General features: G+C 44.2%; 1 protein-coding gene across 3 annotated transcripts; it reads left to right on the forward strand.

Moving 5' to 3' along the window:
• The first annotated feature begins 7,421 nt into the window (after nucleotides 1-7,421).
• LOC146060568 (N-acyl-aromatic-L-amino acid amidohydrolase (carboxylate-forming)-like) lies at nucleotides 7,422-29,205 on the forward strand. Of its 3 annotated transcripts, none has more exons than XM_083173927.1 (8): nucleotides 7,422-7,557; nucleotides 9,619-9,697; nucleotides 13,696-13,937; nucleotides 15,793-15,982; nucleotides 23,211-23,310; nucleotides 25,110-25,217; nucleotides 28,329-28,438; nucleotides 28,871-29,205. In XM_083173927.1, exons 2-8 carry the CDS (start codon nucleotides 9,680-9,682, stop codon nucleotides 29,090-29,092), a joined length of 990 nt encoding a protein of 329 aa, XP_083030053.1. In that variant the 5' UTR covers nucleotides 7,422-7,557; nucleotides 9,619-9,679; the 3' UTR covers nucleotides 29,093-29,205. The 3 variants fall into 3 exon arrangements, with proteins under 3 accessions (XP_083030053.1, XP_083030054.1, XP_083030055.1); XM_083173928.1 differs by having other exon boundaries at nucleotides 23,214-23,310; XM_083173929.1 differs by lacking the exon at nucleotides 9,619-9,697.
• The last annotated feature ends 42,884 nt before the right edge of the window (nucleotides 29,206-72,089 follow it).

Consider the following 72,089-nt stretch of genomic DNA (forward strand, 5'->3'; position numbering starts at 1 on the left):
CCAGGCCTCCCATTACCTACATTAAATCAACTTCTAGGGGACTGCTGTGATATGAGGAAATTTCAGGTTCTCACTGAGATTTTTATTTACGGATGGTGTAATGGTTAGCATTACTGCCTCACAGCACTGAGGTCATGGGTTCGATCCCCATCATGGCTCTAACTGTGCGGAGTTTGTATATTCTCCCCGTGCTTGCGTGGGTTTACTCCGGGTACTCCGGTTTCCTCCCACAATCCAAAAATATACAGATAGGTTAATTGGCTTCCAACAAAAATTAACCCTAGAATGTCTGTGTGTGCGTGTACATGTGGTAGGGAATATAGATTGTAAGCTCCACTGGGGCAGGGACTGATGTGAATGTTCAAATATTCTCTGTAAAGCGCTGCGGAATATGTATGCGCTATATAAAAAACTGTTAATAAATAAATAAATAAATAAATTTTACTGTGGCACACAAAATGGAAGCTGTTATCTGCTTTAGCTGCTGGCCACACATCAGACCAACCTTCATCCAAACATCCAACTAGTTGGTTGGATGGAATAAAAATTTGGTACTGGATAGGAGCAAATGTAATTTGTAGTTCAGTAATTTGCTCCGAAAATCTGGAAACTGACAAAACATGTCACTCAGACAAAGTAATGCAGTTGTATCTGTTTGATTTAAATAATTTCACTAAATGTTTTTGTCCATTTTCCTTGGTTTGTGAGCAAATTGCTCTTGGTCATTTGCTCCCATCCAGTACCAGATTTTTATTCCATCCAACTAGTTGGATGAAAGTTGGTCTGATGTGTGGCCAGCATTACAGACACTTCCAGGTGCTGTCATCTTTGAGATGAATGACAAGGGAGCCCTGCTGTTTTGGCTTAGTGCTAGTTCGGACACACAGAGTGTGTAGCTGGATACACAACCCAGCCCTTACTCCGAAACTGGGAAGTGTGGAGCATAATTAGCTAGCAATCAGTTTGGATTTCTGTGGGTGATGAAATGAGCAGCTGCTGCTGGAGACAAAAATGGATGCACATGGCAACCCTGGCATCACCAACTGTGCCCATCACCGTATTGCAATGTAGTGCATTCCGCATTAACCACCTCATACTAACTGGTGAAGGGACCTACAAAGTTAAGCACTCATTACTGATAGACAGGCTTGTGTTTCTTTTTCAAGGACAGCTGTCACGTACAGAGCCTGGTGTTCATGTCAGGCGAACGTGTTGGCCACACCATAAATTGGAACTTTTCAGAATGCACCTCAAAATAATTCTGGACAACTTGGGACCTATGACAGTACAATTATCCTGCTGGAATACACCATTGTTGTGTGGGTAAATAGAGCCCAAGAAGGTCTGCAAATGGTCAACAAGCAATGCAAAGTAGCAGTAACTAGTCAATGAACTGTTCAAATGGGCCAGGGACCTAACACATGTCATATGAGCACACCCCACATCATTATAGAACCACTGCAGTCCTGCACGGTACCAGATCCTCATGGGGTCTGCACCACACACAAACCATACCCTCAGATGGAAACAACTGAAACCATCACTCACTGGAACATGCCACATGCTAGGGTCTAATTATTGATGTCACAAGCACAGATGAGGCATTGTGTCTGGTGTCATAATGGTAATGGGCATTCTGGTGAGTCTTCTGCTCCCATGGAAGCTAAAGGTCTCTGCACTGACCTGCTGGATATAAGTCTGGTATCTTGTGCATTGAATTTGGAAGTGTCACTTGTCTGTAGCCATTGACAATTCTGGCGAGACACCTCTGGTCAAACCATTAAACTCCTGTGGTCGGGCACTTAGCTGTCCTCCGCAATTCATGATGTCTTTCATGAGGTATTTCCGATACACACGTGACACCATAGATTGACGGATGTTAAATGTCCACATCACTTAAATGTCCAATCCATGAGGCCCGTTCAAACTCCAATAATTCATGTTGCCTTGCCATGAGTAGCCCAGCCAGTGTTCGTACTGACTCATAAAATGTCAAAATTATAACTGATGCAGGTCCGCCCACAAGACATCACAGTACAGTTGCTCCACCATCCATTACCTTTACATGCCACTATCCCATTATTTTTGGCACTTCAGTGTACTTGCCAATATATATTATTCCCCTCTGGGACACTACACAGGGGAAATATGGAGGTGGCCATTGAGGGAAGATATGTACGCATATCATTTGGTGCTGCTCACAATAACGAATTGCTGAGGTAATGAAGACAGGATTCCTGTATTTCACTATGAAGTGGAGTGTAGGAATGTGTCTGTATTCGGGGTGGTGCCCTATTATTGTCTGAGTTTCTGGGACACTACCCCTATATTTTAGAAGCCATAGGGATGTTTTGTGAGAGTGCTCAAGTAAAGCTTAACTATATTGGGGGAAATTCAATTTAGGTTGGTAAATTCAGAAAATGCTGTTGTGCAGGGTTTTTCCAGCAGCTTTGTAATTTTAGTAGTCGGTTGAAGGACTAAAAATGGGATGCAGTCATTTCTAAATAAATCACTGTGTCTTTTTTCACTCACCTTCAGAACGGGTGCGGTATGACGCTCCGATAGTCGGGAGTAAGTATATCGACATCGGAATCCCGGCCACTCGCCACAGGTTCTATTCACCCTCTATGGGAGTCGCGTACCCTAAAGAGGAAGAATATCCCTTGATAGTTGGGATCCTGACTGTCAGGCATTTAACAATCGGGATTCCAATGTCAGTATACTGACCGTCGGAATCCCAACTGTCGCAGCATCATCCAGCACCCTCCAGAACAAGTTAGATTTTTCCTAAAATTGTTAGTTTTAGGAAAAATCACCAGGACTTGTTCTGGGACACTGGTGACAACTACCTAAGGACTAATTAAGCAATTAGACGTTTCCAATTAGCTTAGTCTGTAATTACTCGTCTTCTGCAGCAGTGTCTTCTGCATCCAGTGTTAGGGCAAGGTGAGTGTGTGTGAGTGAGTGAACCCCAAGCGTGCCCACCTATGGTTGTTTATTCCCCAACCCCCAAGCAGGACACTGGAAGAACTACATCTCCCAGCAGCCCTTGAGCCAGTGGAAAGATGGATTTTAAGCTTTTTTTTTTAACCAGCTGCCACTATTCAAGCCAAATTCTGTGATTCAGTGGTCTATAAAGCAATTTGGTTAATTTTAGACCCTCACGAAGCACCGCAAAATACAGTATATGCAGGGCTGGTGCTACCATTAGGCAGCTGCCTAGGGCAGCAGGCTCGGGGGGGGGGGGGGGGGTCGCCACTAAGTCTGCCTATCAAAATTAAAGGCTATCTATAAGGATCCTTGATGTACTTAATGCAGGATGCATTAATGCATCCAATTTTTTTGGGAGCCTCCCTGCCATTCCAGAAAGTTTATTAAGTACAGTATGCCTTAAGGGGTTGGAAAGTGGGTATTGGTGGCATTATGGGGAAGAGGGGGGGGGGGGGGTGCAGTAAGTAGAAGTTTTGCCTAGGGTGCTGTGAAGACTTACACCGGCCCTGAGTATATGTCTCCCTGGTTGAGAGGGCTGCAGAGGTCCAGGGAGCAAGCGGGAGACCTGCTCACCTTTCCGGAGTACAAAAGACATTTGTACTCCATTGTCTTATACTGTAAGTTGCTGTTAGCTTAGTTTGTTCATTTATATACTTTGGGCCTGATTCAGAATGATCTTAAATGGACAAAACCATGTGCACAAATGCAGAGAGAGTTATGGGGCCTACACACATGGCAATGTTGCAGAGCGATCTGAGCGTGGCTAGGTCACAGCACTGCACAGGCCAGCTCACCAGATTACAGACATTAATAAGTGCAAATACAGTATAACATAAGGATTGTAACATCAGGCAGGACCAAAAAACTTGATATATACATGGACAATCTACATCGCCGGGCGAGGTGTGTACAATCTGAAATCTAAGTTGCAGTGTAAAGCCCTGTACACACTGTGAGAGATTGGCTAATGACTAGTCAAAATCTCACCATGTGTACACCCCTTAAGAACACAGCAGCCAGTATTTACCCTGCACAGAGACAAACTACTTACCCAAATCTACTCTCTCTGCGCATGGTACATGTGCCCCACCTGCCATGCAACACACTTTTGTTCATTTGTGCAAGATTTTTTTTTTTTAAACAAAAGTGTTTATTTACCTTCGAAAAATGAGCAAATAAGGATACAGAAGAAGAAAGGGAAGGGAGTATCATACAGGGTACACAATTATAACACAACATAGCTAGTACACCTTTCTGGAGATATCCTTCATGTTAAATACCAAAAACTAAATAAAATGAAGAGGGATATAACACATGGAAATTGCAATGACATAAATACAATGTAACACTTGCCCAGTAATACCTCCTTGACAAGAGGAAGGAGTAAGGCAGAAGGAGTGAAAACAGAAAAACAGGAAAAGTTAAAAAAGGAGAAGAGAAGAAAGACAAGCTGAGCCAGGTGCATGCCATGAAAACAAAGACGAAATTTAAAGATGAAATTATAAAGTTAGAGCAAAAGTAATAGGTGCCGTACCAAGGAAGGATATCACAATTTATCCATGAATTCACCTCACTTAAACCACTTCAAAAGTGGCGATGAGGCGGAAGTGGAATAAGTACTATCATATTATAAGTCTCATATAAGTAGTGTTTATGAATATTTTTAAATAATAGTAGAAAGGCTAGGAATCGATGCTGACTTCCATAGTTGAGCGATTGCCTCTTTCATGGAAATCAGGATATGACCCAGCAGATAGGCATCAACATCTGCTATCAACGTGGGGTGGTAGTGGAAAAGGGCAACTACAGGGTCAACGGAGGTATCCTCCGCCAACCCCTCATTAATAAGTGCAAATACAGGACTGTAACACCGGGCTGCTGCGCAGTAGCACATAAAAACAGGTTCTGCTCATCTGCCGAACCCGGGACCCTAAGTATGCATCTGTGGTCTGCTGCCTAAGCAGCCAATAGAAGCTGGGGGCCAGCGCATGCGCAGTACCAAAGAAGCTGCATGTGCCGGTTATACTGCAGGGGTCGGGACCAGCAGCAGGGGGGACCAGCAGGCGGAAGCACATTCATGGTGGGGAAAGAGTCTACAGAAAATGAGGGCTGGCAGCGTAACAAATGGTGAATCTGCAAATATATGTAAAAAAAATCATGCTTTGGCACACCATGCAGTAACATCCGCTCCCCACTTCACCGCACATCGCCGGCTACCGCAGAGATGATTATCGCATATGCACTGACATATGCAATAATTATTGCAAAGTACAGCTCTTGCATCAAGAGCTGTCCTTTGCGTTGCTCCAGCGATGTGCAGCGGCACCCCTTCCCTCCATTACCCTGCGCTGATGATGATGCTGTCTGCTGCGGGTGGGCTCCTCCTTCTCTCCCCCCCCCCCCCCCCCCCTGTACCCAGAAGAGGATGTATAGTGCAACCAGGGGCTGGCTGGCTGGCAACTTTCAGCCTGGGGGGAAAAACAAGCAAGTGGCCCATCACCATCGCCATCATTTCACCACACTACCCTCTTCCCTCTAGTATGCAGCCAGGATTAAACAACCCCCCCCCCCACACACACACACACACACACGCACACAAATACAACAGAAAAGGGGAAAGTAGGCGCGCGTTGCAAAAATTTACACTGTAATGTCCATTACATATAACGCCACACACCATAATGCCCATTAAACATAATGCCACACACCGTAATGCCCATTACACATAAAGTCATCACTGTAATGCTAATTAAACATAATGCCACACACTGTAATGCCACACTACACATAATGCCAACACCGTAATGCCCATTACACATAAAGCCATCACTGTAATGCCAATTAAACATAATGCCACACACCGTAATGCCCATTACACATAAAGCCATCACTGTAAGGCTAATTAAACGTAATGCCACACCGTAATGCCCACTACACATAATGCCACACACCGTAAGGCCCATTACACATAAAGCCATCGTTGTAATGCTAATTAAACATAATGCCACACACCGTAATGCCACACCGTAATACCCACTACACATAATGCCAACACCGTAATGCCCATTACACATAATGTCACACACCGTAATGCCAATTACACATAAAGCCATCACTGTAATGCTAATTAAACATAATGCCACACACGGTAATGCCCACTACACATAATGCCAACACCGTAATGCCCATTACACATAATGCCAACACCGTAATGTCCATTACACATAAAACCATCACTATAATGCTAATTAAACATAATGCCACACACCATAATGCCCACTACACATAATGCCAACACCGTAATGCCCATTACACATAAAGCCATCACTGTAATGCTAATTAAACATAATGCCACACACCGTAATGCCCACTACACATAATGCCAACAGAGTAATGCCCATTACACATAATGCCAACACCGTAATGCCCATTACACATAATGCCAACACCCTAATGCCCATTACACATAATGCCAACACCCTAATGCCATCACCGTAATGGCCATTACACATAATACCAACAACGTAATGCCCATAAAACATAATGCCACATGCTATAAAGCCCATTTCACATAATGCCAATACCGTAATGCCCATTACACATAATAATGGCAATTACATATTATACCATATAACTGCTGCTTACCTACATGTTCATTGTCAGAAGTATATGACTTGTTGCCAGGGGCTACATGCTTCTTGGCAGGTGTTTCGTTCTTGTTGCCATGGGGATTTTTTGGCAGGGGGGGCCAGGGTACATGCTCAACGCCAAGGGGTTCTATTTAAATAGCGCGCCAGCGCTACCCGAATCCGCACTTCCGGGTAGTGCTGGCCGCGCTGTTGTCTTCTGACAGACACTAGAGGTATGGCAGTACCTCTAGTGTCGGTCTCCTATAAGGCGGCGGCCATTTTTGGAGAGGCCGTCGCCTTACATTTCTGCGGCCAGGAGGAAGCCAGGGATGAGCTGGAGTGCAACACGGAGGTGGCGGGCGGCTGCAGAGGTGACGGCTGGGTTGCGGCAGCGTGTGTAAGATGCACACAGCGGCCCAGCCTGCACCTAGTCACACCAGCCTGGGGGGCATGTGCCACCCTGCCCCCCGGCCCAGCCCGCCCCTGAGTGCAACGAGGAGGAAGTCACTAGTCCAGGCAGCACAGCGCTGGGGGGGGGGGGTTTGGTGGTTTGCAAGTGTGATACTCGCTGAAGGTGTTTGCTCCGGGGGTATGCACATGCACATATTCACACATGCGCAAACCCCCACCATTTGCCGGGGGAGCTAAATGAGCATGCAGGTCTGAATAGCCCCCACAGTGATCATTAGCTGCATGCACTTTGAAGCATTTTGTCTAGAGTGCCTGTGGATGACATAAACTGCAGCACTGAGTCAGCACTTTACAGCTGATCTGAAATGTGTTCAAGGTTTAAAGGGGAGGGTTGGGGAGGGTTGAAGCAGGAAGCTGCTTCCCCGAGCTGTTCCACCCATGTAACTTAATGCAGGAAAGAACAGGAAACCTTATTTGTACTACCAACCAAAGAAAATGCAGTTATTAAGGGTATGACAAGTATCAAGTAAGTGCTAAGCAATTAATGGAGGATATGCAGTATTTCGTCATTATATTACATTGCACTGTTTGTTTTAGACACCGTTCAACGTTGCACATTAAATACAGTAATGCCTTACAGCGAAGTGGATCATTTGTGACAGTTGGCCAATGCTGCATAGACATAAATGATAATCAAGTATTACCTTAGTTGCTCACTGGATAATCATTATATTTAGATATCTATCTATCTATCTATCTATCTATCTATCTATCTATCTATCTATCTATCTATCTATCTATCTATCTATCTCTATATATCTATCTATCTAGATGTATTTACAAATATGATTATTTTTTAAGATAATTTACTTTATGTTTCAAAGAAAAAACATTTGTCAATGACATATTTCCTGTCATGGGTACATTTACACTCACATATCGCTTCAAAGGGCTAAAATGAGTTAGAACACTAATTTTATTGCCCAGTGTGTACGGGGCTTAAGGTGCCCACACATGGTTAGATTTTATGCACATTCCAATCTCTTACTCAATTTCCCTTGAAATCCAGGACATTCCCAGCCACACAATATCATGCACACACATAGAACGTTTGAGTAAATTATCAAAAGGATGAGCGGCGTTGTTTAATGACTGCGACTCACATACACATCATTGACACATCGTTCATCATGACTACATATGTAAAATGTATGCCAAATTATGCAAGATAAGGTCATTGATCTTTCTGCATGTTGAAGAGATCAGCAATGATGAACGACCAGCGGGTACATGCATTTGATCGTTATCATACCCACACACAGAAAGTTTTTAAACGATTGGTCAAAAATGTCCGTGTAGTTTAAAATATCTTATTGTGCATGTGCCCCTTTTAGGCATGTTTGAAATCCTCTGTTTTTGGTATTTACAAATGACAATTTCCTCTATTAACGCAATTAAACGATCAGAGATTATTTTTTAGGAACACATGTTGAGACCCCATGCAGTGCAATATAAAAACTCTACAGTACGTAGAATTGGATGGCCCACTAAAGCAATCAGTGTACATGGGTAGATTTCATCAGACAGAGAAACTTGTGATACAGTTATTAGAGCTTCAGTTGACAGATAACATGGTCCCCCTTTAGGGTTGCACATTTAAGGAGATTAATTGGCTTATTGCTCTTGCTGGACACTATTACAGTGTGAACATAAATTGTCTGACTTAATTTTGTTTTTAAGAATCTTACTGATTAACACATTTATGCTGAACAATGGACTATGTACTTTATGACCATTCACAGCAAAACACAGAAAGGACCCAGCTTCACTGTCATGTATATTTCCTCAAATATCTGAGATAAATTCCCAGGGCCTGCCTAAAGGCTCCCATACACTGGGCCAAGTCGGACCAGTATGCTCAGACACCCCCGGCAGCTCCCTGGGAGGCTCACGTGATCTGGCACTTGATGTGCCATTTTTTGCAATAAATCGCATGCGATTTATTGCAGGTAATACTCCCGGGGAGCTGCTGCAGTGGCGGGGGGAGGGCAACGGGGTCCGTCTGAGCAGCAGCGGCGGCTGGGAGGCTGGAGTTTGTAGCAGAATTTTGCTGGGCGTCGGGATGTGGCTGCTGAATATTTTTAAATGATTGGCTGGACGTTGATTGGCTGAGACTCTCAGACAATCAACGTCCGGCTAGTCATTTCAAAATATTCAGCAGCTGTATTCCGCCGCCCGGCAAAATGCCACAACAAGCTCCAACCACCACTGCCCGATTCGTCGGATCGGTTGAAATTGGCCCATATCTGCTCAGTGTATAGGCACCTTAAGGGTCACATGGGTGGGGATATAAATTCTAAAGGGTCTTTTGTAAGAAGAAGAGGAGGAGACCAGTGTAATGGACGCATACTAGTTTTAGTTGTTAGCTCAACAGTGTCTAGTTCGACAGTAAATAGTCTATTCTTCAACAGGCAAAGGTCGACGTGGTCAAAAAGTCAACATGCACTATTTCAATGGCAATTGTCGACATGAGTTTTTCACAATGTTTTCATACAGATAACTTGTTCATGCTTTACTATTCATATAGATTACAATTGGGAACGGTAAAGTGTGCAGAGTGAAGTGGATCGAGGCACCATGCCCGAAGCATGGAGAGCTGTGCAAGGGTACGCTTTACACTAATTGGTGGTTCCATGTCGACAGATGCCAATGTAGACACCAAAAAAGTGTTGGTTTTTTTTGTTACCCTTTTCCTGTGTTGACCAGTACCATGTCGGCCTATTGCTTGTGTCAACCTGTTATCCTTGTGAACTAGTGCATGGCAAAAAAAATTCATGCGGCAACCTAATAACCTAGACACTGTCTACCTAATGATCCACACTGGCACATACTGTACACCCTCTACATTATCAGTCCCAACATTTCCCTGAATATTTACAAATAGTAAAACTACGTAATTTTGTATGAGATTTAAGCACGCAAGTTTAATACTAATAATTTCTGGAGGTCTGGATGGGAATACTGCTGGTCTGCCAGTTGGACAATTTCACACTCAAATAGGGATTGAGAATCACGGACCCCTCCCAGCATGCCCCACGGCCAGCCCCGGTGCTCCGCGCATGTGCAGAGCGCCGGTCCTGCATCGCAAGGGACAGCTCTTATCGCATGAGCTGTCCCTTGCATTAATAATTGCATATGTTAGAGCATATGTGATTATTAAGAATGCGTACCCGGCTAAGGGGAGCGAAAATGGAGGGCGGATGTTAGAACATCCCGCCCGTTGTATTTCATTCAAATGCTAATCTCTTTATTGTGTTGTTGGTTTCTGCAATGTATTATGTTGTGCTGATAAGAACCTTGAATCATATTGGAGTGCTTTATAATTACAAATATTGTAATTATAATTGTACCTCATGGTTGCCTTATTATGTTGCTGTCCTGAGGCAGAAGTATTGTGCCAGCTACTATGCGCAGGACTGGCGTGTGTGCTACATACAGAGGCAGATTTTCCACAGGGCAACTCGGGCCCAGCAAGTCCCAAGGGGCCCCGTAAAGATATCCTGGATATCCAAAACGTTCCCAGAGGAGCTTTGTGCGACTACTATGTTCTTTGATAGTTTGAAAAATATTTGAACATACAAATGGTTTCATCCACTGTATGGGACCGATTCTGGATCAACCGTAGTGATCCGAATTCGGCCCCTGCCCTGCTGGTCAGGGCTTATGCATGCGCATTTCTGCACATGTGCACACCCGGACTGCAAATGGCCGTGAGGAGTTTCTCATTTACCAGCAAATTCACAGAAGGGAGGGAGGGCGGACAGGGGCTGTGGCGAATGCTGGGAGTTCCCATGGATACGCAGGTGGGCCGATGCACGCAGTGACAGATTTTACTTATGGGCTGCAGCCCCCCGAGGTATAATCTGCCACTGTAGTGAAGCCTGATGCAGTCTGCACTGGGTTCACTGTGACTGGCAGTGACTTCTTTTGGAAGTCCGTCCTGCCAGTCACCAAGACAGTCCCATTGGGAGGTGTTCCCTCCCTCTGGAACGGGGATTACGCATGCACAGTACCTACATCAGTACTGCGCACCTGCTGGTCCTGGTGCCTGTCATACAAGCACAGGGACTGTGATATCCCTTCTATGGCCTATTGCCGAAGCAGCTCATAGAAGCTGGCTGCACGCGCAGTACAGAGGTTTGTACTGCGCATGTGTCAGTCCCGGCACCTGTGATCATAGTACAGGTGCTGGGAATGCAGCGCCTGTGGCAAGAACCAGGAGGAGAGGCGGCGGCAGGGGGGGAATGCCTGCATCGCGGCCAGCGGCAGACCCCCTCCTGCCATGAGGTACAAACCGCCACTGGACACACGTGTTAAGCTTTCTCCCAAAAGACCTAGAGCCTGATTCAGGTTTGTATGCAATGCCGATGTTCAAGCAGCTGAGCATTGATAGATACTCTATCAATGTCAGCAGGAAAAATATAGTGCTATGGATTGTTGGAGGGAGGAGGGCCCCAAACCTGTATCTTGTCTAATTCCACCGCTGGCTGCATACACTGGTAGTCTGCATGTAACAGGCAATACCAGGGATTGATTTCCCTGCAAGGAAGTTTATTGACATCTGTTTTTCACACATTACTTCAATTGTTGACAATAAGACTCTTTTGAAGAAGAATCTCTGATGACAGAAAAGGTTTAAATTTTTTAAAACTATGAAATCAGATGAAGAATTTGATAAAGAAACACACACACCAGCCTTTTGATGGTGTCATTTCTGTGACACATTGGGGACATTAACAGTGATTAACAGACGCTACAGTACATCCTACAGAATGAAAGTCTGGTTTCAGGGGATGACATGTGCATGCAATGTGACCAAGGCATGCACCCAGGGGGCTCCTAGTAGAGGACAGGTAAGTGAAAATTATTTTTACTGATCACACTCCGGTGAATGAGGACGACCAAAACAGGACAACTTGCAATGTGTCTGCTTGTTATGAGATAGGTATTATTTGCTGGCATGGCAAAAATTTCAAACTGGTAATGGCAAATATACTACCAGCACCTGAACCTTTTTTTCATACATCAAATTCACTCAATTATAGTGTACCTTACTGCTTGATTATTCCTTATTATAATTTGCCATTGGAATAGATCAGTGGTTGCCAACCTTGCGAGCTACTGATAAATCACCGCAGCAATCCAGGTAGCTTGACCACTGCTGACTGCTCTTCCGTCCACACTGGCCTGCACCTCTCCTTAATCCCCACAGGCCCGCACTGCTCCTTCGTCCGCGTCGTCCCACACTGCTCCTTTTTGTTTCAGAAGCATTTTTTGATTAGGCAGATTTTTTTTTGGTACTTGTGTAGTTTCACGGCAGCAGTTACGTAGTCAGTGTAGTGTCCCTGTCAGAATGAGCATACTTTCCCCCCCCGTAGTTAAAAGTAGCATAGTGTTTCCGCGAGCGTCCCTGTCAGAATCAGCGTAGCGTAGTGTTCCTGCGGCCGCTTATGTCAGGTGTGAATGTGTTCCTGAAACACCCCCACTATCTACGTTGGCATGGAGTTGATTTTTTTAAAGTGTGGCGAGCCCGAAGCGTGGCGAGTGCAGCGGATTACTTTACATGTATTCCGTGTCCGCTCACCATGCTTCAGGTTCGGTGGCTCGCTGCTCCCGCCACACTTTATAAAATCAACTCACGCCGATGCGGATAGTGGGGGTATGAAAGGTCGGAAAAGCTTGCGGGGCTCGTTGCGCTCGCCACACTTCGGGTGGGCGTGGATAGTGTGGGTTTAAAATGAAGGCATTTGCCAGAATGTAACATGGAGCACTGGCAAATGCCTCCTTTACTGTGCATGAGATGCACTTGCGTCCGCACCCGCTCTTTGTGCAGGAGACGCATGCGTTACTGAACCTCTAACCCTGTCGGCAGGGTTGCTGTACCTTGCCGCAATAGTTACTCAGACGCAGAAGCGTATCAGACACTTCTGCATCTCAGAAGCTCCTGCGTCTCAGACAGATGGAGCGCATCTCCGCCGGCGCCCGCATGATCCCCTCTCCAGAGGGGGGTCATGCGGGCGCCGGCACTGTGTGAGAGATGCTCACTAGGCTTGCCAGGGACGCCGGGAACAGAGATGCAGTTTCCGGCAACAGTACGGTGAGTAACTGCCTAACGGGGACACTACGCTGACTACGCAGGGTTGCCGCGGAGTCGCTACGCTGACTACACTAGGCAGCCATTGGGCTATGCTGATAACGTAGCTTACACTGCCGCCGTGAAACTACACAAGTAAGGCAGCTGTTGGACTACGCTAATAACGTAGCTTCAAACCTAGCGTAAGCTGCCGCCGTGAAACTACACAAGTACCTTTTTTTTCTTCAAAACTTTTAGTAATTTTTCAGGAGGTTTCATTTGTCTCAAATAAGTCCCAATTAAAGTTGGAGACCAATGGAATAGATAAACAATTTTTTTTATTTATTTATGAAAGTGATTTTTTTATGTATCTTTGCATGTATCTTTGCTCTTTATATGTTCTGTACAGGTTTAGCTGCCTTTTTAAAGAACTCATTGGATGCCGGTGGGGGGAGTTAATATATTTAAGCTATTATAATTCTGGTCTATTTGTTTTGTGTGTTTATGTATTGATTTATTTATAATTTTCAGAAAGAAATGATGGATTCACACGTCAAGTATCCAGCTGTCGCCCGGGTGGTAGTCTTTGGAGGTACACATGGAAATGAGATGTCAGGTGTCATATTAGCTAAACATTGGCTCAAGAACCCATCTGAACTACATAGGAATACGTTTACGGCTGAGCCTTGCCTAGCTAATCCACAAGCTGTAGAAAAGTGTGTCCGGTTCATAGACAAGGACCTCAATCGATGTTTTTCAACGGAATTACTAAAGTGAGGTTATTTAATTAATTATATTTTTAAGAAATCTTTGTATTCGTACAAAACAAAAAATATTGTAAATGTTGATCCAGCTGGTTAGTAGCACTTCTCTTGTGCAAGACTGAGTAACGTTCTGTATATAGCAGCTCTCCATTTCTGCTGTAAGCCATTTCTACTTTACAATCCATGAATTAAGGTTACATCTACACAATTTTCCGATAATGGCAAACAGTCAGAGCACAGAGATGCCTGTTTTAGTTGAGTAGATAGTGATTTGATTCAGGTCTTGAATTAGAAAAAAATTACACATTTGGACCATGAGCTGCATGTACTTGTGAACCCCCATACACACTAGGTGACATATGATGTCTCTCAGAAAGACCCATCTGAGTGATATCTTGTACTATATCGCCTATTGTGTACATTGAATATCATCAGCGATGCACACTCTCGCTCATCGGTAACAACCCCTTCCCTTGTCCTACTTATTCTTACAAGGGAGGTCCTCATTAACAATGGCCATGCTGTGGCTGGCCTTAGCGCCCCCCCCCCCACACACACACACACACTGTCCCCCGCTGTTGCTTTCTTCCCCACCGGCATCAGCAAGTATGTATGCCAATGCCGTCCCCGCCCTACTGAGTCCCCGCCGCCACCAATATCGGCAAGTGTGTATGGGACTTAAGTCCATTCTGTGGATGGATCTCATGATTTATAGCAACTGGGTGTGCACTGGAACCAAGCATACAAAGCTTTCAGCAACTATGGGGGCATTGCAGTTTAGTGGGTACAACTGGGCATTCTCATTTAAGATAAGTGAGAAATGGGTGTTTTATGGGCATATAGACAGAATTGCAGGGCAGCATAAGCAGAGGTCCAGCTGTTTTCAGAGGGATCTCCTGTATTAAGGATAGGGCTCGTACACGTGTGCACATAGGCGTGCGCCGCACATTTTATTAGGAGGTGCACCGTCAAAGGGGTGTGCCTAGCACCACATATTGGGCATGTATAACACCGCCCATTGGGTGTGTCTAACAGCGCCAATCAGGCATGTCTACCATCATCTATTGGTACTTTCTACAATATAAAACATCTCTCAGTATAATAATACATGCAAATAAAGTAAAAAACATATATGAATGATATGTAGTGATAGGACAATGGTCTGGTACAAGTAACAATGCAAAACACACATCATTGATTGATGGGCGCTTCTTTCAATGGAATATAGTTCTAAAAAGCAAAAGTCTTTGGTAAAAGGTATTGCTGGTAGGGAGGTGTTTATAAGGGTGGGCACAGCATTAGGAGGTGCCTGTGCACCCATAAGACTCAATGTGCGCACACCTATGCGTGTGCAATGACAACAATGACTGCTACACTTACAAGTGACTGGATGGGAGCAGTGCAGTGGTACAGATGGAAAGAAACCTGAATGAAGGCAGATATTCACATTTACTTCCAAGCACCCAATGTGGCTGTAGACATGGGCACATTTTACATACAACGTGGAATCATGCCTATATTACATGATTAACATAAAACTGCGTATAGTAAATGCTCAATAAGTAATAATGATAATCTTGCAACATTTTGGGAGTTATAATCAACTATAAACAAAGATATCCCTTGTGAAAATGATGCGAGAGGTCATATTTATGCGTTGACCCACCAGTAATGTTAGTGGAAGGTGAGTCTAATTTGAGATGATAAAGCTGCCATTTCCAGTATTGGCCAATGTGTCCTTACTTTATCTTCTTATAACAGAGAAGACACAAATTATTCTGGAAAAAAAAGTGTTTTCTCACTGTATTGACACATGTATGTAATTAATGTCATCATATTTATATACCCTTTATTCCCATTCCAGCTCTCCAGTGAGTGAGAATGATCCATATGAGGTGAAAAGGGCAAGAGAAATTTGTCAGAAATATGGAACCGGATCATCTTCTCCAGATTTTATTTTTGACTTACACAATACCACTTCCAACATGGGTGCCACGCTGCTGCGTTGTTCAAAGGATGATGTCTTATCACTGCACTTAGCAAACTACTTACAGGTAAGCACAGAGACGTTGTACAACTGGGACAGAACAGGTAACGTACAGTATAAGGTTAAGACCAGACACTGTTTATATTATTATTTTCTGTTAACGTTATATATAGAAGAGATAACGGTACTTGTTTCCTATCTGGGCGCCCAGGATTTCTACGTACGGCACCGTAATGAAATCTGATCGCATCGCATCGTACACATACACGATATTGAACGATGCGATGCGATGCGATGCGATCCGATTCGATTTCCCATAGGAAACAATGTTAAATGGCTCAATTTAGCCAAATTATCATAGGAACAATAGTAAATGGGCCAAAAACACCCCTGAACATTGAAATGTCCCCCCAAAAGTAGTTGACGCCACCCCGCCATCAACGTGAACCCGAAGCGTGGCGAGCGCAGCGAGCCCGCGAGGGGCGGCGGTACTCGTCCTCCGACCTTTTCATGCCCTACTATCCACTAGGGCGTGGAGTGAGAATAGAATAGTGTGGCGAGCGCAGCGAGCCACCGAGCCCGAAGCGTGGCGAGCGGACGCGGATACCTTCACAGTTATACGCGTCCCCTCACGGGCTTCCCAGGTGTCTATGGCGACGCGGACACCTGGGAAGCCCGCGAAGGGACGCGTTTACCTGTGAAGGTATCCGCGTCCCCTCGCGGGGCTCGCTGCGCTCGCCACGCTTCGGGCTCGGTGGCTCGCTGCGCTCGCCACACTATTCTATTCTCACTCCATGCCCTAGTGGATAGTAGGGCATGAAAAGGTCGGAGGACGCGTACCGCCGCCCCTCGCGGGCTCGCTGCGCTCGCCACGCTTCGGGTTCACGTTGATGGCGGGGTGGCGTCAACTACTTTTGGGGGGACATTTCAATGTTCAGGGGTGTTTTTGGCCCATTTACTATTGTTCCTATGATAATTTGGCTAAATTGAGCCATTTAACATTGTTTCCTATGGGAAATCGAATCGGATCGCATCGCATCGCATCGTTCAATATCGTGTATGTGTACGATGCGATGCGATCAGATTTCTCTACGGAGAATAGCATGGTGCGCAATTAACTTAGCGGGCGCCCAGATAGGAAACAAGTACCGAGATAACTATATTTATTAAACAATTGTATATAAAATTGTCAATACTATCTATCTATCTATTTACATCTATCTACAGAATCTATCTATCTGTCAGGACTCGTGGGTTTTGTGAGTCTGCTTGCGGGCCAGGAGCTAGGGGGCACTCTGAGGGTTGGAAGGTAGCAGGCTTAATATAAGTCTTACGAATAGGCCAAGATGAATAATACCTTTACATTAGGCTTTTCATTTATAAGTACCCCTCCTCTCAATTTGAAATTTCCAGAGTACTTATGAGTGGAAGTGAGCAGTATGCGTGGAGGTAGCCGTGGACTAGTATATGGTAAGGAATCAGGTCCGTCTTTATCTGGCCGCTGGCTGTGTATTGTCTCCAGAGTTCCCGCTAAAGCCTGTAGGATTAATGCTTCTTCCACCCATGTCAGTGCGGGGCAGATGTTCACAGGTAGCTCTCAGTAAATTGCTGGTTGGGCAAAAGCATGAGGAGACGCTGATGACGCTGCAGATGGAACTGGAAATGACACAACGTGGCTTGTTTCCATGTCAATGGTAGACTTCTTTTGCCATTGGGAGACTTTTTCTTCTTCCGCCATTACCAATATTATTTCCAAGTACCCCCAACTGGTCTGCAGAGTACCCCAGGGGTACTAGTACCCCAGGTTGGGAACCACTGATCTACAGCATACATTTCAAGTTTTTATGTGTATGGTCTTGCAGCACATACCTTGTTTAGTTTCAAGGCGGCAGCTCTACGCTACATTTGAATCCTGGCAGCTGTACGCACAACGGCTGGCTTACATCTCTAAGCTATGTTATCAGCCTAGCTACGTTATCAGTTTCACGGCGGCAGTTCTACGCTGGTTTACTTCTCTAAGCTATGTTATCAGCATAGCTACGTTATCAGCGTAGTGCCTTACTTCTCTAAGCTAGGTTATCAGCGTAGCTCATAGGCTGCCTTGAACTACGTTGTCAGTGTAGTGACTCCGCGGCAGCCCAGTGCTGACAGGTTATTGTGGCACTTGTAGTTCCACAGAGAAATAGACAGCCCACCACACAGCTAACAAAGGGGGCGTCTAAACTAGACACCCCGGCAAACTGCTAACAAAGGGGGCGTGTTAAGGGTGCGTCTAAAATATAGACGCTATAGCATCTAAGTACAGCGCCGGCAAACCGCTAACAAAAAGGCACGTCAAAAATGTAGACACTCGAACGTCTAAATTTAGATGCTCCGCAAACTGCTAACTAGGGTGCATCTAAATTTAGACGCTAGAGCATCTAAATTTTAGTCGGGTATAGGGGTGCAGCATTATTCCAAAAAATACACAGACCAAAAAAAATGTGAAAAACACTAGTAAACACTAGTAAACCTGTCGCCAATGACACTTGTTGACATAACAGCTGTCGACCTTGTTTACTCCAATATCCACGCCAGCCCGAAACGTGGCGAGCGCATGCATTACGCGTCCTACTAACCTTTTCATACCCCCACTATCCACGTCGGCGTGGAGTTGATTTTATAAAGTGTAGCGAGCCGAAGCGTGGCAAGTCACGCGAGGGGACGTGGGTAACTTCACATGTATTCAGCGCCCCTTCGCAGGGCTCGCCACACTTCGGGCTTGGTAGCTCGCTGCGCTCATCACACTATATAAAATCAACTCCACATCGACGTGGATAGTGGGGGTATGAAAAGGTCGGTAGGGCGCGTAATGCTTCGGGCTGGCGTGGATAGTGGGGGTGATTCAGGAACACATTCACACCTGCCATATCATGCACCTGAGACAGTAATGACGACATTTGTTAACTGGTAACTGGATTTTAGTTAAGATTAAAAAATGATGAAATGACAATACAATGAATAAGAAGAAGAAAAAAGACACAAAAAAATGATAAAAAGTAATTCCTCGGAAACTGCACTGGCAGAAACAGCAGCTGACGCAGTTGTCTCTGCCTCTGCGGCGTCACCTTTCTCTGCCTGGGGGAACAGGGTCAGCACTTGCAGGATGCGCTGGAAGGGGTCTTCTGCACCAAGGGTCTTCCTCCAGATGAACTCCTGCAAGTAGGAGTCCAGCTGATGGCGCAGTGCCCCTTTGGTGCTTATTGCGCCACTTGCAGGAACCCCACAGCCTCTCAATGTTCTGGGTGTGAACCCTTCTCTCCGGATCCACAAAGTGGTACCGGTGGTTCACCCTGGCGTGATGGTACCCAGCCTGCTCCAGCTGCTCGGTCTTGTAGGCCCGCCAGCAGTCAGTATAAATTGTGGTCCCCGGTTGCACGTGCCTCTTGATGGCAGCCATGAGGGTGCTGGCATCACGTCTCTCGACTGCCTTAACAAAGCACTCTCCCTCTCCCTGGAGTTGCCCCCGAAGATCCACTGCTGGGGCAGCATGCGGCCAACATGGCTCTTCTGTTGCACGAACAGGCTTTCATCGACTTCCACGATGGTGCCTGGGCTGCCAATTTGCTGTTGAGGCTGTGACAGGAGTTTGACGGTTCAGGCCTCCCGCATTAAGTTGTTATAGAGAACAGTGGTTGCCTGTGAGATGGACAGATGTCGCTGACAGAAGCGGATGCTGGTCAGCTCCTCTGCCCAACAGAACACGAACCGGATCAGGGTGACAAAGGTCAGATGGCACCCTCTGAACCACTGCACAGCCCTGACACTGACCTTTTTGCCACAGCTGTGGATATGGGATGCCCATTGGGGCAGGTCTGGGTGTCAGGGAGGAATTTGTGGCTCTGCAGAAATGCCACCGACTCCTTCTCAGTCTGGAGCAGGTTGAAAAGAGTGAGCTTTTCAGCAGCCTTGACTGAAATGGGTCTGACTCTCACAGAATCTACCAGCTGACTGACTACGCCAACTGCGTACTGCTCAATCTACCAGCTGACTGACTACGCCACGAGAACAAGACACTGTTTCTGACAGGGACGCTACTTCTGACTACGATGACTACGCTAGAACTAGATGCTGTTTCTGACAGGGACGCTAGTGCTGACTAACTACGATGACTACGCTAGTCGTGGGAACACTATGCCGATTTTGACAGGGACACTTACGCTGACTACGTACTGCCTACGCTGACTACACTACGCTACTTCTGACTGACTACGCTGGTCGTGCGGAACACACTACGCTACTTCTAACTGACTACGCTGACTACGTTGGTCGCGGGAACACAAGGCCTAATCTGAAAGGGATGCTACGCTACGTATGTAACTGCCGCCGTGAAACTAAACAAGTACCATTATTTATTATCAATTTTGCCACCCCCCCTCACCTTCCTATACTGTTTAGAATGATGTGCACTCCATCTATTCCAAGATCACTCACTGATTTGCAGTGCACAGTAGTGATGATCAAAAGCACCCCTAAACTTCCTTTGCCCACCAGACACTGCAGCCCAGAGGTGGGACAGCGGGGCTGTGTCTAAATAGCAGGACTGTCGTGCTAAAAGCAGGACAGTTGGGGGGTATGATACAGTAGTTGTAAACAGATGTATTTAGTATCCTGGCACTCTGCATCCTGACTACCGCCAGGGCACCGGCATTGGAAGGCTGGCATCATAATCCTGACTGCCAGAAACCCTAATTGCAAGTATGCTGGCAACAGTAGCACTAGCCAGGGTATGTGTGTGTGTGTGTGTGTGTGTGTGTGTGGGTGGTGGGAGGGGTTAGCCACTATTACAGGACATGACATATGTTGACATGGACACCTTCTAACTGTACCATGTCCCCTCGCATGCTTCGGGCATGGTGGCCTGCTGTGCTCTGCACACTATTATGTTCTCACTCAATGCCCACTTGGATAGTAAAGTAAAACCCCCAAAAATTGAAACACTCGTGTCGACATTTTGAGTGTCAATCATGTCCATGTCGACCTTCTGTTGATGCTGACCTATGGTATGTTGACCATTTCAAGGTGTAGACCTAGTCACTGTCGACCTAGTGACTGTCGATCTAGACATTGTCGACCCAGGGACCGCATACCGGTGAAGGGTTCTGGCTACGGGAGTGTGTGTGTGTGTGTGTGTGTGTGTGTGTGTGTGGGGGGGGGGGGGGGGAGTGTGTCACAGGCAATTTCTGATCGGGAGTCCCATGGGGGGTTGTAGGCACAGAGCAACAAAATGTCTTGTTACGGCACTGAGGATCACAGTTAATGACAAACTTTCTTGGGGTGTGAATATTGTAGCCAGAGAGAGATGGGAAACTCAAATATATATAAATGTGAAGATGTTTTTTACATGTGAAGAAAGGAGATATACATTTTTAGTTGCAAACTACATACTTGAAGTGACATCATTAGAATCAGTGGTGGGATTCAGCCTATTTGGCCCGGTTCTGCTGATGTACTATCGGTTCTGCAAAACCATTTTGAACTCTATTTTGAACTCTCCCGCTGATCAGCAAGTCAATAGGGCTCCTGATTGGCTGCTGGCCCGCAAGCTCCTTTTAGCAGGAGAGTTCAAAATATTGTGTATACAGCCGGGCAGCGCACAGCTCTCCGCACGGCTGTCACACCTTTACCTTGTGTGCGGCTACCGGCTATCTGAATTACAAGGAGCGGCAGCATCTCACCCCCCCTTTGCAATGAGCAATTCACTCCTCTTTGGCAACCAGCATGTATTCCCCCTTGGCAATGAGCATGAAGCCCCCTTGGCATCCAGCATGAAGCAATGAGCATGTAGATCAGTGGTACTTATGTGTCAAATATGTAATGGGTATCATGGTGTGTGGCATAATGAGTAACGGCCATCACGGTGTGTAGCACAATGTCTAATGGGCATTACGGCATGTGGCTTTATGTGTAATGGGCTTTTGCATTACGGTGCAAGACATAATATGTATAGGCATATTTTATATGCATATATTACAGCTTGCGGAGTACTGTGTAAGAGGCATTATGGTATGTGGAATAGGAATACTATGTAAAATAATGTTAGGCACCGGGCTGGCCGCCAACGCTTGGACCCTGCCTCCCTGAGCACTGGTTTGTGCGATAGAGCTGGAGGCTCAGGGACAGTGCGGGCAGCGGCCATATCCTTCTGGCTTTGGCCGGGCAGACAGCGGGGAAGTGTCGGAAATGTTGCTAGGCAACGCCCCAAACTTCCGTCTGCTGAATGACAGCGGAGGGGCATCTCTTTCACGTCACCCACGCCTGGTGTTTGAATATAAGCCGGCTTGTTAGGCAATATGGTGCCGGTTATAGCGTCCTGAGCCCAAGCCTTAGTTTGTTCCTCAGCCCAGTGTATTCCTGATCCCTCTCTGGTTCCTGCTTCAGTGTTCAGCTGCCTGCCAGTTTTTGCTGTCCTGTTCCTTGCACTAGTCTGCTGTTTCCACCATCTCAGATAAGTCAGCAGGGTTCAGCCTTATATTCTTTGTATTCTCATTTTGTTACCATCTCTTTTGCATTGTTGCATTCCATAGTAATTTTCTATATTACTCCGGTGTCATCTTGTGGATTGTTACATCTAGTGTATTTATTGGGATTCAGTGTCTCTGGTTACATCTTATGCATTGTTGCATTTGTGGGTCTTTACCCTTCATTGGGAGGTGTGTTCTCACTGGCCTGTAATCTCCCATCTTGCGGCACTTTGCCTCCTGTGTCAGCTTTGTAACTTGTAAGTACTGGCGGTAGGGGTGGACTTAATCTACCCCCACGAACGTGGCTGTTAAAGGTGAGGTCTTAGTTTGCAGGAGACAATCAGGACAGCAGGGTGCCCGCAACAGGGTTCCAGTGCACACCCTCCTTAATACATAATCTAGTTTTGTGTACCTCTTTGTTGTTCTTAATGAGTATGCATGAATTATTAAACTACCTATCGGTATATATTTTGGTATACTTAAAATGGTCATTAGAACATATAACCTGTTGTTAATTTATATGAATCCCACCACTGCTTAGAATGTATCCTTAACAAATACAGGACATTAATAATGAAAGTTCCCCCATCTGTGTTGCACCTACTCATGCTAGGGTACAAGTACCAGGGTGCGGTACTAAAAAAATGTTTGTTATGCCCTACAAATCCCCCTCTGCCCTGACACTTCAGAATGGGTCTGCTGTGCAGTAAACAGTATATAAGCCTGTGCTGTTGAAGTGCATAAAACCACTTCTAGCTTGTATTTTAAATAACTTATGTGATTCTATTTAAGAAGAGCACTGGGGACCAGTCTATGCCATGCTACAACTTCCTCATCGACATACCAGAGAAGGATAATATATACATGCAGAATATAGGAAAACATGCACTGAGTAAGTAATTTTCCATTATACAGTATTTATGAAATACTACTTTATTGGAACCGGCTTATGCCGGGTAACGTCAGTCTCTGCCCCGTCTTACTCTGTTTGTCGTGCTCCTTCAGCCTTGCAGGTGACAGCCAAGGAATAAAGTTAAGGCCTTATTTATTTATTTAATTGTTCGCTATCACCCGTTCCGATGTACTATGGGGGATAAAATTCTTAAGGTGACTGCCAGGTGGCTGTGCCAATGTAATTTACTGATGGAACCATTACTGTATGTGCTTTGTGCTACAGAGCCAGCTGGGCAGCCTAAAAGCTGAAGTCTCCTTCACAAGCCAAAGCATCAACTTATACATGCTAATTGTATAACCTTTATTACATGCACTTGGGCAGTATGAATGGTGAGTCCCTGAGCGCCAATACACATGTGTTTAGAAGCATTACAAGCTGGGCCATCCCGTGCCTAATTTTTTTGGTAAGCAAACAAAGATTTAGCACCCTTCATGTTGATATTGTGGGTGGAGCTACAATTTTGGTGGAGTATTAATCGATACTTAAAAAAAGGGACAGTGCACGCCTCCGACGCCTCCGAGTGCCACTTATACACACTGCACCAGCTAGAGCCCCTTAGACACGCTGCGCCAGGTAGAGCCCCTTAGACACACTGCACCAGGATAACGTAATGCCCATTACACATTGTGCCACACACCGTAATGCCCATTACACATTGTGCCACACACCATGATGCTCATTACATATAAGGCCACACACTGTGATGCCCATTACATATTATGCCACATAAGTGCCACTTACCTACATGTTCATTGCTAAGGGTTTCATGCCGATTCCATGGGCTTCACGCTTGATGCCACGGGGCATGACATGTTAATGCCTTGCTGGATTTCATGCTCTTTGCGAGGGGGGAGTGAAATGCTCATTGCCATGGGGGAGTGAAAGGCTTGTTGCTACTGGGAGTTAAATGCTCTTGCCGTTGGCAGGGAAGAGAACAATGACAGCTGAGCAGAGAGTCCAGTGGGCAGCCCGGTGGTATTCACAGCAGGTCTGCAGCTATTTGAAAGGCTCTCCTCAACTGCCCACACTGTATGGCACCATCGTAATCAGGGCCCTGACAGCCATAGAGAAGACACTTTCAGCTTGCTGATTACTATGGCGCCTTACTCAACTGCATAGTCCGCATAATGAGCGGGCCAGCCCCACTTACAAGAGGAACTACATGTGTATTAGCCTAGGGCGCCTGGAACCTATAATCAGGCCCTGAGTTTATCAAGTTGCCATTTCTACCTGTTAATATTGCTCTATTTTAAAATACATTGAAGGGTTGATGTATCAATGAGTTTCATTTTAGGGAGTGAGAACTATACAATATAAACATTTAAACTCAACAAATAAACAAATACCCTAAATTGAAGGGTTTTATTGCCCACCAAAAAGTATTTGTTTCTCAATGCTGTTTAATGTACAGTACAATTCTTATTATTTTATATGTTGAATGAAAATAAATGTGAAGGGGTTTCCTAGTTTTGGGATATTTATTTATTAACCTTTATTTATATAGCCCACACATATTATACAGAGAATATTTAGTCATTCACATCTGTCCCTGAACCAATGGAGTTTATAATCCATTATCACATGCTAGGATTATTTCTTTGTCCAGTATGATTTACCTACCAGTATGAAGTTTCAGACTCCCCTCCCTCCTCCGCATACCCATTTACCCCCTCTTAACTATCTGGCAGCTATTACTGTGTATCATTTGGAAATTTTAATGTGATTTATTTTTCAAGCGTTAGAGCTTGGGCCACAGCCTCAAGGAGTGATCAGAGCAGATGTGCTATCTAGAATGAGAGAACTTGTGAACTGCGGCTTGGACTTCATTGATCTTTTTAATCAGGGTAAGAAACTGTATAATTGATGTGTTTAATCAGTATCTTTGATGTTAAAATTGTATGAAGCTGGGTACACACTACACCAGGCGGTCCCAACCTCAGTCCTCTCGGCACACTGGGAATCCTATATCACAAATTTACTAAATACAAAAATGGTCAGTTTGCTCAAATAGGAATGAAAATCACGACAGAGCATGTATGAACCAATAGATAATCAGCCAAATTTGGCATAACCTTCCATAGACCAGGACAACGCAAACTCTACTGATAATTCAGTTTGAAATATAAATCTCACATAGACCACCTTTGGCAGTAGGACTCATGCAGGGCTTCTTAGTGTAAAAGTTAAAGAGTTAAAAAAAATGGTGTGGGTTCCCCCTCCTAAGGGGAAGCGGTCATCTATTAGAATGAACTTAGGTCTACAGTCATTAGGTCGACCCCACTAGGTCGACTGGCAGGAAGGTCGACCTGACTTAAGGTCGACATGGGCCAAGGTCGACATGACTTAAGGTCGAATTTGCATAAAGGTCGACATGAGGAAGGTCGACTGGTCATAAGGTCGACATGGGTTTTTCACTGTTTTTTGAGCCGACATGTGCCGACAGGCGGTATTACATGCCCTACCATCCACTAGGGCGTGGTGGGAGAATAAAATAGTGTGCCGAGCGCAGCGAGGCATCGTGCCCGAAGCATTGCGAGCGAAGCGAGCGATGCGAGGGTCCGATTCTCATTGCCAACTGTGTCCATGTCGACTGTGTCGACATTCGGATAAAAAAACAGTGAAAAACCCATGTCGACCTTATGACCAGTCGACCTTCCTCATGTCGACCTTTATGCAAATTCGACCTTAAGTCATGTCGACCTTGGCCCATGTCGACCTTAAGTCAGGTCGACCTTCCTGCCAGTCGACCTAGTGGGGTCGACCTAATGACTGTAGACCTAAGTTCATTCTGACAGATGTCCCGATTCCCTCCTAAGAATGGGGGTGGATTATTAGATTGACAGTGTCTATATAGACAGTCAATAGGTCTACCCCAAAAAGTCGACATGCAATAGGTTGACAGTTTTTCTAATTTTTTGGTGGACCCCGAATTAGTGTAACGTGTACTCTCGCTTAGCTCCAAGCGCTTACCAAGCTTCGGGCTCAGTGCCTCCCTATGTTCGGCACACTATTATATCCTCCATTTTGGGCTGACGTGGATGGTGAAGTAACAACAAACCGGTTAAAAAATATAAAATAAATGAAATACTCATGTCGACCTTGTCATGTGTCTACCTTTTTCTTGTTGACATTTTGACCCTGTTGACATATTGCATGTCAAGCTTTTCACACTGTCGACCTATTGCTTGTTCACCTTTTGGGGTAGACCTATTGACTGTCTATCCACAGGAATCACTAAGCATTAAAGAAGTCCCCCTCCCTAAATAATGCTGTGCTTTATCTGTGGAACTACATATCCCAGCAAGCCTCCCCTGCATGCTGGTACTTGGAGAACCACAATTACCAGCACATGGAGCATTAAACTGCCCACTGATACCTGTAGTTCCACCTGGAAAACAAATATTACAATAAACAATAACGACACACACCCCTTGACTGTACAACATACATACACATGTACACACTCACATACAGTATATACTCACCTAAAATTCCCACATAGCCCTTTGAGCTTCTTGTCTAGTAGAATCCATAGGGTACTTGTAGAAAGATAAATACTCACATATATCCAGTGTAGATGAGTCCTTTTGATTCCAAATTAGGCACCCGGGGGTTAAAAAAAATCATAAACGTCACTGTGTTACTTCTGTCACTTGGAAGCCCAGGAGCCAATCAGGGAGCGCCACATAGTAGCCAAGCTCTGCTAAGCTGTCACTCAAATGGAGCTCAGAAGATACTATGGGGAGAAATCCCCATTCAAAGTATCTGTGGGAATTTTACGGTTAGCGCTAACCACAAGGTCAATTAGCTCAGACCCCATCCTCAAAGATCCCACGCCTGGTTATGTTTAGCAGGAGGCACCTCTCGTAGTTTCTTGTTTAAAAATGTTTACATTTTCTTTAACACTTTACATAAAGAAGCATTGCGTGAATCTCACTGATCCGTGCATGCTTCATGTCCAGAAGTGCTTAGCTGCCGGGATACTTGGCAGTTAAATATAATTCACTTCACAATCGGGAAACACAAATCTTGAGAACGTGGCTTGGGTGGCCAATTCCGGGATCCCAGGATTTGGACCCAAAATTGCCTGGATTTCAATCCCGGGATTGACGCTCAGACACTGACATTGGGTGTGTGCACCCAATGTCAGCTAAAGGTAGATTACAGATCAATTGCACATACAGTATATTGTTCATTTACTGTATGTGATGACTTCCTGCTGTTTGTGACCAAGACTTCACTATTAGGGGCAGATGTATTAAGCCTGGAGAAGAGATAAACTGGAGATAAAGTGGAGATAACTTGGAAGAGATAACGCACCAGCCAATCAGCTGTGTTTGAAATATGACAGTTGGGATCTGATTGGCTGGTGCGTTATCTCCTTCCACTTTATCTCCAGTTTATCTCTTCACGAAGCTTAATACATCTGCCCCTTAGCCTTAAATGATTTCCTGATCCAATCTTATAAAAGGAAGCTGCACTTTATTGGTGGCTGGCTCTGAAACCAAGATGTGTACAAATCCTTGGGCCACCTACTTGGGAAATTGGAATTTCCTTGGACATTCTGAGAGAGTTTGCATAGGTTGCATTAGTATTAATAGATTACTTTAATAAGACAATTAAATGTATGAAGAAAATTAGTGATGGACTAATTAGTACCTGGAGAAGTTTCAGCATCAGTCAGTATTAATCTTCCACATCATTGTCTTTTGCTAAATGAAGACCCTCCACTAACCCATCTTTTATTCTCACATACTTGTATACAAGTCCTTACTCATGTTGATACTGACAGTGTTATGTCTACGAAACATTTATGGCAAATTATAGCTTTGTATAAGGATAATTGGTAAAACAAAATGACTCTAGGGTAAGCATTTTATATCTTTATCCTGTTTTTCTTATAAAGTATTACATAATATTAGTATGTTCTTTTTATGTCATATTGATAACAATAGGTAAGGAGTTTCCAAGTTTTGAAGTGGATATATACAAAGTTCTGTCTTCAGTAGATTATCCGCGAGATTCTATGGGGGATATACGAGCTGTCATCCACTCAGAGCTACAGGTATTATGATTTGTTACTTGTTTTTCTATTTCTACAATTTAGAATTTTTTTTTCTGGATACTTTGCATCACAATAAAAAGGATGTCTATCCTTGGACTCCCCTTCTAAAGCAGTCTTGCCTTGTGCAACATGTCGGATTCCATACACCTGAATGTGACCCATTCCAGGAGACATAAAAATCCTCTGTTCCTGGACCTTTCTGTTAAGGTCCCCATACACTATGCAATTTGGACCCGATTTCACCCGATTCCGGCAGATCGGGCTGATAAATCGGGTGAAATCGTCCCAAATTGTAAGTGTATGACATCCAATCTATTCTGATGTGTGATCCTATGCGCATCCATATCAGTGGTCAGAGTGGCTGCACATAAGATAAATCTTTAAAGTTACTGATAACTAAATTTTTCAACTTGATATTATTTTGTCTATTAGGACAAAGACTATTTTGTTGTGCAGCCTGGAGATCCCATCTTCAAGACTTTGAATGGAGAAAATGTGTTCTACGAGGGAGAGAAAAATGTCTACCCAGTATTCATCAACGAGGCAGCGTATTATGAGAAAAAAGTAGCATTCATATTGACAGAAAAAATACATTGTAACGTTCCGGCATTGAAACTGGAAGCTCAGGCAGGTCATGTTGCTATTCCAAAATAAGTGCCATCGTTTCCTCCTAAGTGCCTATACTGCAATACTCCTGTTATATTCCAGAATTATGTTTTCTTCTATCCAAAAATGAAATATTAAAAGCTTTACTCATTTATCAAACATAATAAGATTAGTGTCATTACTTTCATATATATTTTTTTTATCACTTATCACCTTGCAGTATGAAGTGTCCAAATATTGCTGCTGCAAGCACTGTAAGCAGTGTCGGACTGGGACATTAAAGGATCACCGGGGGAATGTTGGCAGTGTTTCCAGTGCGTTACGTCATGCCGCGATGTCCGCCCACCCACATGACTGCACAGCTTATCTGGAAACGGATCCAAAATCAGTCTCCCAGCCTGCAGCTGCCACCTGGCTAGTCAGTAGCGGATGACTTTCCATCAGCCTTAACTTTTAAAAGTAAAAGTTTGCATCAGACTCTGTCCCTTAAAAAAGTTGGTGCGGTCATAAATAACCGGGGCCTACTGGTTAATCCCCTGGTTACACAGTGTGCCAGTCTGAGTCTGCATGTAAAGGTTCTTTGTTGTCAACGTTACGTTGCTGGTGATTTGTGTGATGGATGTGGCCATGCTAAGACACTGTGGGTTAGATCCTCTAAGCTTCAAAAGTGATAAAATGGAGAGTGATAAACAGCCAGCCAATCAGCTCCTACCTGCCTTGTCACAGACTGTGTTTGAAAAATGTCAGACAGGAGCTGATTGACTGGCTGTTTATCACTCTCCATTTATCACTGTTTATCACTCTCCATTTATCACTCTCCATTTCATCACTTTTGAAGCTTAGAGAATCTGGCCCTGTAATTGATATTCTTCATGCAATTGGAGGCCATTTGTAAGTGCAAATTGTTCATTGCACAGTATAAAATAAGCTTTCAAGTTGCAATGCATCACATTTTACACACGTGTGACAAGATTTCCACATTATATGGTCAAACTGCACAGATGTCATACAGGATGCTTGTTACCCAGCCCATTATTTGTTGATCGGTTACAATCTTTCAAGCAAAACTGTATAATGCAATATATGGACAAAGCCTCATATAATAATAGCTAGCTATATGTGACAGCCTCCAGTTATATAAGAAAATAATAAGTATGTGGGTAGCTACTTACCTACATACACATACCTCCCAACAGTCCCGATTTCAGCGGGACAGTCCCGATTATTAGGGCCTGTCCCGCTGTCCCTCTACCATCACATCGAAAGTTGGGAGGTATGCATACATACTATATATATATATATATATATATATATATATATATATATATATATATATATATATATATATATACATATATAGCGTCCGGGGGATGGCGGCACTCAGAAATCAAGAGACACCACACACAGGTAGTAGAACCTACGTTTCTGGGCTCAGTGGCCCCTTTATCAAGGTGCAGGAAGAACGTTCTTCCTGCACCTTGATAAAGGGGCCACTGAGCCCAGAAATGTTCTACTACTTGTGTGTGGTGTCTCTTGATTTCTGAGTGCCGCCATCCCCCCGGACGCTATACCTAGCAGCCATTGTGCTGCACATTGGTGGGCACCAGGGTTATTTTCTTCAAATATACAAACCATTGCAGTTATCGTGGGAGTGCCTCCATTCGGCTTATATATATGTGTATATATATATGAAAAAGGAATGGGGTTTCAGAGGGCGCTAGAGTAACACACCAACTTTGATAAATTAATTGTATTTAATACAAAAATGGTTAAAATGTAAATTAACATAAAAATCACCCTATTTAGGGTGTAGCAAATTGACACAAGTATTCACAAACAGATACACAACTCTGGTGGGTTGATAGATTTGTCCAGAACGGTAAGCCCAGTATTCACAAATAGATACACAACTCTGGTGGGTTGATAGATTTGTTCAGAACGGAAATCCCAAAGCGTTTCGTCATGTTCATGACTTCATCAGGGGCAACAGAGCAACTGATACAGCTATGTTAAAGGGGTACTCTTTACCTAGCACGGCGCCCACGATTTTGATCGTGGTCATCGTAGGTAAAAAAATCGCGGCCATCGCGGGCATTGAATGCACAAAAAAATCGGGTGCGATGCGACCGATGCGATGCCCGCGATTTCCCATAGGGAACAATGTTAAATGTCTCAATTGACCCGATTTTCCTGTTCAATGCCTCAATTGACCCGATTTTTCCATAGGAAACAATGTTAAATGGCCCACAGAGGCCAAATAGCCACCCTGAAGTGTGAAATGGCCCCCACAATTGTTAACGCCACCCCACGATCAACGTGAACCCGAAGCGTGGCGAGCGCAGCGAGCCCGCGAGGGGCGGCGGTACGCGTCCTATGACCTTTTAATACCCCCACTATCCACGTCGGCGTGGAGTTGAGAATAGAATAGTGTGGCGAGCACAGCGAGCCGCCGAGCCCGAAGCGTGGCGAGCACAGTGAGCCCCACGAGGGGACGCGGATACCTTCATAGGTAAACGCGTCCCTTTGGGCTCGGTGGCTCGCTGCGCTCGCCACACTATTCCTTCGCGGGCTTCACAGGTATCCCCGTCCCCTCGCGGGGCTCGCTGCGCTCGCCACGCTTTGGGCTCGGTGGCTCGCTGCGCTCGCCACACTATTCTATTCTCAACTCCACGCCGACGTTGATAGTGGGGGTATGAAAAGGTCGTAGGACGCGTACCGCCGTCCCTCGCGGGCTCAGTGCGCTCGCCACGCTTCGGGTTCACGTTGATTGTGGGGTGGCGTTAACAATTGTGGGGGCCATTTCACACTTCAGGGTGCCTATTTGGCCTCTGTGGGCCATTTAACATTGTTTCCTATGGAAAAATCCGGTCAATTGAGGCATTGAACAGGAAAATCGGGTCAATTGAGACATTTAACATTGTTCCCTATGGGAAATCGCGGGCATCGCGTCGGTCGCATCGCAACCGATTTTTTAGTGCATTCAATGCCCGCGATGGGCACCCTTCTAGGTAAAGAGTACCGTTAAAGGTATCCAGATTGAATTTCTCATTAATACCCAGATAGGCAAAGTCCACAGTAGCCAAAGAACGTGATTTTCTCCAGAAACATAAGGTAATAGGCTCAGCGAAATGAGACCCACACAATAGTGAATTCTAGGGGGAATGTGCATACAGCATAGATCCACCTCAGTGATATATATATATATATATATATAGACAAAACAAGAGACTAGCAGCGGCACTTCAAGGATTTTTCAAGCAGTGTATTTCAAAAGGTCAGGAACCAACGTTTCGGGGTATCGAATCACCCCTTTGTCAAGGTACAAGTGAAGACAATGGTACATGTCATAGTGCTTACCTTATATAGCACACAGTGTAAGTGATTAGCCATTCACCGCGTCTGTTGCCCGTGCACGGGCACCGGGAGTCCGGAAGTGGATAAGCCAGAAGTGACCCTGTGCGTCATCAAGGCAAGTTCCCGGTGCATGGAGCACAGGACGGAACGCAAGCCGAGTTGTAGTCAAGGTGACCGCGCTCAACATCCTGTCTCTGTAATCTCTCCGGCAGCCCGTGTAACTGGCTCAGATCGCGGTGACCTGGTGGCAGATATATAACAAAAAATTGTCACCTTGACTACAACTCGGCTTGCGTTCCGTCCTGCGCTCCATGCACCGGGAACTTGCTTTGATGACGCACAGGGTCACTTCCGGCTTATCCACTTCCGGACTCCCGGCGCCCGTGCACGGGCAACAGACGCGGTGAATGGCTAATCACTTACACTGTGTGCTATATAAGGTAAGCACTATGCCATGTACCATTGTCTTCACTTGTACCTTGACAAAGGGGTGATTCGATACCCCGAAACGTTGGTTCCTGACCTTTTGAAATACACTGCTTGAAAAATCCTTGGAGTGCCGCTGCCTGTCTCTTGTTTTGTCTACAATTTGTTTCCAGAAGGCACCCAGGTATTTGCCCCTCACAGTTGGAGTGCCAGTCCGCCCTCTACAAATATATATATATATATATATATATATATATATATATATATATATATATATATATATATATATATATGGGCGCCCTTTTTTTAAAGCCTTTAAGTACTGGGTCTCTATTAGCCTTTGATGAATTATAACAAGAATAAGAGTGAAGTCCAAAACTTTGTAAATGTTTATTAAAAAGTCTTTAAAACCACTTAGTAGTGGTGAATATTCCAGATCATAAAAAGTTTTTCACATTAGCAAACAGATGTTCCCAACACGTTTCGTCCCTGCAAGGGACTTCATCAGGGGTTTGCGAACTTATTGGAAACAATTTCCACGAATCTCGTATGTGGGATAGATCACCAACCAGGAATAGATAGATACACTCTTATTGGAAAGCTCTCATCCAGTGGTCAATATTGGATCAAGGACTCGTAGTTTCTTGTGAAGGTTATATCGGTGAATTCGCAGCCTGGTAGCTTTAAGGGTTTGGCTTGTTGGAGAGTTCCTCCTATATGATTATCTCCAGTATGGGATTGGTTGAACTAATAGGACATATTCTCAGTGGAAATAATCTGTCAATAAAATCAATTATAACCCGCATACAAATTGCAGTTTTTTGTTCCGCAAATGGTTCTCACTGTCCTTTTGGAGGTGTGTACCGGTGAAAGGCTCAGTGGGAATGGTCATATATATATATATATATATATATATATATATATATATATATATATATATATATATATATGCAATAAATTCCAATAAGGGTAAAAAAAATTTCAATAAGGGTAAATTATAATCAGGACAGCCAGTGCAGGGGTCAGACTGCTGTTCCATCCTTGGCAAATGCCCCCTCTAAGCAAGGGCTGTGTTGTCTCCTTTTAGTCATAAATCACCTGAAGTGCCATTTGATGTTTGTTGTTTCTTAGCAGATCGTCCGGGCTTACTATTTTGTTAGAAGAATCCTAAAGATATTAGTGGAAAAATACGGGTAGAATATGATGTATAACCTCGTAAGGTTGATAATATGAGTTGCATTAGGACTTTAAGCAAAGCCGGCCCTAGCATAGGCAGACTAGGCAATTGCCTAGGGCGTTTGCAATGCCTAGGGGCGTGCTCTACTATGTAGCGTGCACTGGCAGGGGCATAGTACCTCCTTCCACCTGGCCTTCCCCTATGCACAGGTCTGTCAGCAGCATGAGATTACCTTACGTGGTACTTATGTATTAGCAGGGTACCCATTACGTAGTTTGCGTAGTGGTGTATAGAGAATACCAATACACCACTATGCTGGCTACGTAAACCACGTAAGTTACGCAAATTACGTAATTTACGTAATTTATGTAACTGGAGCTGTGCTAATACATAATGGATCATATCCCCACTATCCACATCATACCCCCATTATCCACGTGGGCATGGAGTTAATTTTATAAAGTGTGGCGAGTGCAGCAAGCCACCGAGGCTGAAGCGTGGCGAGTGCAGCGAGCCCCGTGAGGGGACGCGGATATGCGTGCGCTCGCCACGCTTCGGGTTTGGGCTTCACACTTTATAAAATTAACTCCACGCCCACGTGGATAATGGGGGTATGATGTGGATAGTGGGGATATGATCCATTATGTATTAGCACAGCTCCAGTTACATAAATTACGTAGTTTACGTATGGGGGTATGACGTGGATAGTGGGGATATGATTGTGGGAGTTGTGTGTGTGTGTGTGTGTGTGTAGTGTGTGTGCCTGTGTAGTGCATTATACTTGCCTCAATGATGTCCCCGGCGCCAGCATTCCTCTCCTCTGGCACTCGGCTCCCAGCACTCGCGTCCGCCATGACAGTCCACACCGGCAGCAGTGTACGCAATTAGCATAGTGCCGCTGGGGGAGCAGGGAAACCATGTGATGCTCCCCCAGTGACATTACACTGAATTACATACATTGCTGCCACCCCAGGACGCGTCTCCTCTGGCTGCCCACCCGCCGGAATCCCCCCCTCCGGCCGGCCGCCGATATAGCTCCGGTGGCCGTCCTTCAGCCTGCCGGGATCTCCCCCTTCCGCCCGCACGTCTAAGCTCCGCCACCCGCCGTAAGTGACATATTAGCAGGGCGCCCAGCAATGGCTACGCTGACAACGTAGCCTAAGGTACGTACCCCTTACGCTGCTCAGGTCACTGTCCCCCCTCTCCTGCCCGGATGGCTGTCTTGTTGATCGTGCTTCAAGTTCCTGGTCCTGGATCCTGTGGTCACTCCAACAAAAGGTAATGCATGTCTACAGACAGGGGAACAGACAAAAGCATGTGTGTGTGTAACAGGCTATGTATGTATCTGTATGTATCTGTGTGTGTGTATAACAGGCTATGTGTGTGTGTGTGGGTGTGTGTGTGTGTGTGTGTGTAAAACAGGCTATATATGTTGGGAAGGATTAGGCTGTGTGTGTGCAGGGGCGGATTGGCCCGCCGGGAAACCGGGTCATTTCCCGGGCGAGCGGGCGGGCGCGGTGAATTGATTAGTCTATAGCCCGTTTGCACGCAGCAGTGCAGATGGGGGCTTGGGGCAGGGGGGGCCGCAGATCTAATACAGCTGAGACTGACTTAGATCTGCGAGCGCTGGAGAAATCATTAGATGGTCGGCGACCATCAAATTATTTCTGCCCCGCACGCAAGCTGCAAATGGATGTTTATGCAAAACAGCCATTCACATGCGTGAAATCTGAGGGCGGTATTTAGATGACCCGCAAAGCTATGAATTTCGCAGCTTTACAGGTCAATCAGAATGACCTCCAATGTGTGCAATGGGAACATGCTACAAGCGGTCCATTTATGATGGATGGCATATGGAATGCGATCTGGGTGGGACCATACTGCCCAGGATCACAATGCAATATGTTATCCTTTTGGCAGGATGCATTACTGTTCAGACCCAGGGACAGGAGCTTCGAAAGGAGACCGTCCCTGCAATCTGCTCTGCCAGGGGTCTGCACACTGCCCAGTGGCCACTTCCAGGGAGAGTTCCAGGGGAACCCTTTGCCCACCCGGCTGAATCCCTGAAAATTGATGTTGATGTTTAAAGACACCATCAACTTTTCTAATCTAATGATGACCAATATCAAGGAAACTAACTCAAATTACTGTAATTACTCTAAAGACCACCATACACTGGGTCGATTTGTCCTAAGGACATGCCAGACCAGTTTGCCCTTGAGTCCACCAGCAGCTCCCCGTGAGGCTCGCTTACAATTTGGCGCTTGATGTGCCATTTTTTAGATTGCAATTTATTGCATCTAAAAAACTCCCGGGGAGCTGCTGCAGTGGGGGGCAAGCAGTGGGGTCCGGGCATCATGGTCCGAGCAGTGGCGGCTGGGAGCTTTATAGTAGCGGCATTTGCCAGGCATTGGGGCGGGAAGCGGCTGCTGAATTTGAAACTTTTTTTGAAAAGGCTGGTTTATTGAATCAATCAGCATCCGGCCAGTCTTTTCAAAATATTTTTTCAAATTTACCATCCACTTCCCACCCCACCGGCTGGCAAATGCCGCTTGCAGTTACTGCACCCCCCCCCCCCCCCCCCCCTCTATAAAGACAATCTGGAAATAGCTTTTTTTTATTATTTCTTCAAATTTATAAAAAATAAAAAATGAAGAAATCAGATGTACATAAGTATTCACAGCATTTTCTTAATACTTTGTTGATGCACCTTTGGCAGCATTTATAGCCTCAAGTCTTTTTGAATATGATGATACACCTATCTTTGGCCAGTTTCGCCCATTCCTCTTTGTAGCACCTCTCAAGCTCCTTCAGGTTGGATGGGACACCTCAGTGCACAGCCATTTTCAGATTTCTCCAGAGATATTCAATCAGAAAAGTAAAGTGTAAGGGCCCATGTAAAGGCCCATACACACTGGGCGACTTTGAGCTGAAAGTCTCTCAAAACAGCAGGTTTGAGCATCTTTCAGCTCAATGCCGCCCAGTGTGTATGGGATGGCGATGAACGGTGAGCACTGCTGCGTGCTCCCGCAACATTGCCGGGAAAGCCGTTCATCTGCTGGTTATACCAGCAGATGAGTGGCTTTCAGGACGGCTTTGCATAGCACTCCGCTATGCAAAGCCGCCCTCTCCCCTTCATCGGCACCGGGCAGGGGGAAAGCCGCTCAGTGTTTATGCACTGAGCGGCTTTCCCTGCAGCGATGATTGTCATCATTGCTGTCCATACACCCTGGGCATAGTCGCCCAGTGTGTATGGACTAGAGATGTGCGGCGGCCACTTTTTAGGGTTTTGGATCTGGATCTCCCTTCGTGTTTTGGATCTGGATTGGTTTTGGCAAAACCACCCTTGTGGGTTTTGGTTTTGGATCTGGATTTTTATGAAAAAATGCTAAAAATGTCTAAAATAACAGAATTTGGGCCTGTTTTTGCCCCTAAAGTATTATTAACCTCAATAACATTAGTTTCCACTCATTTCTAGTCAATTTTGATCACTTCACAGCTTACAAAATTGTTTTCATTTACTGTAGTTGGGCCAAAAGGGTATACCGAGGTAGCTGGATGACTAAGCTAAGCGACAGCAGTCGGCATCACATACATGTGGACCTTACACTTCTAACCTGGCAGAGCGGCACTGCAGGGGCAGACAGGGTGGCAGTTTAATAAACTATCCCAAAAAAAGAGAAATGCTCCAAACAGCAAATACAAAGAGGTATCGGCCTTGTCATGACTGGTGGTAGCAGCTTCAGCACTCCCACCATTTCCTCCTCCATCATCCTCCAAAAATGTGTTTTTATTTTATTTATTACTTTTATTTATTTTTCTTACTTTACACTGGACACAGCCTGTCACACTGGACACAGCCCCTTGGACACTGGACACTGCCCCTGGACACAGCCCCTGGACACTGCCCCTGGACACTGGACACAGCCTGTCACCCTGGACACAGCCCCTGGACAATGGACACAGCCTCTGGACACAGCTCCTGTACACTGGACACAGCCGTCACACTGGACACAGCCCCTGGACAATGGACACAGCCGTCACACTGGACACAGCCTCTGGACACCGCCCCTGGACACAGCTCCTGTACACTGGACAATGGATATATGTCACGCTGGACACTGGATATATGCCGTCACACAATGGTTAGATGTCACACTGGCCACTGGATATATGTCGTCACACTGGACACAGGATATATGTCGTCACACTGGACACAGGATATATGTCGTCACACTAGACACAGGATATATGTCGTCACACTGGACACAGGATATATGTCGTCACACTGGACACAGGATATATGTCGTCACACTGGACAATGGATATAGGTCACGCTGGACACAGGATATATGCCGGCACACATTACATGTCACACTGGACACAGGATATATGTTGTGACTTGTGACACTGGACACAGGATATATTGGCCCTTATTCTGATCTGTGCGGCCGGAGCCGCATACGTTGCTCCGGCCGCACAAACCAATCCCCGCCTACAATACGGATCGCCACGGCCGTCCGTACGCGGACGGCTGGCGATCCGCATGAAAATGGTGGGGCGTACGCCTCCACCATGGTGGGAGCTGCCCCCTGCATTCGATGGTCGGCGACCATCGAAGGCAGGGCCGCACGCTCCACCAGCTCCCGCAAGCTTAGACCACACGGACAATCGTCCGTGTGAAAGCTTGTATGGGGGCGGAGAGCTGACATCCGGCGATGTCAGCTTTCCGCCCCCATCACTGGCGTCATAGCCTCATTACCATGCATACGCCCCGCGTTTGCATGGGAACGCCCATGAAACGCTGGGCGTATGCATAGGGTAATGAGGCTATTAAGCCCCTCACGCCCCTATACGCCCCCTTTGCGGCGTATACATTTTTTGTGCGGCGATTTCCCCTGCACATGCGCAGAGTGACCTCTGCGCATGTGTAAGTAAGTAAGTAAGTAAAATTTATATAGCGCACTTTCTCCAGCAGGACTCAAGGCGCTTACAGACATTAAAAAAAAACAATGCACATAATACAGAGGATGTTGGAGGTACAGTAACAGACATGTCACAGACAAAAGCCCCTGAGCACACAGTAAGCATAATGCAGGAGTGGTGCAGCATTTTGGATAATAACTTCCATGGGTTGTGTACTCCACCCTGACAAGGTACCAAGTTCGGCAGCCATTTTAGGCGCTCTGCGTAGGATTACCCAGGGTGAAATAGATTACCCCTAAAAGAAACTACCCAAAATGGATGATTTCAATGTATACTCAGGTCCATGTATTTTTCATCCCATTCACAAGTGCACCAGATGAGGCAGCCATGGAGGGCGCACTACGAAGGTTACACTGTAAGGGGCGAGCCATACAAGGACCCAATGCATATATTGGAAAGCAAATACTTCTGTAGTAGTATGATAAACCCTGCACAGAAACATCCACGTGATCCACATCCTGTCCGCGGAGATACCATCTGAGGCAACCAGCTTGGTGCACTGCATAGGTCAGCGCTGGCAGGGTGTGCAATCTGCGGAGGTACACAATACAGGAAAAAGCACATGGTGGGGTTGATGTGTGCTGCAGGAGAGGAGGGGGGGGGGGGGGGAGAAAAGACATGAACACACATTTGCAGGGGACTGACACTTTTACAAGGGATTGATGGGTGAAGTGTTGGTGCATAGGCTGACCCTGCTGCTTCCCCTCACAGCTCCATGCTCACCATGAGGGGTAGGGCTGGGGGTAGTCCAGGTGTTCTCAGCCGTAGGGGTGGTGGGCCTGGTCCACTCATGGCAAAGGTGAGTTGAGGCCACATGATATTCCTGAGTTTTTGGGGTATAATGCAGTCCTTCAGCAGTAATGATGGTTTGTTCTTTGCCTTCTGGTTTCCTTCGGGTTAACGCGGGTATAACGCTGCTATTAATTTTAAGATGACCCTTTATAACTAGACCCTTCAGATACTAGACCCCTAACGTCCTCCCAAACTATACTCAATATATAAGCCTAAAACAAACATATGTCCATCCTGAATTAGCTGCCCCTCCCAATACACCTCCCCCACCAGCAAAAGGTGCTAATCAGACCAAACCAATGTAAGAGCAGTAGCACTATCCCAATATTTCTAAGTTCTTCACATAGCACAGATAAAACCACAATAGCAGCTTTTACAGATTTAAAGCGATGTTCTGCAGTAGAAATCTGAAATAGGTTTACCCCGTTTAAATCAGTGCAAACAGCTGCGATGTTCTGCAGTAGAAATCTGAAATAGGTTTACCCCGTTTAAATCAGTGCAAACAGCTGCGATGTTCTGCAGTAGAAATCTGAAATAGGTTTACCTGTTGATGGAATATAGAGAGGAGTCAATTCACAATCGATATCCAAGGAAGTTATAAATAATATAACGCGGGTATAACGCTGCTATTAATTTTAAGATGACCCTTTATAACTAGACCCTTCAGATACTAGACCCCTAACGTCCTAAAGGACTGACGTCCCAAACTATACTCAATATATAAGCCTAAAACAAACATATGTCCATCCTGAATTAGCTGCCCCTCCCAATACACCTCCCCCACCAGCAAAAGGTGCTAATCAGACCAAACCAATGTAAGAGCAGTAGCACTATCCCAATATTTCTAAGTTCTTCACATAGCACAGATAAAACCACAATAGCAGCTTTTACAGATTTAAAGCGATGTTCTGCAGTAGAAATCTGAAATAGGTTTACCCCGTTTAAATCAGTGCAAACAGCTGCGATGTTCTGCAGTAGAAATCTGAAATAGGTTTACCCCGTTTAAATCAGTGCAAACAGCTGCGATGTTCTGCAGTAGAAATCTGAAATAGGTTTACCTGTTGATGGAATATAGAGAGGAGTCAATTCACAATCGATATCCAAGGAAGTTATAAATAATATAACGCGGGTATAACGCTGCTATTAATTTTAAGATGACCCTTTATAACTAGACCCTTCAGATACTAGACCCCTAACGTCCTAAAGGACTGACGTCCCAAACTATACTCAATATATAAGCCTAAAACAAACATATGTCCATCCTGAATTAGCTGCCCCTCCCAATACACCTCCCCCACCAGCAAAAGGTGCTAATCAGACCAAACCAATGTAAGAGCAGTAGCACTATCCCAATATTTCTAAGTTCTTCACATAGCACAGATAAAACCACAATAGCAGCTTTTACAGATTTAAAGCGATGTTCTGCAGTAGAAATCTGAAATAGGTTTACCCCGTTTAAATCAGTGCAAACAGCTGCGATGTTCTGCAGTAGAAATCTGAAATAGGTTTACCCCGTTTAAATCAGTGCAAACAGCTGCGATGTTCTGCAGTAGAAATCTGAAATAGGTTTACCTGTTGATGGAATATAGAGAGGAGTCAATTCACAATCGATATCCAAGGAAGTTATAAATAATATAACGCGGGTATAACGCTGCTATTAATTTTAAGATGACCCTTTATAACTAGACCCTTCAGATACTAGACCCCTAACGTCCTGAGTGAAAACATCGGCGGTACGGCCGCACGCGGGCCGTACCGCCGAGATCAGAATAAGGGCCATGGTCGTCACACTGGACACAGGATATGTCGTCAGTCGTCACACAGGACAGGACACAGGATATATGTCGTCACACTGGACACTGGATATATGTCGTCACACTGGACACAGGATATATGTCGTCACACTGGACACAGGATATATGTCGTCACACTGGACACTGGATATATGTCGTCACACTGGACACTGGATATATGTCGTCACACTGGACACAGGATATATGTCGTCACACTGGACAATGGATATATGTCACGCTGGACACAGTATATATGTCGTCACACTGGACACAGGATATATGTCGTCACACTGGACACAGGATATGTCGTCAGTCGTCACACAGGACAGGACACAGGATATATGTCGTGAGTGACTCGTGACACTGGACAATGGATAAGATATAGGCCGTCACACTGGACACAGCCCCTTGTATTAATGCTGCCCCTGTACACAGTGTGCTACTCAGCAGCACTGCAGCCCCTGCGTGTGAGCACTGCAGCACTGAGTTAGTTAGTTAAATCACAAAAAAAACACAGGGTTCAGGGCTAAATAAAATAAATCACAACACAGGGCTTAGGGCTAAATAAATCACAACAGGGCACAGGCCACAGGACAGCCCCTGGACAGTGGACACTGCAGTCCCTGCGTGTGAGCACTGCAGCACCTAGTTAGTTAAATCACACTACAGGGCTCAGGCCTATAAACAGTCACTGACTCTCAAGTCTACAACACAGGGCAGTGAGGGCAGGTCACGGAGCACAGCACAGCACGGAGCACATGGCACGGAGCACAGCACAGGGCAGTGAGGGCCGGTCACGGAGCACAGCACAGCACGGAGCACATGGCACGGAGCACAGCACAGGGCCATACCTCCCAACTGTCACGATTTTAGAGGGACAGTCCCGATTTTCGGGTCCTGTCCCGCTGTCCCACCCACGGCAGGCATTGTCCCGCTGCGGGGGGTGGCAGTTGGGAGACCCCCCAATCTAGTAGAATAGACGCTGTGCGCATGCGCACAGCGTCTATTCTCAAAGAAGGGGGATAGAACCACGGGCACAACCAAAGCTGCTGTACAGGGAGTGTGTACGTCTCCCGATTGTTTAATGAACAAGGCAAAAAAAATGGGGGGGAGTACAGCGCTAGGTTTAACTGAAAGAAGTATACACTACCACATGTACATAAGTATATAGCATTTATTATACAAAGAAATAAGTGAGAGCTCTCATAAAAACATATATAATATATAATAATAAAACAAATAAATAAAAGCAATCAATCAGAGGCTCTCTGAGATGAGTATATCTCCACAGTGTGTGCACCAGCACATATATAGTTACCAGAGGGAGACGGGGAATGTGTGCGATCTCCTTGGTGATTTAGCTGCATTAAGTGAGTCCCAATCCGGAAAAAATGCCCAGTAGGTCCAGGGATCAAGTTGAGATGGTTTAGGCAGTCCTTAAGGTATATGAATACCAGGCATGATGTTGCAATGGCTGCTTGGAAATGTAGGTCCTGGAGGGGGATGAACTGGTCCGGAAGTAAAGTGCAGGATTATAGTGCAGTCTTAGGTGGTGCAAACAAGCAATAAGGTGCAGTGGAGTAATATGGAGGCTGCTCAACGCGTTTCGACGCTAGCTTGCGTCTTCATCAGGAGCTGGGGTATGAGGTCTTGTCCAGAGACCGTATATTTATACCCAGAATTGATTGTTCCCTTAGTTGCAGGTGTGGGAACTTGAGTAGGTATTACGTTTAATATGGTTAAAAACATACATTTAATACATTCAAAAATAACAATGTGTTAGGTATGCACAGGAGGAATGTGCAAAACATTAATATTACACAAAATAACAGTAAAAATAGCCGATTTTAGAATATAGTAGATGATCATGTGATCATGTCACATGATCGGGGTTAGTCACCTGATCCCGGATGTGGTCTCAATGATCTATCTCAAATAAGCTAGTTAATACAAAATGAGTAATATTCTATATGAGGGTAGATAGCGTGGTATAAGGCGCGGGGTAATGAAGTTTCCATGGAAACGAGCGCATCTATATAAAGTTAGCGTCCGCGCTCCCTGGATTAATGGAGGTATAAGCCACACGTACTTCCGGTTGGCAGAGGTGCGTGTGGTTGGCGGAAGTGATCGTTTCATGGAAGTCAGGCGTCTCTGTGAGTATTGGAGGCGTCCGACTTCCGTGTTTCCGGCTGGCAGGGATGCGGATGGTTGGCGGAAGTCAATCTACTAGTGTCTCTGATCTAGGTCAGAAACATTTTTATATAGCACTCCGTTTATTTCCGGAGGCTGTATTCCTGGAGGGCGGAAGTTAGATTACACTATACATATGGTTGGCAAATCATTCAGTTCGGTATATAAGTAAGAAGCAGTGGCATATGGAAATACATATATTATAAACGATGAATAATCATGACGATTATGATAAGAAGGACTAGGGAGATATATATCTTTCTAATGGAGAGACTTATGATGAAAATTTGTTGATATAGATTATATAAGGAGAGTATGTCAAGTAACAAAAATAGAAAAAATATATATGGACACATAATAGAATCAATATACATTCAGCTGCTAGTATGGAACAAGCATGATATATAATATTAACGTTGGATATGTTCCACATGTAGTTTGAACATTCTGGCATATATTCATATAAATATGGACATATACCTGGATATGAATATATCTCAACGGATCGTTCACAGTCATAATGTATATTTAGTATGTGACCTATGCAGTTAAGCATCATGCACATTAATAAACTAGATTGTGACGAAAAGACTAAAATAATGAATGTTATACATTGTTATGATGTAACACAGAAAATACATCATTCAAAAGGAGGTAAGAGAACAAAAGGGAGTAGATGAAAAGGGGGAGGGGAATAATGACAGAGGGGTATTCATATTACACTATTTAGCTCTAATGCCTCGTTGAGGCCATCAGGATATAGGCTATTCAATTTGAAGGTCCAAAAGACCTCTTGACGACAGAGGGTCTTGTACCTATCCCCCCCTCTCAAGGAGGGGGGAATATGTTCAAGACCGACAAGTTGTAGACCTTTGGGGTTCTTTTGATGAAAATGAAAAAAATGTCTGGAGAGACTGTGGTTGGTTATACCCTTAATAATGTTTTGGCGATGCTCCATGAAACGAATTTTTAGGGGACGTGTAGTCCGTCCCACATATTTAAGGCTACATGGACAAATAAGCAAATAAATAATGAATTTAGTTTCACAATTGATAAAGTTCCTTATTAGGATGGGTTCATCCTCAGTTGATATCTGTAGGGTTCTATTAGCGGCAAAGTCGCATGTGGTGCAGCGACTCTTGCCGCATTTATAGAACCCCGCAGGTCTAGAGATCAGCCATGAGTCTATATTCGGATTCTCTGTTCTTTGTTCTTCGCTAGATGTTCTTAAGTGGCTAGGGGCCAAAATGGTTTTTAAGGACTTGTTTCTTTTGTATATAATGGTAGGTTTGTTTGGCAAGAGGTCTTTCAAGATCCTATCATATTTGAGTATACCATAATTTTTATTGATTATTTGTCTGATTTTAAAGTGTGCTGTATTGTATTTGCAGATGAATGCTATTTCATGCGGTTTTTCTTGTTGTTTTTTAGTTTTGGGGACCAGAAGGTCTTCCCTTCTCATTTTGCGGACCTCGTCAAGGGCTTCTTGTAGGAGGGGGTCTGGGTATCCTCTTTCTTTAAATGAAGTGATGATGTCTATAGCTTGTTCATTGAACAGGTCTATAGATGAACAATTGCGGCGAATCCGCATTAATTGTCCCTTGGGGATATTGACTTTCCAAGGTTTATAGTGTGAGCTTTTGTAGTGCAGATAGGAATGTGTATCCACAGTTTTGGTATATTTTGAAGTGGTAATGATGGAGTTGACTATGTTCAGGGAAATATCCAAAAATTCGATGTGGGTGGGGTCAAAATGTGAAGTAAAAGATAAGTTAAATTGATTGCAGTTGAGTGAAGTGACAAAGTGTTGTGCTGTTTGATAGTCCCCGTCCCAAATTATAAAAAGATCATCAATATAACGGCCATAGAACACCAGGCTCGCGCCGAACCCGCCGCCCCACACATGGGCATCTTCGAACTCGCCCATGTATAGGTTAGCGTAGCTCGGCGCAAACCTGGTGCCCATGGCCGTCCCCATCACCTGTAAATAATGAGTGTTGGAGAACAAAAAATAATTGTGGGTGAGAATGAAAGAAATAGAGGAAATAATGAAAGACTGTTGTTCCTGTGACAGGTCGCTATCTCTCTCCAATTTGTTGGTCAGATGTTGGATGCCAAGATTGTGTGGTATATTGGTGTATAGAGCCTTGACGTCTAAAGTCATAAAGGCATAGGACTCCTTCCATGTAATGGTTTGAATTTTTTGAAGGAAATGAGTTGTGTCCTTGAGATGCGACCTGAGCACAGGGACAAGAGGCTGTAAGAAGAAATCCACATAGTGTGAAAGATTAGTGGTGAGGGACCCAATACCTGAAATTATAGGGCGACCAGGGGGTGAGGTGAGTGATTTGTGGATTTTGGGGAGGTGATAATATGTGGGTGTGATTGGGTGGGTTGTGAGCAAAAATTGCCAAGTTTCCTTAGTGATTATATTTAAAGTTAAGGCCTCATCCAATACATTTTTAAGTTCCATTTGGAAAGTGTTAGTGGGATCCGTTTTCAAAATTTTATAGAAATCTTGGTTATTAAGTTGGGTAAATGCCTCCTGAACATAGTCCTTCCTATCTTGGACAACCAGACCCCCTCCTTTGTCCGCCTCTTTTATAATTATTGACGTGTCCTTGGTAAGGGATTTTAAAGCTCTTTTTTCTTCTCTGGTCAAATTAGAATTTTTGGTATTTTCTTTTTTTGATTCAACTCTACAGAGGCTCTTAAAGTCCTCCAGTGTCACCTTATAGAAAGTTTCTATATTGGCACTTTTGGATGTGATAGGAAAAAATTCTGATTTCCGTTTAAAAACCTTCGATTTGGTGTCATATATTTTGGTTGGCAACTCATCATCGGAACCAGACTGATTCTCCCTCAGTAGTTCCTGTAGGGTTATTAGTGCGGGGTCATCAGACACGTCCAGCACAATGGGAAATGATTCATCTGTATTTTTAGTGATGTCTTTATTTGCAAAAAATCTTTTGCGGCAAAGGGTTCGAATATATCTGTTTAACTCCACATATAGTTCAAAGATATTGGGGTTGCTTGATGGAGCATATTTCAAACCCTTCGCCAGCAAGGATAGTTCGCTCTCACTGAGATGTTTAGAAGAAATGTTAAAAACATTTTTATATTTTAATTTATCACAATCTGATGTTTTATTGGATTGGGCTAGTCTTTTCTGGTGGTCTTTTTTTGACTGTACCCCTCCTCTGTTTCCTCTAGGCTTCTTTCTCTCTGTCTTTTTGGTGTTCCCTGTTGTAACGTGGGGTAGTTGGTCTCCCAATGATTGGGGCGGGGTCGGGCCTCCCGAAAATCCCGTTGGGGTGATCTATTATGGCCTCTATTCCAATTCTGTCTCTCCTTTGGTCTAGCACCCTGTTCTTTTGAAGAGTGGAAACGGGGACTATATGAAGGTTCTGTGTTACTATTGAGACGTTTTTCTCTTCTATTATTCAGGGGGTTTCGTTTCTGTTGGAAGGATTCATGTCTATATTCAGATTCCCTGTCATATTTATCATTTTGGTATTTTATCTGGGGTCTAGAGTATGATCTAGGGTTGGGTTTCTTATTTCTATTTTTGTATGATCTTACTCTATCATTTTGATAGTCTTCTAGGTCTCTCCTAAATTTCTTTTGTTTATTATCTAAAAGCTCCCTCTCAAACTTCTCTATGCGCTCATTGATGGCCATGTCTTTTTCTTTGAACTCTTTTTTCCCAGAGAAGGTGTCAAGTCGGGTTTTCACTGTTTCTATCTCTTTTTCCAACTGATTGGTCCGCATGGTTCTGTATTTTATAACCAATTTCAGTAACCCGGCGGAGCAATCGTCTAAAAGTTTGTCCCAATCTTTTTGGAAATCTATATTGTCATTAAATATAGACGGTTTGGAGAGTCTCAAACCTCTTGGGATCATATTTCTATCAATGTAATGTTGTAAGTTCACGCTATCTAACCAATTTCTAGATTCATCTTTAAGTAAATCTTCTAGAAGATATAGATCTTTAGTCATGTCAAATACATCAGATTTTGGTTCAGTGGGTTGGTCTTGTCCCCACTGTGAAAAATACATTTTCCTCCTGTGCATACGTTCAGAAAAACCACTCATGGTTGTGCTCCGGGTTCAAATACACTATACAAGTATAAGGAAAGAAGGGGGATAGAACCACGGGCACAACCAAAGCTGCTGTACAGGGAGTGTGTACGTCTCCCGATTGTTTAATGAACAAGGCAAAAAAAATGGGGGGGAGTACAGCGCTAGGTTTAACTGAAAGAAGTATACACTACCACATGTACATAAGTATATAGCATTTATTATACAAAGAAATAAGTGAGAGCTCTCATAAAAACATATATAATATATAATAATAAAACAAATAAATAAAAGCAATCAATCAGAGGCTCTCTGAGATGAGTATATCTCCACAGTGTGTGCACCAGCACATATATAGTTACCAGAGGGAGACGGGGAATGTGTGCGATCTCCTTGGTGATTTAGCTGCATTAAGTGAGTCCCAATCCGGAAAAAATGCCCAGTAGGTCCAGGGATCAAGTTGAGATGGTTTAGGCAGTCCTTAAGGTATATGAATACCAGGCATGATGTTGCAATGGCTGCTTGGAAATGTAGGTCCTGGAGGGGGATGAACTGGTCCGGAAGTAAAGTGCAGGATTATAGTGCAGTCTTAGGTGGTGCAAACAAGCAATAAGGTGCAGTGGAGTAATATGGAGGCTGCTCAACGCGTTTCGACGCTAGCTTGCGTCTTCATCAGGAGCTGGGGTATGAGGTCTTGTCCAGAGACCGTATATTTATACCCAGAATTGATTGTTCCCTTAGTTGCAGGTGTGGGAACTTGAGTAGGTATTACGTTTAATATGGTTAAAAACATACATTTAATACATTCAAAAATAACAATGTGTTAGGTATGCACAGGAGGAATGTGCAAAACATTAATATTACACAAAATAACAGTAAAAATAGCCGATTTTAGAATATAGTAGATGATCATGTGATCATGTCACATGATCGGGGTTAGTCACCTGATCCCGGATGTGGTCTCAATGATCTATCTCAAATAAGCTAGTTAATACAAAATGAGTAATATTCTATATGAGGGTAGATAGCGTGGTATAAGGCGCGGGGTAATGAAGTTTCCATGGAAACGAGCGCATCTATATAAAGTTAGCGTCCGCGCTCCCTGGATTAATGGAGGTATAAGCCACACGTACTTCCGGTTGGCAGAGGTGCGTGTGGTTGGCGGAAGTGATCGTTTCATGGAAGTCAGGCGTCTCTGTGAGTATTGGAGGCGTCCGACTTCCGTGTTTCCGGCTGGCAGGGATGCGGATGGTTGGCGGAAGTCAATCTACTAGTGTCTCTGATCTAGGTCAGAAACATTTTTATATAGCACTCCGTTTATTTCCGGAGGCTGTATTCCTGGAGGGCGGAAGTTAGATTACACTATACATATGGTTGGCAAATCATTCAGTTCGGTATATAAGTAAGAAGCAGTGGCATATGGAAATACATATATTATAAACGATGAATAATCATGACGATTATGATAAGAAGGACTAGGGAGATATATATCTTTCTAATGGAGAGACTTATGATGAAAATTTGTTGATATAGATTATATAAGGAGAGTATGTCAAGTAACAAAAATAGAAAAAATATATATGGACACATAATAGAATCAATATACATTCAGCTGCTAGTATGGAACAAGCATGATATATAATATTAACGTTGGATATGTTCCACATGTAGTTTGAACATTCTGGCATATATTCATATAAATATGGACATATACCTGGATATGAATATATCTCAACGGATCGTTCACAGTCATAATGTATATTTAGTATGTGACCTATGCAGTTAAGCATCATGCACATTAATAAACTAGATTGTGACGAAAAGACTAAAATAATGAATGTTATACATTGTTATGATGTAACACAGAAAATACATCATTCAAAAGGAGGTAAGAGAACAAAAGGGAGTAGATGAAAAGGGGGAGGGGAATAATGACAGAGGGGTATTCATATTACACTATTTAGCTCTAATGCCTCGTTGAGGCCATCAGGATATAGGCTATTCAATTTGAAGGTCCAAAAGACCTCTTGACGACAGAGGGTCTTGTACCTATCCCCCCCTCTCAAGGAGGGGGGAATATGTTCAAGACCGACAAGTTGTAGACCTTTGGGGTTCTTTTGATGAAAATGAAAAAAATGTCTGGAGAGACTGTGGTTGGTTATACCCTTAATAATGTTTCGGCGATGCTCCATGAAACGAATTTTTAGGGGACGTGTAGTCCGTCCCACATATTTAAGGCTACATGGACAAATAAGCAAATAAATAATGAATTTAGTTTCACAATTGATAAAGTTCCTTATTAGGATGGGTTCATCCTCAGTTGATATCTGTAGGGTTCTATTAGCGGCAAAGTCGCATGTGGTGCAGCGACTCTTGCCTCATTTATAGAACCCCGCAGGTCTAGAGATCAGCCATGAGTCTATATTCGGATTCTCTGTTCTTTGTTCTTCGCTAGATGTTCTTAAGTGGCTAGGGGCCAAAATGGTTTTTAAGGACTTGTTTCTTTTGTATATAATGGTAGGTTTGTTTGGCAAGAGGTCTTTCAAGATCCTATCATATTTGAGTATACCATAATTTTTATTGATTATTTGTCTGATTTTAAAGTGTGCTGTATTGTATTTGCAGATGAATGCTATTTCATGCGGTTTTTCTTGTTGTTTTTTAGTTTTGGGGACCAGAAGGTCTTCCCTTCTCATTTTGCGGACCTCGTCAAGGGCTTCTTGTAGGAGGGGGTCTGGGTATCCTCTTTCTTTAAATGAAGTGATGATGTCTATAGCTTGTTCATTGAACAGGTCTATAGATGAACAATTGCGGCGAATCCGCATTAATTGTCCCTTGGGGATATTGACTTTCCAGCGTCTATTCTCGTATGAAAATGAGGTTGTGGCTAATTAGCATAAGCCACGCCCTCATTTGCATATGCCCCGCCCCCTTTTCGGTGTCCCTATTTCTTCAGGTCAAAAGTTGGGAGGTATGCAGGGCAGTGAGGGCACAGGTCAGGTCACGGAGCACATGGCACAGAGCACAGCACGGAGCACACGGAGCTTCCCAACCACCCTCTTCCCTCTCCAAGATTGGAGTGAAGATGGCGGGGTGCGCGTGCGTCTTTTATAAGATCCCGCTCCCGCGAGAATCCGACAGAGCGATGATGACGTTCGGCCTCGTTATTGGTCCGGAATTCAGACGGGAACTGCCGAGCCGGCTCGGATCTGGCCCGGATCCCCGATATTCGGATCTGTCGGATCTCGGGAATCCGGACCCGCTCATCTCTAGTATGGACCATTAGTTATATGTTTTAGAGTTAAGGTGATTAACAAATAATTGTGCCGAAGATGTGTCCCCTTCCCAAATAGTAATAAATAATAACTTACCAGCTTATTCAGCATTGTGTTATAACTGTCCAGAGGCAATCATAGGAATGGACACTGTCTACTGCTATTTCTTTTTTTGTCTTCAAAATACTGGAAGACTTTAAATTAAGTTATGTTAATTAATACCTCTAAAAGTTTATTTATTACTCCATCAACTAAAAAAAAATCCATAAGTAACGAGAAGAACATAATGGGCATCAAGAAAGCAGATAATAAGAAATATGAATAGAAATAAAAAATAAATATTGATTTATTTTGTTTTAAATGTATTTATCCATATTTTCTAGTTATCTATCTCTGAATTCTACATTGTTCACACAGATAAAGTGACAATCAGAACAGAGCAAATTATTTTTTATTGAGTAATTAAAATACAGTTATTGTATTACTAAATAATTCTACTACTATTAGTACTAAACTACTACTACTACTACTACTACTACTACTAGTAATAATAATAATACAATGAAATAACAAGTGGTCATTTAAGCTACATTGTAATTTCAAAATCAGTTTTGCACTAATGATATACAGTCCCTGGACACTGCCCCTGGACACTGGACACAGCCTGTCACCCTGGACACAGCCCCTGGACAATGGACACAGCCTCTGGACACAGCTCCTGTACACTGGACACAGCCGTCACACTGGACACAGCCCCTGGACAATGGACACAGCCGTCACACTGGACACAGCCTCTGGACACCGCCCCTGGACACAGCTCCTGTACACTGGACAATGGATATATGTCACGCTGGACACTGGATATATGCCGTCACACAATGGTTAGATGTCACACTGGCCACTGGATATATGTCGTCACACTGGACACAGGATATATGTCGTCACACTGGACACAGGATATATGTCGTCACACTGGACACAGGATATATGTCGTCACACTGGACACAGGATATATGTCGTCACACTGGACACAGGATATATGTCGTCACACTGGACAATGGATATAGGTCACGCTGGACACAGGATATATGCCGGCACACATTACATGTCACACTGGACACAGGATATATGTTGTGACTTGTGACACTGGACACAGGATATATTGTCGTCACACTGGACACAGGATATGTCGTCAGTCGTCACACAGGACAGGACACAGGATATATGTCGTCACACTGGACACTGGATATATGTCGTCACACTGGACACAGGATATATGTCGTCACACTGGACACAGGATATATGTCGTCACACTGGACACTGGATATATGTCGTCACACTGGACACAGGATATATGTCGTCACACTGGACAATGGATATATGTCACGCTGGACACAGTATATATGTCGTCACACTGGACACAGGATATATGTCGTCACACTGGACACAGGATATGTCGTCAGTCGTCACACAGGACAGGACACAGGATAAATGTCGTGAGTGACTCGTGACACTGGACAATGGATAAGATATAGGCCGTCACACTGGACACAGCCCCTTGTATTAATGCTGCCCCTGTACACAGTGTGCTACTCAGCAGCACTGCAGCCCCTGCGTGTGAGCACTGCAGCACTGAGTTAGTTAGTTAAATCACAAAAAAAAACACAGGGTTCAGGGCTAAATAAAATAAATCACAACACAGGGCTTAGGGCTAAATAAATCACAACAGGGCACAGGCCACAGGACAGCCCCTGGACAGTGGACACTGCAGCCCCTGCGTGTGAGCACTGCAGCACCTAGTTAGTTAAATCACACTACAGGGCTCAGGCCTATAAACAGTCACTGACTCTCAAGTCTACAACACAGGGCAGTGAGGGCAGGTCACGGAGCACAGCACAGCACGGAGCACATGGCACGGAGCACAGCACAGGGCAGTGAGGGCCGGTCACGGAGCACAGCACAGCACGGAGCACATGGCACGGAGCACAGCACAGGGCCATACCTCCCAACTGTCATGATTTTAGAGGGACAGTCCCGATTTTCGGGTCCTGTCCCGCTGTCCCACCCGCGGCAGGCATTGTCCCGCTGCGGGGGGTGGCAGTTGGGAGACCCCCCAATCTAGTAGAATAGACGTTGTGCGCATGCGCACAGTGTCTATTCTCGTATGAAAATGAGGTCGCGGCTAATTAGCATAAGCCACGCCCTCATTTGCATATGCCCCGCCCCCTTTTCGGTGTCCCTATTTCTTCAGGTCAAAAGTTGGGAGGTATGCAGGGCAGTGAGGGCACAGGTCAGGTCACGGAGCACATGGCACAGAGCACAGCACGGAGCACACGGAGCTTCCCAACCACCCTCTTCCCTCTCCAAGATTGGAGTGAAGATGGCGGGGTGCGCGTGCGTCTTTTATAAGATCCCGCTCCCGCGAGAATCCGACAGAGCGATGATGACGTTCGGCCTCGTTATTGGTCCGGAATTCAGGCGGGAACTGCCGAGCCGGCTCGGATCTGGCCCGGATCCCCGATATTCGGATCTGTCGGATCTCGGGAATCCGGACCCGCTCATCTCTAGTATGGACCATTAGTTATATGTTTTAGAGTTAAGGTGATTAACAAATAATTGTGCCGAAGATGTGTCCCCTTCCCAAATAGTAATAAATAATAACTTACCAGCTTATTCAGCATTGTGTTATAACTGTCCAGAGGCAATCATAGGAATGGACACTGTCTACTGCTATTTCTTTTTTTGTCTTCAAAATACTGGAAGACTTTAAATTAAGTTATGTTAATTAATACCTCTAAAAGTTTATTTATTACTCCATCAACTAAAAAAAAATCCATAAGTAACGAGAAGAACATAATGGGCATCAAGAAAGCAGATAATAAGAAATATGAATAGAAATAAAAAATAAATATTGATTTATTTTGTTTTAAATGTATTTATCCATATTTTCTAGTTATCTATCTCTGAATTCTACATTGTTCACACAGATAAAGTGACAATCAGAACAGAGCAAATTATTTTTTATTGAGTAATTAAAATACAGTTATTGTATTACTAAATAATTCTACTACTATTAGTACTAAACTACTACTACTACTACTACTACTACTACTAGTAATAATAATAATAATAATACAATGAAATAACAAGTGGTCATTTAAGCTACATTGTAATTTCAAAATCAGTTTTGCACTAATGATATACAGTCCCTGGACACTGCCCCTGGACACTGGACACAGCCTGTCACCCTGGACACAGCCCCTGGACAATGGACACAGCCTCTGGACACAGCTCCTGTACACTGGACACAGCCGTCACACTGGACACAGCCCCTGGACAATGGACACAGCCGTCACACTGGACACAGCCTCTGGACACCGCCCCTGGACACAGCTCCTGTACACTGGACAATGGATATATGTCACGCTGGACACTGGATATATGCCGTCACACAATGGTTAGATGTCACACTGGCCACTGGATATATGTCGTCACACTGGACACAGGATATATGTCGTCACACTGGACACAGGATATATGTCGTCACACTGGACACAGGATATATGTCGTCACACTGGACACAGGATATATGTCGTCACACTGGACACAGGATATATGTCGTCACACTGGACAATGGATATAGGTCACGCTGGACACAGGATATATGCCGGCACACATTACATGTCACACTGGACACAGGATATATGTTGTGACTTGTGACACTGGACACAGGATATATTGTCGTCACACTGGACACAGGATATGTCGTCAGTCGTCACACAGGACAGGACACAGGATATATGTCGTCACACTGGACACTGGATATATGTCGTCACACTGGACACAGGATATATGTCGTCACACTGGACACAGGATATATGTCGTCACACTGGACACTGGATATATGTCGTCACACTGGACACTGGATATATGTCGTCACACTGGACACAGGATATATGTCGTCACACTGGACAATGGATATATGTCACGCTGGACACAGTATATATGTCGTCACACTGGACACAGGATATATGTCGTCACACTGGACACAGGATATGTCGTCAGTCGTCACACAGGACAGGACACAGGATATATGTCGTGAGTGACTCGTGACACTGGACAATGGATAAGATATAGGCCGTCACACTGGACACAGCCCCTTGTATTAATGCTGCCCCTGTACACAGTGTGCTACTCAGCAGCACTGCAGCCCCTGCGTGTGAGCACTGCAGCACTGAGTTAGTTAGTTAAATCACAAAAAAAACACAGGGTTCAGGGCTAAATAAAATAAATCACAACACAGGGCTTAGGGCTAAATAAATCACAACAGGGCACAGGCCACAGGACAGCCCCTGGACAGTGGACACTGCAGCCCCTGCGTGTGAGCACTGCAGCACCTAGTTAGTTAAATCACACTACAGGGCTCAGGCCTATAAACAGTCACTGACTCTCAAGTCTACAACACAGGGCAGTGAGGGCAGGTCACGGAGCACATGGCACGGAGCACAGCACAGGGCAGTGAGGGCCGGTCACGGAGCACAGCACAGCACGGAGCACATGGCACGGAGCACAGCACAGGGCCATACCTCCCAACTGTCACGATTTTAGAGGGACAGTCCCGATTTTCGGGTCCTGTCCCGCTGTCCCACCCGCGGCAGGCATTGTCCCGCTGCGGGGGGTGGCAGTTGGGAGACCCCCCAATCTAGTAGAATAGACGTTGTGCGCATGCGCACAGCGTCTATTCTCGTATGAAAATGAGGTCGTGGCTAATTAGCATAAGCCACGCCCTCATTTGCATATGCCCCGCCCCCTTTTCGGTGTCCCTATTTCTTCAGGTCAAAAGTTGGGAGGTATGCAGGGCAGTGAGGGCACAGGTCAGGTCACGGAGCACATGGCACAGAGCACAGCACGGAGCACACGGAGCTTCCCAACCACCCTCTTCCCTCTCCAAGATTGGAGTGAAGATGGCGGGGTGCGCGTGCGTCTTTTATAAGATCCCGCTCCCGCGAGAATCCGACAGAGCGATGATGACGTTCGGCCTCGTTATTGGTCCGGAATTCAGGCGGGAACTCCCGAGCCGGCTCGGATCTGGCCCGGATCCCCGATATTCGGATCTGTCGGATCTCGGGAATCCGGACCCGCTCATCTCTAGTATGGACCATTAGTTATATGTTTTAGAGTTAAGGTGATTAACAAATAATTGTGCCGAAGATGTGTCCCCTTCCCAAATAGTAATAAATAATAACTTACCAGCTTATTCAGCATTGTGTTATAACTGTCCAGAGGCAATCATAGGAATGGACACTGTCTACTGCTATTTCTTTTTTTGTCTTCAAAATACTGGAAGACTTTAAATTAAGTTATGTTAATTAATACCTCTAAAAGTTTATTTATTACTCCATCAACTAAAAAAAAATCCATAAGTAACGAGAAGAACATAATGGGCATCAAGAAAGCAGATAATAAGAAATATGAATAGAAATAAAAAATAAATATTGATTTATTTTGTTTTAAATGTATTTATCCATATTTTCTAGTTATCTATCTCTGAATTCTACATTGTTCACACAGATAAAGTGACAATCAGAACAGAGCAAATTATTTTTTATTGAGTAATTAAAATACAGTTATTGTATTACTAAATAATTCTACTACTATTAGTACTAAACTACTACTACTACTACTACTACTACTACTAGTAATAATAATAATAATAATAATACAATGAAATAACAAGTGGTCATTTAAGCTACATTGTAATTTCAAAATCAGTTTTGCACTAATGATATACAGTCACTAGGTGTCACTGCTGCATTCTTCACTGATAAATACTAAAATAGAAACCTATAACAAGTGCAGTATTAAATGTAACAGAAAGCATGTGATATTTGGTGCTTGAGTGTTCTTTGGCAATCCTTTGTAACAATAAATAAGAGACAATGCTATTGGTCAGCTACATTGTAATTTCGAAATCAGTTTTGCACTAATGATATATAGTCACTAGGTGTCACTGCTGCATTCTTACTTGGTAATTACTAAAATAGAAACCTATAACAAGTGCAGTATTAAATGTAACAGAAATCATGTGATCTTTGGTGCTGGGGTGTACTTTGTCAATCCTTTGTAACAATAAATAAGAGACAATGCTATTGGTCAGCTATAGCACTTATTTTATCAAAACTATAGGGGCCTACACATGGGGAAATGCTGAAGCGTTCTGAGCGATGCTAACACAATAGCAGAAAAAGAGATATACACGCACTTGAAACAATGTATATGAGAAAGATAAAGAATTTACTATGCACAAATTTTGCACTGGCCAGTGACACCCAATATTTAAAATAACAAATAGAAAAATATATTGCACATTAATTGTTATAAAAAGACCCAACTATTGATTCCATTGATAAGTGTCCTCCATGAGGTAGTTTATATCCAAAGACTTATTGTTGGTATCTATTGGTACTGTGTCGGCAATTTTACGACACTAGGATAGATGGAGAACAGTTCTGAATGTCCACTGTCTGGCCAGACAATTAAAAAACAAAGAGATAAAAAGCACATATGTATATAAAAAAATGTATATAAAAAAAGATCCCAATTTAACTCGATTTCCTGCTGCTATTGAATGCAGTGGTGAGTAGAAAGAAGTTGTACCGGTACTTGCTTTTATGCAGGCAGGCAGGTGTGGGATCATGTTTGGAGCTCCACAAGGAGGGTAAGAGGAGCCTGTAGCTGTATGATACATGTATGAACACGATAGCAAACGATAGGTCAGCGATGTGTGCTGAGCGATCTTTCAGGGCCAGTGTTCTCCGGTGAGAACACTGGTTGTGACCGATTATTATCCAACATGCTGGATATTAATAACCAGGGGATAGCGACACGTGGGGCCGTGCATCACTATCGTTATGGCCCTTACACAGGTATCGATGTGGGAGCATTTTCTAAGCGATCTACTGAGATTGCTTAGAAAATTCTCCTAAATTGCTACGTGTTTAGGGGCCATTACTTTTTGTAAAAGAGTAAAAGTATCTTCTAAAGTGATCTGTAATAGTTCACTTTAGATGGATATGGAATCTCTTATTACCTAAATGGTAAATGTATTTAATGACCCTTATATATTCTGAGGTCTATACCAGAATGATCAAATAAACGTAATTGCCAATGTGCATTGTTTCCCTTGGGTGTGTACTCGATTTAGAACATCAGTGGGAGTTCTCCCTTATTTGGAATTAAAATGATTAATAATATTTTGCGCTATAATTGGTTATAGACAAAAAGAACTTCAATAAATGCATGTGGTAATCCATGGATTATTGTTACTTATACGACAGTGGAACGTTTTGCACTTCCGATTTATCAGAAGAGTCCGCAACCATTTTTTTCAACAATTCACTGTGTTTTGGACAGCGGTGTTCGCCTAATCAAGGCCTGAGGCACAATAATACTTATGAGTGTTACCCCATGGTATGCCAGTATATTTATATAGAGTTTAGTATGTAACAGTGACACTTCCTGTACAGGTGCCCTCCCATGAATCATTGCATTATGTGCACTGCTATGATGCATTGCATTATTGGATGCACCCCTCTGTAAATTCCTCTGTCCTCTGGTTTGTTTTGGTATTCTTGTATACCTGTATGCTGCTGTCTCATATATATATATATATATATATATATATATATATATATATATATATATATATATATATATATATATATATATATATATATATCTATATATATCTATATCTATATATATATATATCTATATATATCTATATATAGATATATATATATATATCTATATATATATATATATATATATATATAGATATATATATATATATAAAAAATAGCCCAGAACTGTTAATCTGTGAGTGTGTGTATAACACTGGGTGGAGTCATACAGTGAACTCTGCCACCCGCGCACCTTCGTTCATTATACACACATATATACAGATTGACAGTTCTGGCCGCACGCCTACTACTATGATAGCTGTGCCTTCCAACACTGGTTAGCCCACGCTGAGGAGGCAAGCATGCTGCAAGTGGCCTTAGCAGTCCCAATTACAGGAGGTAGGTAGTGCCCTGGTTGCTGCTCTACCTACCTCCGCCACACACACACATGCACCAAAACCCCTAGCACCGTACAGCAGCCCCGCAGTGTCCCTCCAATAGCTGGACTTCCCCTCCACCTGAGCCTCTGGCTGTCCCGGCACTCTCCCACTTTGCTTGCCTCGGCTCCCTCTCTGCTGCTTCTTCCCCTGCAGCAGTCCTGACCCTCGGCTCCCCCCAAAAGCGGACCTACTGCCGGTGCCCATGCTGCCTTTTCCTATCTTTTTTAGTGCGGTGGCCACGGGACCCATCTGAGAGGTACACAAGCAGATGCCCAGCCTGCCCCTGCCCAGCCGTGGCAGCTCTCTCTCCCCACCCTCCGGCAGGACGCTGCAGCTCCATGATGGCCCCCTCTCTACACGCCCGCCGTAGCTCCGTCACCACCCCCCTCATCAGCCTGGCCACAGGGGCTCTATACTGCCCCCCCTCCCCAGCCCCGCTGCAGGATCTCGGTGAACCCCCACCCCCTCCTCAGCACGGGCCCGGGAGCTCTGTGGTCACCCCCCTCCTCAGCCCGGCCGCGGCAGCTCCATGATGGCCTCCCCAGCCTGGCCGTGGGAGCTCCATGAATGCCCCACCCCCTCCTCATCCCGGCCACAGGAGCTCCATCTCCCTTCACCTGGCCACTATGTGTGTGGCACTCCAGGGGGCATTATGAATGTGGCTCTGTGGCAGCATTATGGATGTGCCACTAGGGGGGGGGCCTTATGGATGTGGCACTATGGGGCCATTATGAATTTTTCACTATGGGGGCATTAAAGGTTTGCCCCTACAGGGGATGTGGCACTGCGGGGGGCATTACATATCTGGCACTATGGAGCCATTATGAATGTGGTACTACATGGGGCATTATATATCACGCAATGAATGCATTCACAAGTAAAGGGGGTGAAGCCCCTTACGACGGTGTGAAGAGCACCCAGAGTTATAATTGCACCAACAGTATTTTTGCATTTATTGGTGAGTGGCCTTCTAAATTTTTGGACTTTTATGTCTTCAGTGGAGTACCCCAGTATTATATCTTCTTTTGTGAGTGCGGACACTATCTTCTTTTGTGAGTGCGGACTTTTTAAAATAAAACTGTTAATATGTATTTTTTATCAATTAACAAAATGCAAAAAGTTAACGAAGACAAGAAAAACCTAAAACAAATCAATATTTGCTCTAACCGCTCTTTGCGTTTAAAACAGAATCAATTGCACACAGTTCTTGAAGGAACTCAGCAGGAGGTTGTTTCAATATCTTGGAGAACTAACCAAAGATCTTCTGTGGATGCAGGCTTGCTCAAATCCTTCTGTCCCTTCTGTCACAGACAGACTTGTCAATGTTGACATGAAGGCTTTGTGGGGACCATATCATAACTTCCTGTTCTTCTTTGATTTTGAAGGGAAGTAAGCATGATCTTATGCAGTTTCTTTTGCCAACCACCACTGTGTCTACCATCCCCAGCGTTGCTTGTTTCTTTGTGCTTCTTTATAAGAGCTTAAACATATTTTGAAATATTTTCCTGTGAGAGACCTTGCTGATGCAGTATAACTACCTTGTGTCTTGTTGCTGTGCTTGCTGGAGGGGCCCAGCAGGGGCCTTGATCTGACCCCCCTTCCCCCTCATGCTGAGTTTGCTGTCAGCACAGAACATGCTGTAGGTGAGTGCTGCTGCTGCTGTGGGGGTGGGGGACAATAACAACCCCCCCCCCCGACTTTAGACTGTTTTTTCACCCCCTCTAAACATTATGGGGGCGTGACCTAATTTTGGGCGGCCACGCCTCCTGTGATTAGGTCATGCCCCCAAAATTTTACCGGGCCCGGCATACCTCGCCGTGGCCCTGGCTCTGACTGCCAGGTGCACACCTGTTGTGGCATCACAGCTATCACCATGTTTTATTGAGGTTATGTCCCACAGGTACTATGCAATTTTTTTTTTAAATTCAGATATTTCTTTATTGCATTTTCCTTTTTTATCAACACATCACATACAAACAAATTATAATACACATAGCAAATATTTACATTTCATAGATCTCTCTAGGGATGGCCCTTACCTATCTGAGACAATGCAAAAATGGCATTTAGCAATCTAATTTTTCCTCATAATGGTCCCCATACTTCTGTTTATATGCAAATAGGAAGGGGAGAGGGAGGGAAAGGAAGAAGAAAAGAAAGGAGGAAGAGGGGGAAAGAAGGGAAAAAAAAAAGAATTAAAAGAGGGGTGTTTTATGTCTATATTCAGGGGCGGATTGGCCCACTGGGAAACCGGGCCGTTTCCCAGTGGGCCGGCACATTTTAAAGCTGAAGTGGCCGCCCACCCTCCTTATCAGGGCCGCGGCCCGCAGAACAGCTGTCTCCGTGCTGTCCGCGGCCGCAGCACTATTCCCTTATTAAAGATGGCCGCGGCCGGCCTCGTCTGCTCCCAAACTTAAAATGGCCGCGGGAGGGCTGGTGCGCATGCGCGAGCGCACACAGCTGCTCCCGCGGTCTGGATGAAGCGCTGCCTAGCCCGCCCTGATGCTCCCCAGCTGCAGCAGCGTGCAGGAGTCAGACTGTTTTGCGAGCTGGGCTGGGGAGCCGGATTTGATGGGCAGCAGGCCAGCAGCAGAAAAAGTCTGACTGCTGACGGCAGCCACAGGAGACACGGGTAAAGTGCCACATATAATATTAATAATAAATAATACAGCCTGCCTCATATTATATGTGTGTATATATATATATATATATATATACAATTGCAGTCAGTCCGGCACTCAACCTCGAGAAATTCAGCCACCTGGGTGCCCTCCGGGGGATAGGTATAGGTGTCTGTAGCTAGCAAGCAGCGGCACTCAACAGGATTTGTGATGGTGGCAAAAGGTTTTAATTCCAACGTTTCGAGGCTCTGAAATGGCCCCTTTGTCAAGGTGTACAAACAATAAGTGACAATGAAGTCCTACCTTAAATACCAGTAGGATCCCGTGCATAAGATTTCCCCTCCGTGGAGCGCGCTCCGGCGTCTGGTGTCACTTCCGGGTGGTCAAACAGGAAATTCCTGTTGTCATGGTTGCATAGACGCTGAACACACTGCAGACGCAGGCTGGAACGTGCTGTCCGCGTCATAGGTTGCCATGGCTCCCTGGAGTGTAGTCATCACCGTGACGCTCACACGGCTGGGGAAAAAACAAACATAATACAATATGAGATAAAGTGCAATGTGCCTGATCATATTACAATACTATTACAATAATAAAGTGCATGATAATAATGAACAATACAAAATTACAATAAAATGAACTGCTGCAGAGTATTCACACGGAGCTCCGTGTGACATTAGGTCTGGCTGTAAGCTCACATACCGAACGTCATGTTACTAAGTATTCCACAGTATTGTCCTGTGTTTCTGATGCTGGGTAAACTGTACCCCAATATCAGAATAGTTCCCTTACCACTCACAATATGCCAAACTCAATACAAGAGAAGAGGAGGACCCAGGTGGGGGAAAGACCTAGATAAAGAGTGGGAGCAAGATGGAAAAGAGGGGGGGGGGGGGGACACAAAAGGGAGGGACAAGGGGGGAAAACTAAGACTGGGACCAAGAGAAATGGCAATTGTCAGATCTCAGAATGAAAAGAGAAAAAAGAGAAAAAAAGAGAAAGATGAAGTATAAAGAACAAACATGTAATAATGCAGAAATGGATCATGGTATTCTAACGGTAGTATATGCACATCACTCGTGCTTTAAAGTAGGCCCTCTGGACCCAACCTGGGCCATCTCTATACTTCAGAGGAATATACTATTGCCCAAGGAGCTGGACAAAATGATGAACCGTTTCAAAGAACGTGGGTACTCACATCAAGAATTGGTGACAGCAAAAGAGGAGGTACTGCAAATGTCTCACAGCAATTTATTTACACCCAAGTACAAAGACTCTAGGGCAGTGATACCATGGACATCTAGGTACAACACCTCTAGCCCAGTACTAGCACGTGCCACTAGAGCACTATGGCCAATAATAGCCACCGACAAACAGCTGCCAGACCTGAGAAAAGTAAAGCCCATGGCTTGCTACACAAGGGGCAAAAACATCAAGAGCTACCTAGTCCACACGGACATATCGGAATTCTCCAACCCCACCCCTTCCAATTTCCTGACACGACAACCAGGCTGCTACAGGTGCCCAAAGTGCACGACGTGCTCTCACATGATAGTGAGCAACACATTCCAGGACTCAGCTCAATCTAAGTCATTCAAGATAAAACATGTCTTGGGATGTCTGTCCACCCACGTGGTATACATAATCACATGCCCATGCCATCTCATCTACGTGGGTAAAACCACAAGGACTGTGCGAGAAAGGATGGCACTCCATCGATCGGCCATAAAACAAGCCCTGGCTGGGAAGACATCAGACCAACCGGTGGCCCGGCACTTTGTGGAATTAAAGCACACCTTGGCAGATTTCAAACACCTTATAATTGACCACATTCCAGCGAGGAAAAGGGGCGGAGATAGGGATGGTGAACTGTTGCGCCTCGAAACCAAATGGATCTATACATTGAAGTCCAGCAAACCTGTGGGACTTAATGAACGGTTAAATTATAGTATATTCCTCTGAAGTATAGAGATGGCCCAGGTTGGGGCCAGAGGGCCTACTTTAAAGCACGAGTGATGTGCATATACTACCGTTAGAATACCATGATCCATTTCTGCATTATTACATGTTTGTTCTTTATACTTCATCTTTCTCTTTTTTTCTCTTTTTTCTCTTTTCATTCTGAGATCTGACAATTGCCATTTCTCTTGGTCACAGTCTTAGTTTTCCCCCCTTGTCCCTCCCTTTTGTGTCCCCCCCCCCCCCCCCCTCTTTTCCATCTTGCTCCCACTCTTTATCTAGGTCTTTCCCCCACCTGGGTCCTCCTCTTCTCTTGTATTGAGTTTGGCATATTGTGAGTGGTAAGGGAACTATTCTGATATTGGTGTACAGTTTACCCAGCATCAGAAACACAGGACAATACTGTGGAATACTTAGTAACATGACGTTTGGTATGTGAGCTTACAGCCAGACCTAATGTCACACGGAGCTCCGTGTGAATACTCTGCAGCAGTTCATTTTATTGTAATTTTGTATTGTTCATTATTATCATGCACTTTATTATTGTAATAGTATTGTAATATGATCAGGCACGTTGCACTTTATCTCATATTGTATTATGTTTGTTTTTTTCCCCAGCCGTGTGAGCGCCACGGTGATGACTACACTCCAGGGAGCCATGGCAACCTATGACGCGGACAGCACGTTCCAGCCTGCGTCTGCAGTGTGTTCAGCGTCTATGCAACCATGACAACAGGAATTTCCTGTTTGACCACCCGGAAGTGACACCAGACGCCGGAGCGCGCTCCACGGAGGGGAAATCTTATGCACGGGATCCTACTGGTATTTAAGGTAGGACTTCATTGTCACTTATTGTTTGTACACCTTGACAAAGGGGCCATTTCAGAGCCTCGAAACGTTGGAATTAAAACCTTTTGCCACCATCACAAATCCTGTTGAGTGCCGCTGCTTGCTAGCTACAGACACCTATATATATATATACATATATATATACATATATATATATATATGTGTGGGTATATATATATATATAAATATATATATGTGTGTGTGTATGTGTGTGTGTATATATGTGTGTGTGTGTGTGTGTGTGTATATATATATGTATGTGTATATATATATATATATATATATATATATATATATGTATATAATCTATCTATATAGATATCGCCGTGCGCCCCTGCCAGTACCATTTATTTTTCTGCTCTCATGGTTGTGCCGCAGAGCGCATTGGTATATAACCATGTCTGTTAGCAGTCCTGTTCCCTGAATGTGTCCCACCCAGAGGCGGATTGGCCGGACCAGATTTCGCATATATGCATATATTAAATGCTCATATGCGGTGGCCATATTTGTTTTGGGCAATGCCGCTGGATGTCGACGGAGGCGGTGGTGAGTAGTGTCCGCAACCCCACTGCCCCGCCTCCACCGGCTGTGGCGACAGCAACAAACTCCCCCCCCCTGCCGTAGCGGCAGCAACCCCCGCGCCGCCCCGAGGGCATCACGGTGTGCGGCATATGTGTAATGGGCATCAAGGTGTGAGGCATATGTATAATGAGCATCACGGTGTGTGGTATATGTATAATGGCTTCACGGTGTGCGGTATATGTATAATGGGCATCACGGTGTGAGGCATATGTATAATGAGCATCACGGTGTGAGGCATATGTATAATGAGCATCACGGTGTTTGGCATATGTATAATGGGCATCACGGTGTGTGGTATATGTATAATGGGCATCACGGTGTGTGGCATATGTATAATGGCATCATGGTGTGCAGCATATGTATAATGGCATCATGGTGTGTGGCATATGTATAATGGGAATCACGGTGTGTGGTATATGTATAATGGGCATCACGGTGTGTGGCATATGTATAATGGGCATCACGGTGTGTGGCATATGTATAATGGGCATCACGGTGTGTGGCATATGTATAATGGGCATCACGGTATGTGGCATATGTATAATGGGCATCACTGTCTCCCCTCCTTGCATCCTCCACCACTTTGTGACTCCCCTCCCTGCATCCCCTGCCACTCTGCATTCCCCCTCCTACCCTGCACCACCATGCCCCCCTCACACTCTGTGTCCTGTGCCACCCTGCGTAAGTCCTCACTCCCTTCGTTCTCAGCCACTCTGCATCTCCCCTCCCAGCATTCTACGCCACCCTCCATCCCCCCCCTCCCTCCCTGCATCCTCTTCCACCCTGCCACTCTACTGTGTTGGGAGACCCCCTGTCACCCCCCCCCCCCCTGTCTCTATCTCCCGAGCCCCACAGGCTGCAGGATAAACGCTGTACGCATGCGCCTATTCTGCAGCCTGAGGGGCTGGGGACATAGCCAGCAGCCCGTTGAAATAGGCCACACCCCCATATTGATAGGCCACGCCCCCCAAAAAACCGGGCGCGCAACAACACTCTCCCCCCCCCCCCCCCCCATTAGGGCTGATTCAAGATATTTCCCGGGCTGGTTTTAATTCCCAATCCGCCCCTGTCTATACTATTACATACATTTAAAGTGTACATATCTCTCATTTCTAAGTGTTTAATATACTAACTACTGTGTATAAGGCAGCAATATAATATACTGCTGTGTAAGGGCATTTGCCGTAGTGTAAAAAAAAAAAAAAAGGTTTAATTACTGTGCCTATACAGTGTTTTGTGTACTAGATTACTATGTGACGCAAACTTTACAATATTATAATGTATTACTATGTGAGGGTAATTACCAACGTGGAAAAAAAAAGGGATAGAATTCCATATCCCCCCTCCCATCACTCCCCCCCCACCCCACATACACATACCCCCAACAGATAGATATCAATATGGAAATAATGAAGGGGGAATCCCCTTACATATTGATTTACCATTTCTAACCAGTAATAATTAGTAGTTTACCAGAAAGGCATTGCTCCGGAGATAAAAACCAACCCTGTACACGTTTATAGAGAAAAAAATAGAAATAAATATATATAAATAAAAAGAAAAAGAAGAAAAAAAAATTAAATAAAAAAAATTAAGTACCAAGATACAATTCTTTCATATTATATTACCTATATCGCCTATGCAGTCTACATACACCTCCATCAAATATATCTATATTCAGATTTTATCTTCTAGATCCAATATATTATATCTACCTTTACACCTATTTCCACGATTTCCAAAGCTACCTTTTAATTCCAAACTTTGTACATCAGAGTTTTATGGTATAGGTCATTTATATATTCTTATTCCTCTCTACCTATTCCCGATTTATACCATCTATCCCATTTTTCAGAAAATCCGAGTAGGGTCCCTCTTGTTTTAAATATATGCCGTTCATGGCGAACCACTTCATTCACCAATGCTCTCCACTTATATATACTAGGGGGGTCTGGGGAAAACCAAACCCTCGCTATAATTACTTTTGCCATTGTACTAAGACATAAAACATATCTATAGATACAGTTCGAGTATAATTCTTCTAGATCTATACAAAATAAAGATATCGGAGGGTCTATTGCTGGTAACATAGGAGCTGTAAAGCGAATATCCTTCCAAACAGCCTTCCAAAAGTCATAAACAATTGGACATTCCCATATCATGTTCCAAAAATCTGCATTATCCTTTTGACACCTTGGGCAAGTTACATTATCCCTAAGACCTGCCTTCTGAAGAGATGCTGGGGTCCAATATACTCTATGCAAAATATAAAATAAAGTTTGTCTATAACGAATACATGGAGTGGTATATTTCAATGAACCCAGCAGCTGATTCCACTGCTCATCAGTAAGAAGACCTTTTCCGACTTCTCTCTAAGATTAGATATCTGATCTAGGCTACCTTTATCATTTATACATGCATATATAGCGGACATTTTCCCCTTCTGCCTCACGTTTAATAGCATTTTTTTTACAGGGGAATCTACTAATATCGGGGAACCCTGGAAGAACTGGGCTGTTACCGCATGTCGCAACTGAAAATATTGAAATAAAGCAGTATTCAGGATTCCAAGGTTATCTTTAAGTTGTTGAAAGGTTATAAACCCATCATCCCCATATATCTGGCCTACTTCCAGTAGACCATGGACAACCCATAGATTATCCTTGGAGATTTTAGCTAATTCTGGATACGAGCTATTAAACCATAATGGAGTACATTTGTCATGTGCTGTCCATTCATACAACGTATGGGTAAATCGTCAGATAATTATAGCTTGACGTAATATATGCGGCAACTTTGTACATGTCAAGTGACACCACCACTGCCCCCGACTCTGCCGAGTTCCTTCTCTGAAGGTGGCAGAATAATTTCCGCAAGTTCTGGCTAGTAGATTTGCCTGGCATAAAACCAGTTTGGTCTTGATGGATTATAGACTCGATAACTTTACTCAATCTGGCCGCTAATATGGTACTATGCAATTTTAGTACATTTAAATGTGCTCTATTATGTGTAAACCATTACATAGCGTAAGCCAGATTGCCTAAAATGCTAGGTGACATTAGTCTATGGAGCTACAAGAGTTAATTGATAGATGAGGTTAGTGTGCAACATATGCACCTTCTCCTCAAGGAGCCAATGGTCCTCAAATGCCATGTTGGGGAAGGACACTGAGAACCAACCTCCTTAAGATGATATACCCTATGTCTCTAACTGCATTGGTGTGTATGAGGATTGGTGATTAGGGGCAGATTTTTTAAGCTCGGTGAAGTAATAAAGTGTCTGGTTTTTATCACCGGTCAGCTCTGTGAAGTTACATGCTTGGTTTAAAAAATGACAGGGAGCTGATTGTCCGGTGATAAAAACTAGACACCTTTATCACTTCAAGCTTAATAAATCTGCCCCTCAGTTCCCCTCACCTATATATGCCATACCTGCCGATAATCTAATCTGTCTGGTCCATAGTACAGTATATCCACATCTGAATTGCCAGGTACAGAAAAAATAGCATTGTAATTAGAACCATTTGCCTGAGTGATTTAAAAGAACACACTGGGACTTGTGGTTCTTACAATCCCCATAGTAACTAGGTACGGTTGAAAACACTGTCCTATTGAATACACTAAATAGAAACCATTACCATGGTAACAATGCACACAGTGATTACACTAGTCACTCTTCAATAGTGGCCATATCTCTAATAATAGCAGGATGACAAAACTAATAAAACTGCAAACAAGTAAAAAAGAACACAAGAAAGTACAAACATGACACGCGGCCCACAGAACAGGCCAGTCAAGTGCTTGTGCATCTATCCACAAGACCTGCAGCCAGTGGGACTATCACAGACAAAATATCAGCAAGAATAACAACTTAATAGTGAATTGATTACTACAGGTTGATTTTGTTTGATTTTATGGGTGAAAGGGGGGGGGGGAGTTGTCAAGTCTGCAAGATTTACTGGAACCAAAACTGCCTTAAAATCAACCAAAAACCCAACTTGCTGGACAAGGAAGAACATACGTGTAGATAGTTTCATTTAAAAAAAAAAAAAAAAGCACAGATTTATAAAAAATTGGTTTTGCAAATGACAAAACTCAGATGCAAAAATGACAGCTAATTTGCCAAAACAATTGACCTGAAATTTATTAGGGTCGAGGACCTGGGATTTTCAACCCGGATTGACTCTTTCACACAGAAGAAATACCCATGTTCATCATCAAATTACTGGGTAGAAATGTTTAACCTGGCAATTTTGTGAAGAGGGGTCAGGCTGGGAACGGCAAATGACCCGGCACTGAAAATGCTGGGTAATAGCTGGGAATTTCAGACATTTCTGTCTGAAAGTGGTATACAGTAAACCTTGACATTCTTCTCTTTGTGGAGAGTTGCAGCACCTACTAATTCCTTCTGGGCAAAGTAAATAGATTATTATGACTGATTTACCCTATCTAATGGTTACATTACAATATGATATTCTCCAAGGTTCTCCAAGACGGCACATTGCATTCATATCTATTTATCAAGATTATATATACCAGATATATGGATGCCCTGACTTCACAACCTCTGGCAAGGATACACAGTTTACGTTCTGTCTTTTATGAAATTTTACAATCAAATTGAAAATTAAATTTGTGAATCATTGGAAACTAATGGGCAGACACAATGGGTGATTAAGTAATTCCAGCTCTATATTTGATATTTATCATTGGGATAATTGGGCTTTGGCTGAATTTTCAAACTACAACTGTCTACCTAATTCCACTTTATAACATCCATTTTTCACTAGATCAGCTATTTCCTAGCAGCGCTGACAATAATAATATTCCAGCAGTACAAGACTTTCATAAAAATCTGGAAGAAGTTTGGTTAAAAAAAAAGTAACAGCAATTTACAGATATCACAAAATAAACATGAGATTCAGGCAGATAAAAAAGGTAATCAAATCCAGTAATTACATAAAGTAGTAAGTCTGGTAATTTAAAAAGAACTTGAAGGTATCAGAACCTACTGCCTATGGCTATATATATATAATTAGTGTTGGATTTATTCCATTATATATATAAAATCAGTGCCAAAATCTGAATGTTGGAATTGGCGGCTAATTTCTGCTCACTCGGCCAGCGCCGGATGAGTGATGGCATGGGATGGCTGGGAGGTGGTGGGAGCTGGGACAGCACTGGGGGAGCTACTCTCACCTGGCCCAGTGGCATGATGGGTGAGCGGGGTGGGAGGACGGCAGACAGGAGGAGGGTGAGCATCTGCTGCTCAATCTGTCATTTTTTTCAAGTCGGATTCAGATTTCCAGAAATAGGGCAAAAACCTGTCAGATTTGGCTGAGTATCCATCAAAAGCAGGTGGATCTGCCAAACAGACTTTATTTAATGGGTTGGTACCCCTTCCGACCTATTCATGTCGGGAACTGCCGTCTTTCCGACAAGACTGCAGTTCCGACAGGAATTGAATATACTCCCAAGTCTACAAATACATTCGCAAACTTTCTCCAACTGTTGTCAAGTTACATTTGCCATAGCCTATGCAAAAAACAGACAAACAAAAATATCATATTACAGTTATCTCATATCAGTCTGGCTTCATCCTCTGTAACCTTGGCTCCATTATCACCAATCAAAATACAAGGCCAGGATGAGTTTATTGATAAGGAAATCTTGGACTATTCTTTTTTGATTTTTCTGATTCAGACCTGATTGCTGGGATGCGAATGTTTGGAGAACGCAGCCCTGTCAGAGATTTACCCCGCCCCTGTGCATGGATGTGAATACATTCCCATGCACACTGGGGCAATGGCCATGGGGAGATGGAGGCCCCTGCTGAAGTCAGTGGCCCTCCCTCCCAATGGCTGGGTGCCATCTGCTTTTTCCGAAGCACTCCCAGAAATCGTCAGCTAGCCACCCACAGATGGCTGCCGGCTGTCAATTAACTTGCACATAGGCACGGCCAGGGGACCCTTTGCATGCACGGTCAATCGATAATTGAAAATTCTGAGCCCAGAAATTGGGTCTGAATGAGGCCATAAGGGGAAAACTCCTCAAGAAAATTCATGGAAACTGATAGAATGTAGACAATCACCAGAACTAGTTTTTTTACAGTATAAATGGGGTTTGTAAAAGTAAAACGATGGGAATGGCATAATGTAATAGTGTATAGCATATGTACTATCGGCTTAAAAAACTTTTCCTATATAAATATACCAATATGATTAACTGGGCAAAAAAAAATTGTCTCAATTACATTTAATAAAATTGCAAACTAAAGGGCCCCACACACTACAACGATATGTGTGTACCTGAAGTCAGATGTCATTTCCCTTGAACTCCCCTTGGACCTTCCATCCAGTTTTGTACTTTGGTAACTTTTTTGCATAAGATAGATCTCATGCAATTGATCAAGCCATGAGATATATCTTCTGGTATACAATTGTACCAAGATATATATAATGGGCTGGATTAGGGGGGATAGGGGGGCTGAAAATGCCAGTCAAACTTCATAAAACATATCACATGGGATATATTGCATGCACAAAAAGCACTCCCTTTTCCATCCAGTTCCATGCGATTCTGATAAATCAATGGTGCAGTACGACCTATCTAGGGGCTTCTATCCGACACTCATGGGACCGTGCATCGGGTCAGATGGAAAACACATACAATTTGCCACTTTACAAACGATATATTGGCCCAAAAGTTTGTAATCAAATGAAATTGTGCAAAATCCTTGTAGTGCATGGGGCCCAGAGGAGAGATAGGAGGAGCCAGTCCATTATGAGATTCCGGTTATTGGAGAAGGGCAATTACAAGCTCTTAAACCCTCTGATTCTC

This window comes from Crinia signifera, chromosome 2 (genome assembly GCF_055691185.1).
Source record: "Crinia signifera chromosome 2, ASM5569118v1, whole genome shotgun sequence".
In the NCBI taxonomy this organism is placed as follows: Eukaryota; Metazoa; Chordata; class Amphibia; order Anura; family Myobatrachidae; genus Crinia; species Crinia signifera.

Excerpts from the sequence above, each read along its gene's own strand:
- LOC146060568 (XM_083173927.1), top strand. Across the intron at positions 13,938-15,792 it reads TTTTCAACGGAATTACTAAA|CTCTCCAGTGAGTGAGAATG; the intron begins GTGAGGTTATTT and ends TTCCCATTCCAG. Across the intron at positions 23,311-25,109 it reads TATAGGAAAACATGCACTGA|CGTTAGAGCTTGGGCCACAG; the intron begins GTAAGTAATTTT and ends TTATTTTTCAAG.